The sequence below is a fragment of the Hyperoodon ampullatus genome, assembly GCF_949752795.1.
Source record: "Hyperoodon ampullatus genome assembly, chromosome: 3".
NCBI classification, from domain to species: Eukaryota; Metazoa; Chordata; class Mammalia; order Artiodactyla; family Ziphiidae; genus Hyperoodon; species Hyperoodon ampullatus.
The window spans coordinates 124,650,679-124,722,767 of NC_136916.1; positions in this window are offsets into that span (position 1 = coordinate 124,650,679).

Consider the following 72,089-nt stretch of genomic DNA (forward strand, 5'->3'; position numbering starts at 1 on the left):
TAGCCAGTTGAGAAAACAATCTGGGATTACTTACTGAAGTTTGAATATGACAATCTTGTATGATCCTGAAATTCTTCTCCTAGGCCTAGCAATACACATTTACATGCACATTAAAGGATGGAGATATACAGATGTAGATATAGATAGAGATGTAGATATAGATAGAGATATAAATTCATACATAACACCAGAATTTGGACAGTAAGAAGAGGTGTGTGTGTACATGTGCGTGTGTGTTTGTGTGTGTATCCGGACAGGGGATGGGGTGAAAATACCAAACTCAAAGCATGGAGTTAAATGGAACTCAAGATGCAGAGGGAAGAAATTCCTAACTGCCTTTCTCTCTTGGCCCTCTTAAAAAACTCATAGTAAGGCAGTCAGCTTTGTACTTCCCAAATAGCAGTACAGAGCATCCTTCTTTGGGGGAAAAAGAAAAGAAAAGAACTAAAAATACTGACAGATTGAATATATATGTTTATATAAATACAATTAAAATTTATTATTTAAAATTAATGAAGTTTGACTACTCATTGTTAAAAACACAAAAACAAAGAGTGTTAATTTACACCACCCCAAACCTGAGTCTTTAGAGCTCTTCTCTATCAATTCTTCTGCTGATCACACCTATTTCTTCTAATGACTCTCATGCAATCACCGTCTCCACTGGACCAGACCATATACCTAGCTACTTGCTTACAACTCCAAACTTGATAAATCCATTCAAACTTAACAAGTCAACAGAACTCTCGATTCTACAAATCTCTAATCACAACTTGTTCTTGCTTCCGGGGTCCCTAAACTTTGTATGTGACACTATCATTCTCCCTTTGCTCAGGCCCCCAAACCTGTAGCCCTCTTTGATTCCTGTCTTTCTTTCACACAACATGTCAGCAAATTCTTTGTACATCATAAGATACTTCATAGCATCTTCTCCCAGGCTCCTGACCTAGTCCAAACTATCAACCTCTTTGATCTTGACTATGCACTTCCAAACTTGCAGCCAAGCACTACCTCTTGCATCCCACACATCAATTATCCATACAACAGCCAGAGTGCACTTTTCAAATATACATTTAACTAAGTCACTGCTCTGCCAATAACCCTTTAATGGTTTCTCATGTCACCCAGAGTAAAACCCAAAGGCTTTACAAAAGTCTTCAAGGGCTCATTACACCTGGGCCCTGGCAACCTCTCCTATGACACCTTCTGCCATTTTTGTCTTTGCTCCTTTTGCCTCCTTACTGTTTCTCTAACACGCACTAAGGCTTTAGCCTAGAGACTGGAGGTTTTGCTATTCCTGCTGCCTAAGCACACTTATCCACATTGTACCCATACAGCTCTCTTCTTCACTTTATTGTCCTCTGTTCACGTGTTATCTCATCTGAGATGCCTTCCCTACCTGAGATTCATTATTAGCATCCATTTTCCCCCACTATCCCTTTCACTCATTCATTTATTCCGTATTCATTTAAAAAATTCAAATAAAATTTGAACAGCTATGGTAAATCAGTCCCACTTTTAGGCATCAAGAACATAATACAACCAATCAGATATAAATTTGGAAGAATATGTGCCCGATGTCATTTCTGGAATTCATTATCAACAACAGGAAAATTCCTTTGATATGTTTAATTTTGGAAAAGAAAAATAGAAAAACACATGCGCACAAAGATAAAGGGCATGAAAATATGTAGAGAAGCCAAGTTGCCACAATGCCTCTGCTGTGGCCTCATGCCTGCAATACTTCACCAGTCAGTGATTTAGGGAAGTCCATCCTCACTCTCACATCTCCTAAAACATGTTTCATTAGGTGGCTATCTTTACTGTTTTAATTCTAAACCTGACAAGTAAGATCCCATTCTACTTTTCACAGTTGTGAAATTGCTCTCCCCAGATATATTCTGCACTATCAAATTAAGCAGCCCTCCATTAGTAAAACTGATTCTCAAGCATAATTACTCAAGAGGAAGAGAGTAGGAAATAAGAAGAGAATTAACATCACTTTCATTTCCTGAGACAAGTGATCAGAAATCAATATGACTGAGCTTTTTTTCCTACAAACACTCACCAAAGTAAAAATAAAGAAAGACAATTTAAGTTTAAAAGTAAGTGTTTCCCTTTCTGTCTCTTAGAAACATATTCTGCACCTGCAAAGGAAAATGCCTCACAAACAATACAATTTGACTGATATATGTTTATTTTGTGGAGTATAAATATATATGGTCTACCAATAACAAATCTCTAAAGTAGTCACAGGTGAAAATTGGAGAATGGAAGAAGTATTGTATTTCATTATAAATAAAGTAAAAACAATACAAATGTCTACTATCATTGAAAAGAAATATGAAAGGATTAATAATCATTCTTATAATCAGTCTTGTATTTATATTTATTTACCCACCTAATCTTTACTGAGCCTGTATAATGCAACTAGTGACATGTAGATATAATTATTAAATAGTTTTAAAATTGATTCTTAAAATTTCAAGTTTTATTCCTCAAGTTATGCATTCATTTTCAGGATTTCTTAAAAAATGAGTAAAACAACTTATTTTGACTATTTCCTAACAGAGTCAGGGAAACTATAACACCATAAAAGAAAAACATGAGGCAGATATATGAGAAATTTAAGCAAAACAAACAAAAAATCTTGACATCTAGATAATTGAAGCAAAAGTGGTTCCTTTTTAATTTTATGTAACTTATTTAGACTTGATTATCTTAATTCCCTTTTTTTAGCAAAATACTTGCCATGTACAAAAATTGAGTTATGTAATCATTTTGTTCATTTGATAAATGGAGACAAACTTAGTCTAAAAAGAGTACATTCACTTGTCTCTGAGGCAGGTCCTCTCTATTGTGCGAGCCAGACAAATCTCTACTTCACTCTGTTTTAGAATATGTTTTTCAGAACGATCGTTCCTCTTTCCAGTCCTGTGCAAGGAGCCTGCTACATAAAACAATACTATAGGGAGGTGTCATCAAGAGCTGGATCTACCTAGCATTTCTACATGGACAAAAACACTACACACTCCAAGGAGTTGTTGATAATTTTCTAAGGAAGAGTAGGCAATAAGACAGAACTATAGAATATAGGCAATAAAACTTCATCCAAGTCTTCTACAGTTTATGATATGTGAAAAGATCTACCACAGTTTACTGGCTTCCTAGATCCAACTTCTCCTACCAGTCAATTCAGAGATAAAGACATGGGTGTCATAATGATGGAGTATGGAGTAGAACAAAAACCAAAGATGTTAATTGCCTAACTAGACTTTTGTTATTCTTTCTGCTCGAGCAAGAACACTTCATTTCATTACACTCAGGCTAAGTGCAATGATTTAAGCTTTTGCTTTTCATTAAGTGACAGATATTAGAAAAGAGAGTGTGCATTTAATTGTATCGTTATATTCTCCCTGTTGTATATCTAGGATGTAATCATGGAAAATTTGAAACTAATAACATACTCAAAGTCTTAAAATAACTTGTAATGACAGATGATACTTCCTACTCCTAAACGAGTATAAATGAGGAATACATGAATACATGATGTGCTTTATAATCTCATGCTGTTTCCCTAATCTATCATAACTCTGGTAGCCTTAAGTAAAAGTAAGTCATGATGCTTTTTATATTGATATAAAAAGCTTCTCACTCAAATGAAGCATGCCTACCTCAGATTTAACTATCAGACTAGGGTGCTATAACTCCTAAATGATGAAAACTGTTAGTGTTTACAACAGTTAAGTGCCAAAATCAATAGATGCATATTAAATTGCAACAAATGGCTAGGGTAAATTACAATCGTGGCCATATGCTGTGGAACTTTTCTCATGGTTCAGAGTAAGCAGTTAATTGAATCAATAAGAAAAGCCAAGGGATTACAGTTAAATTTAGCAGGTAATTACTTATCACATCACTTTAATACTATATAGCTAAGTAAATAAATACATTTTAAACTATATTATTTAACTTTTTTAGTAAGCAAATAAAAATTTTTGGAGAAACATTTCTGTTTCAAACTGTTGATAAGAGTTTTTAAATGTCCATGGCAGAATCAGGAATTAGCATGCTCTATTCCTGACCAGGTGATCAAGTTCTAGTCTACACATGAAAGCATAATCTGAAAGTAGGAAGAAAATCATCTGTGTACAATTCTAGGATCTCTTAGCAAGGTAACTTACAAATCATTTAGCAGTAAAAGGTACAGTGTTCTGTAGTAAGTGATTTTATTTTTTTCACTAAAATTAGACCTTAGACTACATAAAGCCATATGAACAAATATGTTACTATTTAACTTCTCAGTCTATAACACTTCTATGCCAATAAATATTACTGTTTTGATACCTTATGGTTATGTAAACCAAAGAATTGAAGAGAAAGGAGAAAAAAATCCCTCAATATTTGACCCACTCTCCTGTTTCTGTTAACAGGCTGTTGCCCCAAAATCATACCCCAGCCCCTCCCCAGAATGGAAACTAACTCTTCTTATCTGAAGGAGGAAGCTGCAAAAAGAAAACAAGAACTGGTTAGAATGCTAGGCCCAAGATGGCCAAAGAGCTGACCTCCAGTGGACCTTGAGCCTCATTATACGCTCATTGTAATACATTAGCATACTAAGTGACACACCCACCAGCATCATGACAATTGACAGTTGCCATGGCAACAACAAGAGGAACCCAAACAAGGACTGAAAAGGAGTGTTGCCTCAGTTCTGGGTCCAAACCACAGCCATTCTCGGATAAGTCATGAATATTCCTCCCTCTCTTCACTCAATTTCCTCCACCTTCCTATATATTTTACCTCCACCTTCCTATATATATGGTGTTTCAGCCCTAATCAGGTTGAGACATTGATTTTTGAACTAAGTTCCAGCTTCTCCACTCTTTGGCCATTGAATAAAACTTGTGCTGTTCCAGTCTCAGTATTGGTTTTGTTATCTATTGGCTGTGCTTATCTGAATTGGTCTCCTGGACCTCAGTGCAGGTCCAGGAGACCAATTCGGTCACAATTCTAGAACCAGAGGTATTTTCTAGCTTTCATCATTCACTACAATGAGATTTATTAACATAATACAATTATCTATGAGCGATTTTCAACATATATTGACTATATATGTGTTACATTATGCTAAACACTGAATAAGTATTCTTATTTGTCACAGTAATCTTTTAAGACATCTACTACTATTATTCTCATTTTCCAAATGAGGAAGGTGAAAATTAGAAAAATAAAGTACAGGCATACCTTGGAGATATGGTGGATTTGGTTCCAGACCACTGCAATAAAATGAATATCACAATAAAGGGAGTCACACAACTTTTTTGGTTTCCCAGTGCATCTACAAGTTATGTTTACACTGTGCATCTAAAAGTTATGTTTACACTATACTATAGTCTATTAAGTGTGCAATGGCATTATGTCTAAAAAAATGTACATATCTTAATTTAAAAATCCTTTATTGCTAAAAAAGTGCTAACTATCATCTGAACCTTCAGCAAGTCATAATTTTTTGCAATAGTAATATCTAAGATGATCATAGCAAATATAATAATAATAAAGAAGTTTGAAATATTTCGAGAATTACCAAAATGTGTCACAGAGAGCATTTCCAAATGTTGTTGGAAAAATTATGCTGATAGACTTGCTCGATGCAGGGTTGCACAAACCTTTGATTTGTAAAAAACACTGTATCTCCAAAGTGCAATGAAACAAGGTATTCCTGGTAACTCACCAAAGGTAAAACAGCTAATAAATAGTACTGCAGGACCTAAGCCTGTCTGATTCAAAGGTGTGTCCTTAACTACTAAGCAAGAGTTATCATATCACACTGGATTCCCAGTGTTCCACTTTAGAAACTTCAAATCAGGTGTTTCCAAAATTAGCTTATATTAATGTATCTCATGTTATTCCAATAGTTATTCATGTGTATTTATGGTTTATGTCTGTCTTCCTCTACCAGACTAAAAACGTTTTCAAGGTGGGAAGTACATGTTACTTGTATTTTTACTAACCTCCTTCTTCTATTCTCCCTTGGGCTTAGTATTATTATTATTGGAGGAAGACATTTTCTTCTACCCTTCTAAGTTCTTTGGCTGGTCTAAGAATTAAATTGACATGAGACAGATTAACAAGAGAAAATTAAACAAAAGTTTAACACCATGTATACATGGGAGAAACCCAAGAAAACTGAATAACTTACCAAAATGGCCAAAGTCCTCACTTTAAATACCATCTTCAGTTAAAGACAAAAGAGGATATTGGGGGTAGTGGTTTGAGTCTTCAAACAGGAGGAAGGCAATTCACAGGGAGATGGGAAAGCAAATGTTTGATAAACAAAGGTTTGCTAGGCCTTGCAAAGACAGTGGGACCCAGAGAGTTTTCCCCACCTCCCCTATATTACCAGATAATTTCTAGTGATAGATCTATCCTGAATCAGGACCTTTATCTAAATTCTTTTAGGCAGTTAAGGGGGAGGTAACAAGAAAAACTTCTTGAGTCTTCTGTTTCTTAAAATAATCAGCTTAAATTAATCCTCATGCCAAATAGACACATTTGGAGGTGGCAAATTTTGCTCCCCTATACTCTAACAGTGGACAAGTCATTATACATTTTCCCAAACCCATAGAATGTATAAGACCAACAGTGAATCCTAATGTAAATTACAAACTTTGGGTGATTATCATGTGACAATGTAGGTTCATTGACTGTATCAAATGTACCACTCTGGTGTGGGTTGTTGGCAGTAGGGGAGACTGTGCATACAGTCAAGGGGCAAGGAAAAATGGGAAATTTCTATACCTTCTGCTCAAATTTGCTATGAATCTAAAACTGCTTTAAAAATAAAAACCAGTAAAAAAAAATTATACTATTTATTTGTCTTTCTTTGCTTCTTTCCTTTTCTTACAGTAGTCTTTTGTGTTGTTTAATTTTTCTTTTCCTTTCCATTCATGCCTCTGCCACAGGAATTCTCACTCTCTAATCTTATCATGTCATATCTCTGGCCCCAAGATTGATGACTACTTTTAGGTTAAAACCTTTTTCCTGATTAATGTTACTTTGAAATCTATGGTTACTTGGCAAACTAGTAACAATTGTAAGTCAGAATGCTTAAAAATATAAAAGTATCTAGGTTATAAAATTGCATTTCAAGCTTAAAAACTTAGCTTGTGTACAAAATAGTAAAGATGAAAGCAGTATGGATTTCTTCTTAATAGAGATGTCATTAGTAAGGAGAATCATGAATTTCCTCCACCCATTTTCTTAGCAAGTCATATTTTAGAGCCACTAACCCTCTCAAAAATATCGTAGAAGCTCTTGCCCTTTCTCCTGTGCCTACTGCCAGAGAAAGCAGGTGGGTTTCCCTGGCTGGTGAGATGGAGACAGGCTGCTATCTGTCAGTCAGTGTTGTTCTTCTGAACAAGTACTGACCAAGCTCACTTGGTCTCCCTTGGGCTCTCTCCTCCTTCCCAGTGGTGTGTGAGGGAAGCCTGGGCCCTCCATGCCTCTCACTAAGTATGGGTCCCAAGGTTCATTGTGGAGGGGGGGAAGAGAATTCTGATCCAAGCTGCATTTTAATGTTTAGCAGTCATGAAACCTTTATTTTTATTCTAGTTTCCTGTGTCAGTTCTCAGTTGGTTCATAGCTTTGAGAGAAGAAAATGCCTAGTTAGCATGCCCTAAATCTCCTACAACATCAAGGACATGTTTTTGCTTTCTTTTAAAGTTAGCATAGAGTTACAGAGTATAGAAACATATTTCTATATGTGCCACTGATAACAAAAGGTTGCAGGTCATCTCTAAGGGAAAAGAGAAGGAAAAAAGTCTCATTTCCAAATTTATATATTATATATAGTTCTTTGCATATATTTTAACTCTCACTGCTTTCTTCAACCTTCCTGCCCTGTTTCCTCCAAAAGAGGCTCTTACCTCCAAAGCCGTTACTCATACTCTAAACTTTTATCACATATTTAATGGGAAGGAAGAGCTAGTGAACATGATGCAAGTTTGACCAGAAGTAGATAAGTTTTACTGAAGAGAATGCTGGAGAATGCTGGAGAGGAAGCACAAAAATAAATGAACAAAATAATAAAAAGAGGAGGATTCTGAAGAAGCTGTTTGCTGCATATGCAATAACTTTCTTTCTCTGAACTTCTTCCTAAAACTAGTGAGCAGTATAAAATGTAGAAATGCTATAAAGGTAACATCTTTATTGTCATATTGTCATCTTTAAATGAGAGTAAAACAGCAGTTGGATCTGTATCATATTGGAAAGTAAATATATATATACTATATACATATTTGATAAAATTTTTCATAGGCCCTTACATAAGCATGGGGTTTATGAGTGAAACTATCACAAGTACTCTCTGAAGTAAGGTATGCTCATGACAAGTGGTAATTTAACTTGAGGAATAAAGTGTCTGGTCTTCCTGGATACTTAACTGAGCCAAAATAATTTGTGGAGGGTGGCTTATTATTATAGCAAATGAGATGGAGGGAAGAGAGTGAAGCAGAGTTCAAGACAGCAGGAAATAAAAGGCATAAAGAACTATTGAGCCAGAAAGGGGAACTGAAACAGACCTGATGTAGCACTAATCATTAGTGAGTGAAGTAATGAACTAGGGAAGAGTTGTGGTTTTAGTTATGGCCCACCAAACGGAAATGAGGAATTTCCAGATGTTCCATATGGTCTGTAATTCAAATGTTTTATGCCTTCAAGTCAGAATTTTCAAACAGATAACAGATGTAGAACCCAGACTAAAAATTTCATTCACACGCCATGATGATTAGCTTTCAAAATCTCAGGGTTTGCATGCAAACTCCTCATATACGAAGTAGGGTTTAAAATAAAACCTGTCAGACCTCAGGCAGAATTCCAGTTGAGAAAAGAGTTCCAGGTTAATAGCTTTCTTTTTACATATCAATTCAAATGGTACAAAACAGTATTAGACATTTTAACATGACAGCACTAATTCAAGAGCTATGGAGTTCAAAAGAGCATTTCTTACCAAATGGCTTTCTTGTTTAAAAAAAAAAAGATAATTTAAATTGAAGATGTTGATATGGAGAGATTAATTCTGTATACAACTGAACATAAAGTCCAACACATCAAAATATCAATGTTATCTTAAGGTAAAGGAAACAGAAAATTTCTCTACAATGATAAAATTCTCACTATTTTTAAACTGCCAAAACAAAAGGAATTATTAAATTTTCAAAAGCAAAATTGAAGTCACCACATGAACACTTGTAAGATCCTATGTGGTACCTCAGTATAATTTAGACAAAAACCCCTCCCCACTGGGCTTAAAATCAAGTAAAGGAGATAACATTTGCACCCAAATAAATGATCAAAAATCTTAGAGTGGCTAGAGACCCACAGATGTACTAAGTAAATATAAAGATGTTGAGAGCAGAATATCAGATAGGAGGGATAAAGGAAGATGATATTCTGATTGAGCCATAGAAGAATATGTGACATAATGCCATGCAGTATTTCAGAGCACAAGTTTGAGTCCCAGCTCTCTCTCAACTCACCGTGTGACATGGACCAAGTCACTCAAACTCTCTAAGCCTCAAGTCCTGAATTTGTAAAATTGGAATATAAATGTCCCCTGTCATAGGTTTCTTGCAGGTATAAAAAGGGATAATACATTTAAAATGCTTTCCTAGTTCAGAGTACACAGCACAGGGGAAACTCTTCTTTCCCTTTCTACAAGTTACTGCTTTGAATAAAATATAGGAACATTTAGTGCTATTTCTGCCCTCTCAGAGAAGGATTAGGAGAAAGGCTTTTACTCAGTTCTCCACTTATCAATACTCTTCTCTATGAGATTAGCATTGATAGATAATCTTGAAATAAATATAATCCATCCTGTGTGACCCAGATTTCTCACTCTCTCCTTCTTTCCTTCTCTCTTGCTTTCAGTTGATGGCCAGCAAGAAAAGCAGAGTCTGCTTTCCCACACCTGCTTCTGGTATGTCCAGGTACTTACAGGCCCAGTCTATTACTTTGCGGTGTGTAAGGCAGAGTGTGGTCCTGCCCACTGGCTGCCTGGCTAAGTGTCAGCTTTTCAGATCCAGGTCCCTAGATTTGGGGTAGGAGAAGCATTAGGAAGGCACCTTTTGACTTTCGGCTGGAATATTATTATCTAAAGCAGCTTTAGCCTGTATTTTCCATATGTTTTTTGTTTAGTTTTCTATTGGTCTAGAAGGTAATGAAGAAGAGGGTTATGATTAATTGCATACTCAATAATCCAAATTATGAGGTGATACCTTGGGGAAAGTGTGACTAGTCACGTGGGCATAAGCTCACAAAATATAGAATCTAAAATGTAAAGAGCGAGATATCTACATACATGTCAAAGAATGGCTCTTCACAGTGGAACATGGGGGTAACTCTAGGTTTAGGTGCCTGGCTCTTTTTTCCTTGGAAGGACAAAATATCATGATTTCCATCCCACTTCAGTTTGTTTAAAACATGTAAAATTAAAATGTCCAAGCTCTTTTTTTGTATAATTAGCTAAATTTTTTGAAATACCTATTTATTTACATATCTATTATGAGAAGGTTTATCTTTGTACAGACAGCTTTGAAGAATGCAAAATAACCAAGGAAGAGTTACCACAACCTTTGCTACAAAAAGAGGCTTTCCTACACATTGTTAGGTGCTCATTTCAGTTAATTGCACAGTTAAAAAATAGTGTGGAAGCCACCTCCACTACCTGTACAAAGAGTACTAAAATACATCCCTATGCTGTGCCCCCCAAGTTCACTTATGGAATGTTCTGCTCCTCCACTGAAGTACTGAGTGCTTGTATCTGAGGCAAAAGAGCCCCATATCTCTACTTCTGCATATCATACTCTTTTGTCTTCACTTGTCCCCAGCTGAGAGGGAATGCCTCCTGAAATTTTGTGCCTTAGGTGCCTCACTTTCCTCACCCCCTTCCTGGCCCTGCTTAGTCAGTTTGCCAAAAAACCTGTTAGGCATAAAATAAACCACTTGTTTTAGTTTTACTGATATTTTCATTGCCCTTGGCTCTCTGGTGTGAAACCTTTCCAAATCAAACTTAATCTTCAGGTAGAACCTGCATATTAACACCTTATCAAGGTCAGGGTCAGCAGAAATATTCTAGACAAAGAGAACTATCAAATAGGGATAGATTTTGTTACCCACTACTTTTAATTCGCTCCTTAATGATTTGAAACTATAGACTGTATATATATACCCCAGGTACTGAGAGTAGAAGAGTAAATGTTCTTAAAGCTACATGATATGCGAATTGGGGCATTAGGAATGGCCTTGACAGTTAAATCTGGCTTAAGGTCAAATACTCTAAAATCCTATCAATTTTTAATAAATTTTCTCTAACATCCAATCAACTCTCTCTGATTTAATGATTCTGTCAGAAAATATTCATTAATCTAGATATACATTTTTAAATGTGCTTTCTTGTAGAGTTCACTCTCCTTTTATTAAAATTAGACAATCAAGTAGCATTTGAAACATTTCTGTGTTCACAATGGACATTAATGGAATCTATGTGGATAGAATCATTTCCAGATAAAAGAGTTATATCCACGATCTTTGGCAAAGAATTCTGGCATAGAATTGCCCATTTTTCCAAGTGTTGTGATGAATGCAAACTAACTTTATGAAAAAGACTCTAGAAATGCACTTGAGTCATTCCTTGTTCTTGTTCCTTGTACCCGTTGTGATTAAGTTCCATAATTTTCCTCAACTGTTTAACTACAATCTGCTAAAGTTAATATCAAAGCATATGTGACTGATTTAATCAGCAACAAATAATATTGGGACTTTAGGATCATGACAGATGAAATAATCTTTTTTTTATCAAAAAACCCACCTTTATCAAAAGTGTAGCTTTGAAAAAAATACTATTTGTGGAGAATTTTCTATAGAAATAAATATAAATTTCCCTTGCTGTTCTGAATTTTAGATCAAATAAAGAATTTTCTTAGAAATCTAATGTATTCTGTATCCTCAAAAATTTTACATTTGCTGAAAATTACTCTTTGGTATTACCCGTCAGTTTGAAGACTGCCATGAAAAACCATGGTATCAAAGTCTTTTTGTATTTATTATAGGAATATTATCAAGGATATACCAACTATTATACCTGTTTTTCTTTGTATAAAGACTGTGGGAAAATCCTCACCTATCACAAACATTCATATAACAGGTCTCAGTGTCAGAGATAGCTGTTTCTTTTCATTTTGGGATGCTGACATTGTAAAGTAAACGTGTTTATCTTGTCCGAGAAAAATCTTGATGAGCAAATTCATATTTTACTGCTATGAGTTTAAATTGTATAAACAACCAACATACCTACTGGTCAAATTTTGGCCAATTAGAAATCTCAACGTTTTTTCTAATTAATTTTACTAACAGAATTAATTCATTTAATGTGATTGGATTTTTAAACTATGGAAGCAAACACTATTAGCACTGTGGAGATCATAATTCAAGTCCAATTATGTATCTTATAACTGAGGAAACTGAAAAACAAAGAATTTCTAAACTTTTCCAAGGTTAGAGAATTGGTTAGAAGAACTTAGAATAGATCCCAATGTTTACTTTTAGACCAGCATTTTCTTCACTACCCTACACTATTTCTAAGTAGAATGTATTTTCCACTATACTCTCAGAAATGACTTAGAATTTGAATTTCACAAGTTTCAAATCTTAAAAAAAGTGTCATTATCACATTTAAACTTTTGAAAATACTTAAATACTTATCAATTTCTGGAGGAATATTAAGCTAGGAGACATTAAAAATTTACCCTAAAGGATACTGTATATAATTTATTAGAAAAATCTATTTTAGAATAGTCTGAATATGACATTTTTTATCTTATCCTCCAATTTCTTTTGGTTTTCTTCTTAAAATTTAAACTTTGTATCAAATCCACTTTTCAAAGCAACAACAACAAAAAGATGTCAATCATGTTTATAGTTGATGTAACACAGACAAAGAAAAAAAGGGTCTGAGACAAATCTTGACTTAAAATCCACAGGAAAAAGATCTTGCACAATCCTCCCCACATCTTGCCACCATCGTATAGAAAATATTTTCCTCCTACATCAATTTGTTAAATTGGTAGAAAGCAATGGCAAATTTTTCATTCTGACAGTTAAATTTGCATAGTTAAATTCACTATTAATTTCATTTACTCTTAACTACCCACCTTCCAAAAATTATCTGCTGTTTCACCTAGTCATGCTCTTTTTGCCTCAGCCACATGGGTCTAATATTTATAGTTCTCAAAAAAGCAAGAGACGTTTTCTCTAGTTATGAATCTGTCACCAACTTACTGTATGACTTTGGCTGAGTTTCTTAACAACCCCAGGTCTTTGTGTCTTCATCTATAAAATGAGGGAACTAAATTAAATGATCTATGATCCATTTTTGCTTCAATAATGAAAAAAACTGCAATTTCTCAACTTTCAGAACAAAATGTTTTATCCTATCATTTCTACTTACATATTCTTCAAGCTTCATTTCCTCTAAGAAACTTGGATGCTAACTTTTTTTTGATCTTACCAGAAGTTGAAGTAGTGTGTAAATCATGTCATCAATTCACATGGCTGATGGTGACTGTAAAATGCCACATATTTTATTTTATTTTTCTTAACTTTTTATTTTATATTGGAGTACAGTTGATTAACAATGTTGTGTTAGTTTCAGGTGTACAACAAAGCGATTCAGTTATACATATACATGTATCTATTCTTTTTCAAATTCTTTTCCCGACTAGGTTGTTACACTGTTGTATTTAAAATGGATAACAAATAAGGACCTACTGTATAGCACAGGGAACGATGCTCAATATTCTGTAAATGCCACAATTTAATTTCAATTTCAGAGCACTTAAATTAGGATGAGGTGGGGGAATGTGACTTACTTAGAATCAAAGAAATAGGATATCACTTCCTACTGACAAAATAAACCACTTCTCCATTCTCCCATGGTATATGTTTATTACTTCATTATTTCATCCATTTCAGGTAATCTCTCAAATAAAATTCTGTTTTTTCAACTCTTAGTGAGCTTTTAATGAGCTTCCAAAAAATGGATTATGTCCTTTTCATATTTTTTTTCAATTTACCAAATAACAATGATTCTTCTCCTATGTGGTTCCTTAAAATAAATTTATGAGATTAAACTTTTTAAATGTATTTTCATCTTATCTATTCATCTATAATTATAGACTTAAACTTCAGGTCTAAAGAAAATTATTTAAAATGTCTATAAACAACATCTGATCCTCTTCATTACACAAAGCTAGAGTTCATACAGCAGGAGAGTTGTGAAAACCAATATATGGCACTGTTAAAAATTGTCAATAATGTGACAAAATAAGGACAAGGTTGATATGACCATTTTTTCTTTTCTTTTTGATAGCACCTAAAAGTATGATTTATATTTCCAAATTATTAACAATTATAATAAAATATATTTTAATAATTTAACAGTAGATGAATCTGTGAATGGAACAACATTTATTTAACAAGTTTCCTGTTATTGAGCATAAAGATGATTCCCAATATGACACTGTTGAAATGACAGAATAATGAAGAGTCTTGTAAAGTTTTGTCTATATTTATGATAGTTTCATTAAGATCAATTTCTTGAATGAAATTTCTGAGTCAAATTTCATAAATACTTCTATGAATATTCTATGAATATTGACCCAAATGGTCAAATAGTCCTTTAGAAATGTTACACCTATGAGTAACAATAAACCTACAAGAGGGCCTGTTTCTCAAAACCATACTAACATTATACATTTTTTAAACTTTAATGTGGGGAAAGCTCATTATTAGTTTTATTGTTCTTTGGTTGAACATGTTTTCATATTTTTCTTGAATATTTCTCATTTTCTTTTGTCAGGATTTGTTAACCTGCTTATTTTTCTACTGAAGTATTTTTTCTTTATAAAATAACACTAATTTTTACATATGATAATTATACATGTGATTAACAGTTATATGCTACAAATTTTTTCTTATGTTTATCGTGCTTTTACTACTTTATTTTGCTTATAGAAATATTTATAGATATTATACACACATATATGCATATACAATCCAATCTATTTATTTTTGCAGTTTCTTTTCTGATTTTTACAATGTGTTTGGTGGAGTAATTCACTACAAAATTACATAAACATTTACTTGCAATATCTTCCCATTTTAAGTTGTTCTTTCTTATTCTTTAGTATTTAATCTTCAGAGATTTGATTTCCTTTTAAATTTTCTGGTAGGGAGTATAACTTTTTAAGGTGATCAGTCAGCTATCTTCACGTGATTTGTTAGCTGACTAATCATTTTATTGTCGTGTTTTTTCATTTGAATAGTATATATCAATTTTCTACATTTTACCCCTTCCTATCATTTTAGTTTTACCTGTTTTGCTAGCCTCTACTTTGAACTTATAGTCAACCTAATCTCAAAGCCTGTTTCTTATTTTTGTTTTTTTTGTTTTTTTTTTTTGCATTACCCGGGCCTCTCACTGCTGTGGCCTCTCCCGTTGCAGAGCACAGGCTCCGGACGCGCAGGCTCAACGGCCATGGCTCACGGGCCCAGCCGCTCCACAGTATGTGGGATATTCCCGGACCGGGGCACGAACCCGTGTCCCCTGCATCGGCAGGCGGACTCTCAACCACTGCACCACCAGGGAAGCCCTCAAAGCCTGTTTCTTAATAAGTGCACTTCATCCATTTATATTTATTGTCATAACTGATGTGGCTTCTCTTATTTTTCACATCAATTTACATTATTTACTTTTTATTTTTGTTTCTATTACTTTATTTTTGGTCTTTGATTCATGGACTTTTTCTAAACTAATTTTTGTTTACTATAAGTAGATCTTTTTAAGTTTTAAGAAATAATTGTGCTTAAACCTATATTTTTCTTGTTATCAACATTAAAATTTATATTATCTATTGGTTCCTTCTTTTTAAGGTGACAGTGTTGGTACATTTTTAATTTCCTCCTTTTTTCCACTTTTAATATCCCCTTTATTGTATAAAAGTGAGGATTATAAAATCAGCTCCTTGTAATTTAGTTTGTTGCCAATATTCTGCATAAATAATAATTTGTACATTTCATTTCTTTTTTACAATTTTTCACTCCAAGTACCTGATGTGACTGTCCTCCAAGTGTTAACTTCCAGTGCCACAGTGAAGAGCCCTTCCTCACAGTGGCAGCTCTCCATTGAGCAGTGACCACTAAGGATTAACGCAAACTACAGGGAGAAGTAAGCATCTCTATCATCTGGGTCTGTTTATATTTGTACTATCAGCTCTAATTATTATGTTGCTGGAGCAAATGTCACCGGTTTTCTTTATAATAGTTATGACATGTGAATACGGATCCCTAAGAATTCAAATGCAAGTGAAGGGGACTGATTATGGTTATCACATGGGGCTGAGTGTATGGAAGGGAGTCATCGGAAAGAAATACTGAGCTGCTTTGAACACATCCAGCTCTTTGGCCTAAAGCAAGAATGTCTTGAGGCCATCTAAAATCAGGTGAAGCAGAACAAGGAAGACAATGAGAACAATCAGAGGTGCAGAAGGTTTTTAAAATAAGCCAAGATGCCTTATGGTTTGATTACTGCTGAGTTCTCTCTTGCTAATGTTGCTGCCAGAGCCTATGCTGCCTGCAACGTGTTTGCATTTATCCATGGGGGCTGGGAGTGGCTCGCAAAAAAAAAAAAAAAAAAAAAAAATTGTCTTTAATTTGATCAACTATAATTTTCAGAAGCCTCACTTTTCACTAGTATAATGAAGACTTAGACATACTTTTCACATATTGATGTCTATAATTAGGACTGTGTGTTATTAAAGTAGCAATTGACTATTTCACACAAATGAATTACAAATAGAAATAAAATTCCTGAAAATAATAACATATGAGAAAAACATTTGAGTAAAACAAAACAATCATAAATTTAGGAAATCTAGCTCAAGTTAGAAGTTGGGTTGGCAAAGAAGCAACTACATCACTCCCAGGACCACCACCTACCCCTTTGAAGATCAGTCTGAGGACAGCTATCCTACCTAAGTAGGTAATTTTTCAAGGTGCTCTGTGAGGTGGATATTGTTTCATGTTGCTATTCACATGCATGTCCAATACAGAGCCCATGATTAGCTGAAAATATCATCAGAGAGGCACAGTACTCGAGAACCAATGCATTGGAGCCCAACGTATGCTACAAATGTCAGCTGTTCTCAATTATGACCTTTCTCTTTAATTTCAAGACTCACAGAATAATTCCACACTCAGAAGAGCAAAATGGTATTACAGTCTGGGAAGGGAACTTGCCTTGGATCTAGAGGAAAATAAAACAGTATGTCATTGGAGAGTACATGCAGGCGTTTACTGTTTCCCAATGTTATCCATGAAGTAGATTAAACTCTAAACTCTATCAAGACTTATTGTTCAAGTCGTCAGAATTCCACTCATACAGGATGTTCAATGTAAGGACCAGTTTCCTAAACAATAAAAATATAAATTTGGACAAGTTTCCTATGCCAATCCTATTTTGGGGGTAGGCATGGGGAGTAATTAGCAAATGAAACCGTGTTCCACTATATTCTCTTCCCTAGGCTATTTTGCTGTTTTGTGAAAATCATTGTGGTTAGATTTGTTTTTGTTTTTGTTTTTTTGCGGTACGTGGGCCTCTCACTGTTGTGGCCTCTCCCGTTGTGGAGCATAGGCTCCGGACGCACAGGCTCAGTGGCCATGGCTCACGGGCCTAGCCGCTCCACGGCATGTGGGATCTTCCTGGACCTGGGCACGAACCCATGTCTCCTGCATCGGCAAGCAGACTCTCAACCAGTGTGCCACCAGGGAAGCCCTGTGGTTAGATTTTATAAGGATGGATTAAAACTGGAAAAATATTTAAAAAACAGCTGATGTAAGGTCAATATGAGAGGATATTATGTTCTTTTAACAAAGATAAGAGTAATAATATCACTTCAACTTGAACTTATTTATATTTTTTGTTAAATTTGTTGTGAAGAAAGGTGATATATTAAATTAGATGCTACAGTTTCACACACACACACACACACATCTCTCTCTCTCTCCCATATAATAAAATATATATATATATATATATATATATATATATATATATATATATATATATATGGTGGGGGGAGATAATGTTCTCTGATTATAATAAGAAAAATAAATGTGAATTTTCCAATTGTGTTCATATCATTTTTTACTTGATTTGACTATACATAGTAGATTTGTGTGCTAGATATACATTAATATTAACATCAGGGATCAAAAAGTAAAAGTGCCTATATTTCCTAGCAAGGTACCATAGTCTTTGGGTATTTGAAATTTTTCAATGACATAGACAAAAACTTTACATGGATTTTATAAGAAATCCTCTGAGAATGTCATTATGTTTTGCATTGTGCAGGTGATGTTATCTGGTTATAAAATGTTAAGAAAATTCTGACATGACTGCTGGCAGATGGGTACTGTGTATACACCCCCATTAGATCAAATACATGGTAAAAGAGAGGAGGAGTGGTACTTGTTTCATTCTTTTCCATCTCTAGAAATGCTTTGTACTATTTTTTCTTCTCTTCCCCTTCATTGATTAGATCCAGTGCCTAAACTCCAGGTGGAACTTCACTCCATTATTTTTATTCCTCCCACCTCAATACTTACATTTGAGATAGTCTTTGGTAATATATACTCTAAAGTTCTGCATTTTATTTTTTTAACTGAATATTTTTAAAAAGTTAATTTTACTGGACTTAGGTCATTTCTATACAGAGGCTTATATAGTGTGATTTAATTTACCTAATAATATCAAAAATTCAGAGAATAGTTTAGGAATAAGACAAGCAAAATTTAAGACTAAAAGATAAGGTAGTATCTGCAAAACACCTTCAGAAAGTACAAATATCATGGGAATTCAATGGAAGACATTACCATTTCTTCTTGATATGTTAAAGATTCTTCGGGGAAAGGTATATTAGAGATAGGTCTAGAAGCTGCCAGAAGGATACAGGGAAGATTTTTTTAGACAGATATTGGCATGAGTAAAAATTTATGTTGGAAAGTTTGGGGCTGTTATGGTGGAGAGTTAAATTTAGATATAATGTTTTGCAGAATATTGGAAAATCTGGCATAAGCTTTGAAATGTAATTTTGGACCATTTTATCTTGGACTTTAAATGTCATGGTAGGAAATGTCCACTATTTGTAGGCAGCATTAGTAAGCAGTGAGTATTCACTAAAAGTATGCTATGAGCTAGTGATACCATACAAGTAGCATTGTAGGAAAATGACTCAGGCAACTGTTTATCAAGCAGGACTGAAGGGAGGAATAAATGGAAAAAAGTTCAGTTAAGAAGCTCTTTCAAGTTTTTCAACCTCTAAAATTCAGATGGCCCTTCTGTGGAAAATAACAGCCTTAGAGCACTGTTGTAAGAATTAAAAAATATGAGGAAAGTAAAAGTGAAAAGTGGCCATAGAATAAATAGTAGCTCTTGCTATTATTATAAATTATATTTAGGAAAGTTTTATAGAATTGGAAGAGATAGTTTTTTAAATAAATCTGGGATAATAATATTATCTGAGGGTTTTTAAAGGGTGCAATGAAATAACATTTGTTAACGAGTTTTGTAAGCAATGGAGTTCTATAAAAGTATAACATGATATTATAATTATTCAATTTATAATCTTCAAGAAGGGGTGAAAGGAAGAAAAGTGTTGCTATAGGAGAAACAGCAGGGAAAGGGGAAGAATTTGGAGCGGGGAAACAGAGCTTGAGATGATGTTGTTTTATTACTGCTGAAATATCTAGCAGATAGATATAAAGAAATTCTGGAGCCAGAAAGATCAGGATGATTAGGGAATGAGAATAACGCGTCATTTGAAGCTTTGGCAATGGCCAGGTGTGACTGAGGATGGAGTACATGGAATAAAAACTAAAAGCCAAAACTTTAAGGATTTTCTGTACTTGGGGATGGAAATATGAAGAGGAGTCAGAGAAGTGCTTAGAGAGATGGAAGGAATGCTAAAATTAAGTAATCCCTTCACACATCTGTTCAATTAATATTACGTACATACAAGCACCATCTCCATATATTCATTGCACACTATACCTCAGGGACACAGCAAACACAGAGTTCACCATCAAGTGGAAGAGACAAATATGCAAACAATTACTCCCTTCTGATTAATGCACCATAATGGAGGTGGTCTAAGGAAAGGCAAATACATATTCTTTCAATAAAGTCCTGGGAAGACTCCGAAGAATGCAAGCAACGAAATCCTCAGATCTGCAGGAGTTACCAGCAGATGAATGGGCAGGGCACTTAGGGCTGGGGGAGCACGCAGAGATAGGGAGAGACTTGTGTGAGCTGAGGCAAGAGAAAGAGAGAGAGTGTGTGCCATTTGGAGCAGCAATAATTTGGAAAGTCTGCATGACATCAAAAAGACAAGAGAAAGATTTTCAAAAAGGAGTAAGCAATGATAGTACCAGTTGAGAAAGTCCACCAGAATTGTTGTTCAGCAACAATAATAAAAATACCTCTTTAGTAAATGATTACTCTGTCAGTTATATTACTGCCACAGAATTATTGCATTCAATGCTTACAAAAATTTTGTGATATCACTAACATCCCCACTTAAAAATAAAAACACTGAGGCACAAAGAATTTAAATAAGCAGTCCAGCCTTAAGTATTGCTCACAATTAAGTGTTGTAATTCAGATTCAAAACCAGTTCTATCTACCTCTGGAGGGCTTGAACTTTCCCAACCTCATTCTAGGAAAGAACAGTGCCAAAACAGGTGTAAACAAAGAAACTGTATTTAAAGAGTGAATGGATAGTGAGGAAGGATTCTTTAAAAAACATCTTTTAAATCGAATCTTTTCTAGCTAAAACCATCTGAATGAAATAAAGGCAAAAATTGCAAACCCAACCTCATTCTAGGAAAGAACAGTGCCAAAACAGGAGTAAACAAAGAAACTGTATTTAAAGAGTGAATGGATAGTGAGGAAGGATTCTTTAAAAAGCATCTTTTAAATCGAATCTTTTCTAGCTAAAACCATCTGAATGAAATAAAGGCAAAAATTGCAAAAGTGAGCTGCCATAGAAAAACAGAAGTGAGAATGAAAAAACAAATAAATAAGTGTATATATCCCTTAATATGTAAAAGGCACAGAGGGGTCTGTAATCCCCCAACAGCATGGCCAATAGTCCTACAAAAGAACTGTGAGAATCTTTGGAAAGCTCTGGGTTTCCGCCAGACCCCACAACGTTTCTTAGTTACTGATAAACTCTGTGATAGAAGTTTCAGAGAAAACATATCCAAGGAGGATTACTCTCATTATTTTTTTCTGAAAACACCAGTGTCCAGGGAACTGGAAAGGATTCTCTGCAGCAATGTGTTCCCATGGGCTGCTGTGACCCTAGCAATAGTTGGCCTCCGGTGCTAGGAAGCATATGTTGCTCCTTTTTGTTTTACATCACTAGTGCTTGGTTTATTTAAATCAGATACCAGTATCCTATTATTTCTACTACATATGCAACATACTGAGAAGCAGTGTGATATGATTCTCAACCTCATTTTAAAATGTTTACAGGAAATATTCCTTCAAATTACCATCCCACATGAAGCAGCCTTACAAATGTAAATGTGTGAGACATATTACATATGTCTGATTTCAAAAGAGCTAATATTTCTTATGTTCATGGGCTTTTCCATCAATACAAAGCTAAACAATGAAAATCAGAGCGACCATAAGCATGGCACCTACCCTGATTTCTATGTAATTAAAAAGATGCTGCCAACAATAGCACTAACTCTTCAGGGAGTGTTTATAGAAGCCAACAAAAGCATGTCAACACTGAGAACAACAGAATGTAACATATGAATTGCTTTGGAGTATGTGGCTGAAAATGTAATCTCCCCCCTCAAAAAAAAGGTGCAGAAATGTTTCAGAGCTAGCAATTAACCTGCCACTGAAGCTGGCATTGAATTGAATCACTCCAACATATTCCTTTCCTTTAGATCCTTATCTAAAGGATCCTGTCTGTGAAGAATGCTCATTTTCTGCTGGGTAAGACACTGTGCAAGTGGAGAATTTCACAGTTTAACAGAAGGATTATATCATTTTCCTTCTTTGGAAGAAGTCCAGACTTCATCAGGGAGGTGCATCACATCGTTACACTGCAGAAAGCAACATATGGCATGATGTCTCTAAACAGCTAAAAATGGACTTTCTGCTAAAAAACTTAGCTGTGAAATAAACAGTACATGTTCAAGATGTGCAAAGTTTATCAGTTCAGAGTATAAGAAATCTACAGACTGTGAACAAATAAAACAATATATAAGTATACATTTCTTACAAACATGTATAATAGAAATGCAATATGCAATTTATCATGTGATAGAAGCCATCACATTCTTTCATTGGTAAAGGGTATTAGAGTTAAGATGGTTTATAAATGATCAATAAGATTGCCAAAGTTCAGGAGTTAAGTAATCAGATACTAGTTTTTAAGGGGTTTGTTGAAACCATAAACCAAACTCCATTTTAAAAAGATAAAATAAAACCAAACCCAACACACAAACTTTCACTGAGACAACAGATGCATCATTAACTGAAATAGTTATTCATACAACATTATCTTCATGAACTGTATTAACTTCTCTGGACAGATATTATTAAAATCTGGTAATCAGTTAGAGACAGCAACATATACACTCATAAGATTGATGAATTCAATAAAAAGGGCACGTTTCTGTTCTTGTCTTTTGCTCAGATCTCTGCTGCTGGAAATGTTATCTATTGTTCCACAGTGTACCTAGAGCCAGAGTGTGATTTGGTGGCCAAATGGCCAATGTTGTTGGTCTAAATCAGATGCAGAAAGAATATGTTCTAGAGTAGCATTAAATAGATAGCAGTAGTTTGCCACGTAACCATGGAATTTCTACCTTTCTCTTTAAAGATATTCAGGATGATAAAGTCTGAATTGCGTGGCATTTCCAAATATTAAGGAAAGAAATTCATGCATATGTCCCTTTTCTTCATGATGGAAAATACTTAGCAATATATTTCATAAGGTTAGGTGATGTTTCCACCTAAGGCCTATGGTGAAATACACTAATTTCCCACTGGACAGCCTCATGTAAATCAAAGAAGTTAGAACACTCCCTCATATGATATACAAAATAAATTCAAAACAGTTTAAAGACCTAAATATAAGACATAACACCATAAAACTCCTAGAAGAGAACATAGGCAAAACATTCTCTGACATAAATCATAGCAATATTTTGTTAGATCATTCTCCTTAGACAAAGGAAATAAAAGCAAAACTAAACAAATGGGACCTAATCAAACTTAAAAGCTTTCATAGAGAAAAGCAAACCATAAACAAAATGAAAAGACCACATACGGAATGGGAGAAAATATTTGCAAATGATGTGAGCGACAAGGGGTTAATTTCCAAAATATACAAATAGCTCATACAACTCAATATATAAAAAAAACAGCCCAATCAAAAAATGAGCAGAAGACCTAAATAGATGTTTCTCCAAAGAAGGCATACAGATAGCCAACAGGCACATGAAAAGATGCTCAGTATCGCTAATTATTAGAGAAATGCAAATCAAAACTATGATGAGGTATCACCTTACACAGGTCAGAATGGTCATCATCAAAAAGTCTACAAATGATGAATGCTAGAGAGGGTGTGGAGAAAAGGGAACCCTCCTACATTTTTGGTGGGAATGTAAATTGGTGCAGCCACCATGGAGAAAAGTATGGAGGTTCCTTAAAAAATTAAGGGGCTTCCCTGGTGGCACAGTGGTTGAGAGTCCGCCTGCCGATGCAGGGGACACGGGTTCGTGCCCCGGTCCGGGAAGATTCCACATGCTGCGGAGCGGCTGGGCCCACGAGCCATGGCCGCTGAGCCTGCGCGTCCGGAGCCTATGCTCCACAATGGGAGAGGCCACAACAGTGAGAGGCCTGCGTACCTCAAAAAAAAAAAAAAATTAAAAATAGATTACCATAATCCAGAAATCTCACTTCTAGGCATATACAAAAGATGAAAACTCTAATTTGAAAAGATACATGCACTCCAATGTTTATAATAGCACTATTTACAATAGTCAAGGTATGGAAACAATGCAAGTGCCCATCAACAGATGATTGGATTAAGATGATGTGATATATGTATAGGATGGAATATTACTCAGCCATATAAAACAATGAAATATTGCCACTTGCAGCAACATGGATGGACCTAGAGATTATTATACTGAGTGAAATAAGTCATACAGAGAAAGACAGATATTATTATATCTCTTATACATGGAATCTAAAAAAAAATACAAATTAGCTTATTTACATAACAGAAATAGACTCACAGACATAGAAAACAAACCTATGGTTACCAAATGGTAAAGGGGGAGGGATAAATTAGGAGTTTGGGATTAACACATTCATAATACTATTTATAAAATAGATAAACAACAAAGATTTACTTTATAGTATAGGGAATGATATTCAATATCGTGTAATAACCTATAATGGAAAAGAATCTGAAATGTATGTGTGTATGTCTATATATATACACACACAACTGAATCATGTTTTTGTACACCTGAAACTAACACAATATTGTAAATCAACAATACTTCAATAAAACAAATACATAAATCCTCGTACAAATGATAAAAAAAGAAATATACTAATTTCCCAAGAAACAAAACCAAGTTAGTAATGTCCTATATTGGTACCTTCACTTCATTTCATGTGATCTTCTGTAGTATAATGTAATGACTGTTTTGGGTACGAATACTTCCACTTCCTTACCTTTCTTCCTGTTTGTTACAGTTAAAAATATGAGCATTAATTTTCTGTAGATATGACTGATGACACAATCTCTAAATCTGAATGCAAATACTTAGTAGAATAATCTGAATACACTTGGATTTTCTTGGACTTTGCATCTCATAGTCTATCACATCATATACATTGCTAAGCTTAATGCCAAACAGATAGCTAAATAATCCACTGAAAATAAGTGATGATGCAAATATAAGCAGTACATTCTTATTTTGTAGAAAATTCCATAATATCTGAATTATTCTGATTAATAATTTTGGTAGCATTTTACTTTTAGACCCCCTTCAGAAAAGTCTTCACTTTCCATATAAGAGGAACCTGTGAGGCTTCTCTTGTAAATCTGAAAGCCTGTCTCTCAGACTAGTTTCTAGAAGTTCCTCATGTCACTGGTAAGAAAAGAGATATATAAAAAAATTAAAATAGCGTCCCATGATATTTCCTCACACTAGGTACAAAATTCCTTACAAAAATACACACACACACACACACACACACACACACACAAATTCTATGTATGTATCCAGAGTACTTACCCAAGTACACTATGCATCTAATCTTGAGTTGTAACAGCTTTGTTTTTCTCCTGTATAATATGGAAAAACTTCTAGATAACACAGTATAATAGCATAGATATTCAAATTCTACTAGAAATCTACATTTACTCCATGATGGCATTTTAATGAACCAGAAAGAATTAAACCAAAGAAAATTTGCTTTTGTCCATATTCAGACTAGTGACTTTTCTGTATATTGTTTTAAAATCATACAAGTGTGTGTTATCCTGTGATAATATTTCCAATATAGGGTAGCATAATCACACACACACACACAAAGAGTTTATCAGCCTAATAGTGGACTTTAGTTCAATTTATAAGTATGCACTTTGTTAAAGATTAACACTCCTAGCAGCTTTTCTTCACCATTTTTGTTTCAGTGCTGTTTGACTGTATTTATGAACGTGACCTTATATCCTGTACTAGCAGTAGAAAGTAAGATAAGTTGGACGCTAAAACACACACACAATACCAGATAGTACTGTTTAAAGATTAATAAGTGATCTCACTATAGCAGTCCACTGCCTACAGCCTAAAAATATCTTTCCTGTGGTACTTTCCAGGCAGTCCCTGAGGGACCAATAAAACAAGAGCACTAGACAGATCTGAACTTATCTATCACAGCTCTGATTGTGTTTTGTGCACTATATGTTTCTTCTTAAAAGCATCTAATTCACTGCCTGTTCACAGCATTCACTACTTGAAGTGAAGGACACTAGAAGTAAATACCACTTTTACAAGACATATTATAGAGCAAATTCATTCCATTCTCCCTTTTTATCTATCAAAACCCCAAACCACGTACTGACCCAGATATTCAGTTTTCACACGTCTTAATTTTTTGCCAGATATAGAAACTGCACATTTCTAACTGTGTTCCTCCTCCTAGCTCTCTGTCAGTCCACACTGTACCAGGACACTCAGGGACCTGATCTCAAGGCTTCCAAGGCATCAGTACCAGAGGGACTTCAGTTTGGTTCCTGAGGGCACATACCCTCTTTGAAGCAGGAATCTCGAAAGGAAGGAGTCAGTGTAAAGAATTTAGAATTCTGCCTGTAGCCTACATGCTTCCCCCTCCATACTAGAAATTGCATAATTAGAAACACTTCCACGATGTTTGACCCACCCCTCCAACCTCTGATCTCCAGATACCTTCTTGAATAGCATCAGAGAAGCCTCTTGTGACAGAAAATGGCTGCAGAATCTGTCCTGTTATTACCTAATATTAGCATGAATAATTCATATTATGCAGCTTAGTAGTTTACAATTGCTTGACTAGCTAAAATTTATAATAATAGTACTGACTTGAATAGACTTCCATTTGCAAAACTAAGTATCAGATACATAATAATAAACACTACAAACATGAGAAAGTGTCTCTAGCTACTTATTTCTTTATTCATGCAGAGATGTTGAAAAACATAGTCAGGGCTCATTATCTTTAGCCTGAAGAAAAGGCATGTGAAAAGACCAGATGAATAGAGACAGCTAAAAATTAGAGACGAATCAGATAATTCAAACTGAACAATTTTCTTTGGAGGCTAAATGTTCTAATTTGTCTCTATGGAGGCATTAACCATGTAGTTTCACATCATTCCTTTTGTGTGAGTGCTGACCATCTACAGAAGTACCAAGAAGAAAATGGCAACGTTCTCTTGTGAACCTCAACTACACTGAATTTCTAATTAACATGGTTATTTTCAATTAACTATTTACATTTTCTTCAGCAATACAGCTAGTGAAATAATTCTTTATTTAATATTCTTTAAAATAATTGTGTTTGTTCTATTTTATGCAGAGCGATTTTGAGATTTCCAACACTGTTTTGTTTAGATCAAACAGGATATTCTATCAAATAATTTTCATTTTACTGTTTCCAAGATAAGAGAACATCAGAGTCTAACTTAGTCTCCTAATAAATAACTACTGTTATAAAGATCATAATTTACCTTTAGAAATGCCTATTTGCAGCAATTACTAGTGACACACAGTCAAGATGTTAAATGATTACATTACCTATCAATCAAAATCAGCCACGTTATGAATAAACACACTCTATGAATAGACTGATGCAGAAATGATGAGTTTTGCCCTAACAAATATTTTTAAATCTATTTTTGTCACTTTGGAGCTACTAAAGAGAAAAAGTCATCCAATTTTCAGTTTAAGGTTTTGGCCCCATTGTAGGGATAAAAATAAAAAGAGAAAAAAATAATTTTTAATTTGATAGAACTGGAATGAACTTTTGGAATTGGCATTTTCATCCCCCTGAAAACATTGAGCCTTCTGAAGTACCATCTACACACAGTATTGCACTAATGAAGATATATAAGCTGTTGTGAGCAGCAGGAATCCTATTATTACTACTCCTATGAGAAAGAATGACATCTTAGTAGCTGATAACTCCCTACTGAGTCTTTCAAAGATGACCAAGCCTCTTTCTTGACATGGCTTATCCTTGGGAATTGCAGCATCCTTGTAACCCATGTTGTGAGACATATCAGACACCCTGCCAAGGTTTATTAAATGAATGGTCCACTGTCTATTTTTTCTAATTCACATGGAAATGAGAGACACATTCCAATTTTTTTCCCTGAGTATATCAGAGGTTATGAAAGTTCCAGATACAAATGCCATAGGAATAATGACAATACCCTTTCTGAAGGCATGTTATTGAGGACATTGTTCATTAAAACACTGAGAGTTACATGTGTGGAATCTAAAAAAATGATACAAATGAACTTATTTACAAGACAAAAAGAGACTCACAGACATAGAAAACAAACTTATGGTTACCGAAGGGGATAACCAGGGTGGAGGAAGGGAGATAAATTAGGAGTTTGTGATTAATATATACCCATTACTATGTATAAAATAGATAACCAACAAGGGCTTACATAGCACAGGGAACTATATTCAATATCTTGCAATAATCTACAAAAGTGGAAAAGAATCTGAAAATTTTTATCTCTCTCTCTATATATAACTGAATCACCTTGCTGTACACTTGAAACTAACTTGAAACTAACACAACATTGTAAATTAACTATACTTCAATTTTAAAACTGGTTTAAAAAACAAAAAACATTGAGAGTTATGAATGAGTTACCACATAACATATCCTTTCAGAATTTATGTCAGTGAAAAACCTTTGATTACACTGAGAACCTAATGTAAGGGACCATATCATCTGCTTTCACTTTGATTACTAGAAAGTACAGAACCCAAATAGAAGACAAACGATAGAAACCAACATGGCATATAGATTTTCTATATTATGTCCTTCCCATTGTTGTACTGCTTTTATAATTGTGTATTTTTCCTGGTTGTGATTCTCTCTGTTTATTTTTATCATTATGTAATCAAATACATTATTTTCACAAGCTGATTTTTAGAACTTAATTTGGAGAATAGAAAATATAAGGAGATATGATAACAGACTAAAATATCTGAAAGATTGTCAAGTAAAAGAAAAAGCTAAAGATACTGTGCTGTACAACAAGGGCCAAGAGATCAAATTTTAAAAGGAGCATCTGTTAGATAAACATGAGTGAGAATTTTCGAATCATTCTCCTAGCCCCAAATGTAAGGGGTTTCCCTTAAAAGCTGCGGAAACCTCTACACCGCGCATGTTTAAGCAGTGGCTAAATAACCATCCATCTGGCATGTTGACAAAAGTTCCTAGATTGGAAGAAATGTTAAACCAGAAGCTCTCAAAACTCTCTTCCACTCCATGATACCATAATTAAATATGCTATACTTAATGAGCCATTTGTTATCTCCACGGGGTGAATAACTTACGGCATGTGTCTCCATGCTATCTCCCTGCCAGGCCTAGGAACTAAATTAAATTTAATCTATCATCACCTGAAATTAGGAATGGGGGAAAGATATTTCACAACAACTTAAAAGAGTCTGGAGCCTTTGAATACACACTGAAGAACTTCAGTTTTACTAATGGCAAAATTTCAGTCTATATCAACTCATTATCCTAAATATTAAGAATAAAAGCAAGAGATATATTGATATTTTACAAATCAAAATCTGAAAGAAGAAAGTTAATATACATTTTAATATTCTGAATACTAAAAAGTAGATTATATAATTGGTCATATCACAGATACATTTTAAAAGTACTCCTACAATGTAAAACATTTTAAAGATTTCTATTACTGAAAGGGTACAAATATTTGTTTTTTGGGGGTTGAAATTCCACTGTAAGCCAGTAAATTAAACTGAAATGGCATATTTAATACCTTCTCATATCTATCATTATATTTGTGCAATATAGGAAAAGTAAACAAATCCTGAAGTCACTAAATTATTCACTGAGGTGAATCATCTGAAGTGAGTGAACTGTCACATTGCATATAAATACTTTAAGTGGACAAACAACTTTATAAGTAGATAAATTTTTTTTTGCTTCCTCTCATATTTGATAGTCCTGGAAGGGTATTATTGCTTTGACATTTTTGTTAGGAATAAGTTGAAAGGGAAAAATTTTTTGCAGGTACATAACAACAAATTAACATAATCAGAGTATGTTTGTATATATTCCATTACCTCATATTCAAGCCATTAAAAATTCTAAAATTCTACGGGTATGAAAGTTTTAAAGTCTAACATGAACTTGACTCTAATCAAACTTGAAGCACAAATAAATCAAGAATGATTGTGAAAAAGTTTCTGAAAAGACATCTGTGCTAAAGATCAAATTGAAACGTGCAAATTGAAATATGTGACTGTGCCGTTATAGGACAGGAATGGCAGACACTTTTTTTTTTAAATTTTACAAATAATGGTATCTGTTTCCTGGGGAGGCAGTTATGCCCAAACCCTAGAGGGATCTAAAGGAGCCTGATCGCTATCAGGGTCTTTAACTGGTATGAACTCCAGGATCCCTGATCTTTTAAGATCAAGAGAGTCCTGCCTTGATCACTTAATCAAGAAAAAAAAAGTATATGTAACGGAAATACAAAAATACAAAGAGCATAGCCCTGGTCCTGCCTTTAAAAATGCTCATGTTACCTAAACTCGTGGCAAACAATGTCCTGTCAATACAAATTATAGGCCCTTCTTCAATTTGTTGTCTAAGCATAAAAGAGACTAGGTCTGAGTATAAATTGGGGGTCTCAGACCACGGCTAAAGTGTCCTACAAGTTCAGAGAAGTAGATTGGGACCAAATAATAATGACATTTCTAAACAGCAAGACAATAGAGGTTTATAAGTAGATAACATAAAACTCAATTTTCATTAGAGATTTTCCTTCTAATTACAAAATATTTCTGAGGAAAGGGTAAATAAAAAGTGGCAGAAACTCATACCTATCAACGAGATTTAGTAAATGTTACCATCTTGCCATGTTTGCTTCAGATTTCCATTCTTTTTAAGAGTAAAATTTAAAAGATAAATACAAAAGCCACCACCCATCTCATTTTTACTACCATTTTACCATAAGGCAACCTCTACCTGAAATTGTTGTCTTTCATTCAAATCTGTATACATATGTATGTATCCATTAACAACAGATAGTATGCTTATTTTAATTGTAACTTTATTATATTATACAATGCATATAATTCTATAACTTGCTTTTGCATTAAGCATTATTTAAGTTTTCTATGAAATTTAAACATCTTATTTATTTTAACTTATTCATAGTATTCAATTATATGACTGAACCACAACTTATTTCCCCATTGCCCTTTTACATACATACTGTTTGTATCTTTTACTATAATAAAAGTGCTATAAAAAATATTCTCTATAAGTCTCCTTGTGAACATGAACCAGAATTCATATGTGATTGTGTGTGGGGGGTCTGTCAAGAGAGAATGGGAGAGAGAAATGGAGAGACATAGAGACAAAGAGAGTGAGACAGAGACAGAGAGAGACTGTATATGGAAAAAAAGATTCTTGAAGTGAAATCATTGAGATGTATGTTTTTGCAAATATAGTTGCCATATTGCCATCCAAAATAGTTATTCTAATTTAAACTCCTACCAACTCCATAAGAGAGTGTCCTATTTCCCATCTTAGCAACACTTAGTATTATGAAATTTAAAAATTTACCAACTTAATAGGTATAAAATGGTATTTCATTGTTATTTTAATTTATAAGTGATTAGTAGTGATATTAGCAATCCTTTCATAATATAGCATGAGCCTTCCATGTTTATTTTTCTTCTGTGGCTTGCAGGCTTGGTCGTTGTCCAGTCATGAGGGTTCTTACAGTTTTCCTTTGTGCTTTAATCTTTACAAATATTTTTCCAAGTCTGTGGTTTGTCTTTTAACTTTGTTCTTTAAGTCTTTAGTAAAAGAATTTTAATGTTAATGAACTCAATTACTCAATGAAATCTTTCCTATTTTATTTTGTGTTTTTATGCCTTACTTACAAAATTCTCTCCCTTACCTTGAAGGAAACAGATATATTAAGTACAGTCTTTGATAATTTCCACTAAAAATGTTAAAGTTTAGCTTTTCAAACTTAAGACTTTAAATATTTAGTATAAAGTAGAAATCTAATTTTATCCTTTTCCATATGGTCCCCATCCCTTCTCCATTTTCTGAACAGTCTGTTAATTTCCCAGTTATGGATACTTTTGTTATACCAAGTTCTATATATTATGTTTGTTATTCTGTTCCATTATCTTACTCAACTATCCTGCACTATAAAATTCTTGATGTTTATTAAGGCTAGTATGCGCATCCTTGCTTCTCCTTCAAAGCAGTCTTGATGTTTTGTGACATTCAGTTAGAAATATTTTTTAACTGACCTCATGATTTCTCTTTCAACGATAAATTATTCAGATTTCTTAACTGTCCTATGCTATTTTTGTTCTTGTTTTCTTTTCGTTAATATTGTCATTGATTTTTTAAATTATATTATACTGTGGTCTAAGAATATGTTCTCTGTGCTATAAATTCTTTACTATTTTTGAGACTTTTTTGTGGCTGGTACTTGGTCAGTTTTGTAATTATGTCATAAGTGCCTGAAAATAATTTTACTCTATTTAATGGATATCTAACGTCCAATAGAAGTTTGCTGACTATTTTATTAAGGACATCCCTATTCCACTAATTTATTTGATTTTTAAACTTCAGAGATAAGTTATTTAAATCTCCCAATATGATCTTGAATTTATAAATTTATCTTTTCTCATTTAATACATATATATATACACACACACACTACTTATATTTGTCACACACATTCACAGACATACACATACATATAATTATATTTTCATGCCTTTGGATTTAGGATTTTCATCTAGTCCTGGCATTGTTTATCATTAAATAATGGCTTTCTTTATCCTTAACAACTGCATTTCTCTTTAATATGTATTTTGGGGCTCCCCTGGTGGCACAGTGGTTGAGAGTCCGCCTGCCGATGCAGGGGACACGGGTTCGTGCCCCAGTCCGGGAAGATCCCACATGCCACGGAGCGGCTGGGCCCGTGAGCCATGGCCACTGAGCCTGCGTGTCCGGAGCCCGTGCTCCACAACGGGAGCCCGTGCTCCACAGCAGTGAGAGGCCCGCGTACCGCAAAAAAAAAAAATATGTATTTTGTATGAAAGTAACACAAACATTATAGGTTTTTCTCTTTTGACTAGTATTTGTTTGGAATGTGTTTATTAGATCTTTATTTAAAAATTTCTACATCATTATGCTTTTTTTAAATTCCTGTTTTTTAAACATCTTATTGGAGTATAATTGCTTTACAATGTGTGTTAGTTTCTGCTGTATAACAAAGTGAATCAGCTATACATATACATATATCCCCATATCTCCTCCCTCTTGCGTCTCCCTCCCACCATCCCTATCCCACCCCTCTAGGTGGACACAAAGCACCAAGCTGATCTCCCTGTGCTATGCAGCTCCTTCCCGCTAGCTATCTATTTTACATTTGGTAGTGTATATATGTCCATGCCACTTTCTCACTTTGTCACAGCTTACCCTTCCCCCTCCCCGTGTCCTCAAATCCATTCTCTATGTCTGCATCTTTATTCCTGTCCTGCCCCTAGGTTCTTCAGAACCATTTTTTGTTTTTAGATTCCATATATATGTGTTAGCATACAGTATTTGTTTTTCTCTTTCTGACTTACTTCACTCTGTATGACAGACTCTAGGTCCATCCACCTCACTACAAATAACTCAATTTTGTTTCTTTTTATGACTGAGTAATATTCCATTGTATATATGTGCCACATCTTCTTTATCCATTCATCTGTTGATGGACACTTAGCTTGCTTCCATGTCCTGGTTATTGTAAATAGAGCTGCAATGAACATTGTGGTGCATGACTTTTTTGAATTATGGTTTTCTCAGGGTATATGCCCAGCAGTGAGATTGCTGGGTCATATGGTAGTTCTATTTTTAGTTTTTTAAGGAACCTCCATACTGTTCTCCATAGCGGGTGTATCAATTTACATTCCTACCAACAGTGCAAGAGGGTTCCCTTTAAAAAATCTACAGGCAATAAATGCTGAAGAGGGTGTGGAGAAAAGGGAACCATCATTATGCTTTAAGTGATCCTCTTTGTAGTCTACATAATTGGACATTTTTGACATATAGTGGTATCTCTGTCTTAACAATCAAGTTTAATCCATTTTTTAATGATATGTGATATTTTATTCAGTTTCTGATGATTTTTATTTTTTTCCTTTCATCTTTCAATTGATTTTTAACAAAATGCCAAGACAATTCAATAGGAAGGAAAAAAATAGTCTTTTTAACAAATGGTCCTGGGACAATTGGATAAACACATGCAAAAGTTAGACCCTTATCTCACATCATATACAAAAATCAACTCAAAATGGAATAATGACGTAAATGTAAGGACCCACATTATAAAAATCTTCAAAGAAAACAGATATGTAAATATTTGTAATCTTGAATTATGCAATGGCTTCTTTGATATGACACCAAAAGCACATGCAACACAGATAAATTGACTTTCAAATTTTTTAAAAAGAAATTGTGCTTCAAAGGACATCATTACATAAGTGAAAAGCCAACCCACAAAATAGAAAAAAAACATTTACAAATCATATATCTGATAAGGGATTTGTATCTAGAATATATAAAAAACTCTTACAGATCAATAATACAAAGACAAAAAAAATTTTTAAATGGGCAAAGGATCTGACATTTCTTCAATGAAAATACAAATTGCCAATAAGCACATAAAAAAGATGCTCAAGATAAATAGCTACCAGAGAAATGGTAATCAAAACCACAATGAGATACCACTTCACACACAATAGGACGAATATTAAAAAGACAGATAACAACAAGAGTTGGTGAGTATGGAGTGAAACTGGAAAACCTGTACATTGCTAATCGAAATTTAAATGGTGCAGACACTTTGATAAACAGTTGGACATTTTCATAGAGACTGAATATAGAGTTACCATATAACCCAATATTTCACTTCTCAATATATACCCAAGAGAAATAAAAATATATATCCATACAAAAACTTGTGCATGAGCATTCACAGTATCATTGGAAACAATCCAAATGTCCACTAACTATTTAAAGGGTAAATACAAAGTAGTATACCTCTAAAATGGAATATTAGTTGGCAAAAAAAAGAATAAAATACTGATACATGCTACAACAGGATGAATCTTGAAACCATTATGCTAACTAAAAGAAGGCAGTCACAAAAGATCACATATTTTGGGGCTTCCCTGTTGGCGAAGTGGTTGAGAGTCCGCCTCCTGATGCAGGGGACACGGGTTCGTGTCCCAGTCTGGGAAGATCCCACATGCCGTGGAGCGGCTGGGCCCATGAACCATGGCCACTGAGCCTGCACGTCCAGAGCCTGTGCTCCGCAATGAGAGAGGCCACAACAGTGAATGGTCCACATACCGCAAAAAAAAAAAAATAATAAAATAAATCACATATTTCATTACTTAATTTATATGAAATGTTCAGAATAGGCATATTATACAGACTGAAAGTAGATTAGTGTAGGTGAGAGATGGCAGTACCTGAAAGCTAAAGATTATAGGATTTCTTTGTTGTGTAGTAAAAATGTCCTAAAATCAATTGTGGTGATAGTTACATAATTCTGTGATTTGTGTATTTTAAATGGGTGAATTATATGGTATGTAAATTATATTTTAATAAAACTGTCACCAAAAAAAAAGAAAAAAGTAGAGTGGAAGCATAGATAAGTAGAAAAGGATACAGTGAATAAAACTAATAGTAGTTACAAAGATTAAAAACAAAAATTAAGATATAGTATTTTATTCAAGAAACTGATTTAAAAAAATGATTTCCAGGGAGGGAAAAAGGCATTATTCAGTATCTCTTTCATAGATTTTTGAATAGGTAACAATCAGAAAGAAAATAGGTCACTGATTTTGATCAACTGTATATTCAGCTTAAAAACTATAGACAATATATAGGGAGTTTGGGATTGACATGTACACATTTAGTATGGATAACCAACAAGGATCTACTGAATAGTACAGGGAACTCTGCTCAATATTATGTAACAACCTAAATGGGAAGTGAATTTGAAAAAGAATAGATACATGTATATATATAACTGAATTACTTTGCTTTACACCTGAAACTAACACAACATGTTGATCAAATATGCTCCAATATAAAATAAAAAGTTAAAAAAAAAAAGGACACCAAAACCACACCCCTCTCTGAGGAAATATTTGCATAAAGTTGTATTTATCAGAGGCTTTGAGAACTGTTTAAATGATTTCTTTCTTTTTATAATAATTGATCATTTAGTTCACCCAACAAAAATCATAAAGAAGAGTTTGACATTCTTTATTGTTGCAGACATCTCATTGTGGTTTTGTCTAAGATCTGGCTGCAACATATCATACCACTGGTCATTCAGTTTGGTTTGGTTTACATGACTGTCTCCACAGGGTCATCTTACTCCATCCCATATAAACCCCTTCCAGCAGAGTACAAGGTTACAGTGCAAACATACACATGAGAGACAAACAGTGATTGTGGCAGTTGGATTTTAAAGGATAATGAGAGTTAAAATTAAGTTTAATTTTAGCTATTATTTTGTGTGACTAGAGCCTACTGAAAATCACTGGAAATCAAGTTAAGTTTGGGATCAGTTCAATAGATATTTATTGAGCACACACCATGTGCCACTCAGTGTTTCAAGTACAACAGTGGACAACACTGAGAAATTCTGTCTATCTTGTTCACTCTATATTTTAATGAGGTATGACAAACAAAAACAGAAAGAATGAGTGAATGAATGGTATCTCAGGAAGCCAAAAGTGCTACAGTGAGACTTCACCAGAGTAAAGAGATAAGAGTAGTAGTAAATCCGGTGTTGTTTTACATAAAGGTGTAAGGAAAGTTATTTCTAATAACAAGATATTTGAGTAAAGACCTGAAGGAAGTTAGGAGCTGAGCCATATGGATTTTCCCCTTATTTTCAGAGAAAGAAGAGATGGAGAGCATGACAACTATAAGGAACAAGAATGTAGGTCAAGAAAAGTGGAAGATGGAAAATTAGTATTGTAGTAATTTAGATTACAGATGATGATGTCCTGGATAGGGTACAAGGATATGAGACAGGATAACATGGTTAGGATTTTCATCTGTTTTAAGGATAAAAACAACATTTTACACTGGCTTATGAGAGAAAAAGAATAGTTATGGCTTGCTCTAGGGTTTTGGCCTGAGCAATTGGAAGAATGGAGCTTCTATTTTTGGACTGAGAATGACAGAGGTTTTCATAGTAAAAATAAAGAACTGTTTTAGAGATTGGATCAAGATGGTGGAGTAAAAGGACGTGCTCTCACTCCCTCTGTGAGAGCACCAGAATCACAACTGCTGCACAATCATCAACAGGAAGGCACTGGAACTCACCAAAAAAGATACCCCACAACAAAAGACAAAGGAGAAGCCACAATGAGATGGTAGGAGAGGTGCAATCACAATAAAATCAAATCCCATAACTGCTGGGTGGGTGACTCACAAACTGGAGAACACGTATACCACAGAAGTCCACCCACTGGAGTGAAGGTTCTGAGCCCCACATCAGGCTTCCCAACCTGGGGGTCCAGCAACGGGAGGAGGAATTCCTAGAGAAACAGACTTTGAAGGCTAGCGGGATTTGATTACAGGACTTCAACAGGACTGGGAGAAACAGAGACTCTACTCTTGGAGTGCACACACAAAGTAGTGTGTGCATCGGAACCCAGGGGAAGAATCAGTGACCCCATAGGAGACTGAACCAGACCTAACTGCTAGGGTTGGAGGGTCTTCTGCCGAGGCAGGGGGTGGCTGTGTCTCACTGTGAGGACAAGGAGACTAGCAGCAGAAGTTCTGGGAAGCACTCCTTGGCATCAGCCCTCCCAGAGCCTGCCATTAGTCCCAACAAAGAGTCCACATAGGCTCCAGTGTTGGGTCCCCTCAGGCCAAACAACCAACAGGGAAGGGACCCAGCCCCACCCATCAGCAGACAAGCAGATTAAAGTTTTACTGAGCTCTGCCTACCAGGGCAACAGCCAGCTCTACCCACCACCAGTCCCTCCCATCAGGAAACCTGCACAGCCTCTTAGATAGCTTCATCCACCAGAAGGCAGACAGCAGAAGCAAGAAGAGCTACAATCCTGCAGCCTGTGGAACAAAAACCACATTCACAGAAAGATAGACAAGATGAAAAGGCAGAGGGCTATGTACCAGATGAATGAACAATATAAAAACCCAGAAAAACAACTAAATGAAATGGAGATAGGCAAACTTCCAGAAAAATAATTCAGAATGATAGTGAAGATGATCCAGGACCTCAGAAAAAGGATGGAGGCAAAGATTGAGGAGATGCAAAAACTGTTTAACAAAGACCTAGAAGAATTAAAGAACAAACAAACAGAGATGAACAATACAATAACTGAAAGGAATAATGCACTAGAAAGAATCAACAGCATAATAACTGAGGCAGAAGAATGGATAAGTGACCTGGAAGACAGAATGGAGGAGTTCACTGCTGTGAAACACAATAAAGAAAAAAAAAATGAAAAGAAATGAAGACAGCCTACGAGACCTCTGGGAAAACATTAAATGCAACAATTTGCATTATAAGGATCCCAGAAGGAGAAGAGAGAGAGAGAAAGGACCCGAGAAAATATTTGAAGAGATTATAGTCAAAAATTTCCTTAACACGGGAAAGGAAATAGCCACCCAAGTCCAGGAAGCACAGAGAATCCCATACAGGATAAACCCAAGGAGAACCATGCTTAGACATATAGTAATGAAATTGGCAAAAATTAAAGACAAAGAAAAATTATTGAAAGCAGCAAGGGAAAAATGAAAAATAACATACAAGGGAACTCCCATAAGGTTAACAGCTGATTTCTCAGCAGAAACTCTACAAGCCAGAAGGGAGTGGCATGACATATTTAAAGTGATGAAAGGGAAGAACCCACAACCAAGATTACTCTACCTGACAAGGATCTCATGCAGATTCCATGGAGAAATCAAAAGCTTTACAGACAAGTAAAAGCTAAGAGAATTCAGCACCACCAAACCAGCTCTACAACAAATGTTAAAGGAACTTCTCTAAGTGGGAAACAAAAGACAAGAAAAGGACCTACAAAAACAAACTCAAAACAATTAAGAAAATGGTCATAGGAACATACATATTGATAATTACCTTAAACGTGAATGGATTTAATGCTCCAACCAAAAGACACAGGCCCGCTGAATGGATTCAAAAACAAGACCCATATATATGCTGTCTACAAGAGACCCACTTCAGACCTAGGGACACATACAGACTGAAAGTGAGAGGATGGAAAAAGATATTCCATGCAAATGGAAATCAAAAGAAAGCTGGAGTAGCAATACTCATATCAGATAAAATAGACTTTAAAATAAAGAATGTTATAAGAGACAAGGAAGGACACTACATAATGATTAAGGGATCAATCCAAGAAGAAGACATAACAATTATAAATATATATGCACCCAACATAGGAGCACCTCAACACACAAGGCAACCGCTAACAGCTATAAAAGAGGAAATCGACAGTAACACTATAATAGTGGGGGACTTTAACACCTCACTTACACCAATGGACAGATCAAACAAACACAAAATTAATAAGAAAACACAAGCTTTAAATGACACAATAGACCAGGTAGATTTAATTGATATTTATAGGACATTCCACCCAAAAACAGCAGATTACACTTTCTTCTCAAGTGCGCACAGAACATTCTCCACGATAGATCACATGTTGGGTCACAAATCAGGCCTCAGTAAATTTAAGAAAATTGAAATCATATCAAACAACTTTTCTGACCACAATGGGATGAGATTAGAAATCAATTACAGGGAAAAAATGTAAAAAACACAAACACATGGAGGCTAAACAATATGTTACTAAATAAGCAAGAGATCACTAAGAAATCAAAGAGGAAATAAAAAAATACCTAGAGACAAATGACACTGAAAACACGACAATCTAAAACCTATGGGATGCAGCAAAAGCAGTTCTAAGAAGGAAGTTTATAGCAATACAATCCTACCTCAAGAAACAACAGACATCTCAAATAAACAATCTAACCTTACACCTAAAGGAACTAGAGAAAGAAGAACAAACAAAACCCAAAGTTAGCAGAAGGAAAGAAATCATAAAGATCAGAGCAGAAATAAATGAAATAGAAACAAAGAAAACAACAAAGATCAATAAAACTAAAAGCTGGTTCTCTGAGAAGATAAACAAAATTGATAAACCATTAGCCACACTCATCAAGAAAAAGAGGGAGAGGACTCAAATCATTAAAATTAGAAATGAAAAAGGAGAAGTTACAACAAACATCACAGAAATACAAAGCATCCTAAGAGACTATTACCAGCAACTCTATGCCAATAAAATGGACAACCTGGAAGAAATGGACAAATTCTTAGAAAGGTTTAACTTTCCAAGACTGAACCAGGAAGAAATAGAAAATATGAACAGGCAAATAACAAGTAATAAAATTGAAACTGTGATTAAAACATCTTCCAACAAACAAAAGTCCGGACCAGATGGTTTCACAGGTGAATTCTATCAAACATTTAGAGAAGAGATAACACCCATCCTTCTCAAACTCTTCCAAAAATTACAGAGGAAGGAACACTCCCAAACTCATTCTGTGAGGCCAACTTCACTCTGATACCCAAACCAGACAAAGATACTACAAAAAAAAGAAAATTGCAGACCAATATCACTCATGAATATAGATGTCAAAATCCTCAACGGAATACTAGCAAACAGAATCCAACAACACATTAAATCGATCACACAGGGCTTCCCTGGTGGTGCAGTGGTTGAGAGTCCACCGGCTGATGCAGGGGACATGGGTTCGTGCCCCGGTCTGGGAAGATCCCACATGCCATGGAGCAGCTGGGCCCGTGATCCATGGCCGCTGAGCCTGTGCGTCTGGAGCCTGTGCTCTGCAATGGGAGAGGCCACAACAGTGAGAGGCAAGCGTACTGAAAAAAAAAAAAAAAAAAAAAAGGGATCACACACCATGAACAAGTGGTATTTATCCTAGGGATGCAAGTCTTCTTCAATATACGCAAATCAATCAATGTGATACACCATGTTAACAACTTGAAGAAGAAAAACCATATGATCATCCCAATAGATGCAGAAAAAGCTTCTCACAAAATTCAACACCCACTTATGATAAAACCTCTCCAGAAAGTGGGCAAAGAGGGAACCTACCTCAACATAATAAAGGCCATATATGACAAACCCACAGAAAACATCATTCTCAATGGTGAAAAACTGAAAGCATTTCCTTTAAGATCAGGACCAAGACAAGGATGTCCACTCACACCACTATTATTCAACATAGTTTTGGAAGTCCTAGCCATGGCAATCAGAGAAGAAAAAGAAATAAAAGGAATACAAATTGGAAAAGAAGAAGTAAAACTGTCACTGTTTGCAGATGACTGTTTGCACATGATACTATACATTGAGAATCATAAAGATGCCACCAGAGAACTACTAGACCTAATCAATGAAGTTGGTAAAGTTGCAGGATACAAAATTAATGCATAGAAATCTCTTGCATTCCTATACACTAATGATGAAAAATCTGAAAGAGGAATTAAGGAAACACTCCCATTCACCATTGCAACAAAAAGAATAAAATACCTAGAAATAAACCTACCTAGGGAGACAAAAGACCTGTATGCAGAAAACTATAGGACACTGATGAAAGAAATTAAACATGATACAAACAGATGGAGAGATATACCATGTTCTTGGATTAGAAGAATCAATACTGTGAAAATAACTATACTACCCAAAGCAATGTACAGATTCAGTGCAATCCCTATCAAATTACCAGTGGCAGGTTTTACAGAACTAGAACAAAAAATCTTAAAATCTGTATGGAGACATAAAAGACCCCGAATAGCCAAAGCGGTCTTGAGGGAAAATAATGGATCTGGAGGAATCAGGCTCCCAGACTTCAGACTACACTACAAAGCTACAGTAATCAAGACAATATGGTACCGCCAAAAAAAAGAGAAGTACAGATCAATGGAACAGGATATAAAGCCCAAGATAAACCCACGCCCCTATTGCCAACTAATCTGTGACAAAGGAGGCAAGGATATACAATGGAGAAAAGACACTCTCTTCAATAAGTGGTGCTGGGAGAACTGGACAGCTACATGTAAAAGAATAAATTAAAACACTCCCTAACACCATACACAAAAATAAACTCAAAATGGATCAGAGACCTAAATGTAAGACTGGACACTATAAAACTCTTACGGGAAAACAGGAAGAACACTCTTTGACATATATCATAGCAAGATCTTTTTTGATCCACCTCCTAGAGTAATGGAAATAAAAACAAAAGTAAACAAATGGGACCTAATGAAACTCAAAAGCTTTTGCAAAGCAAAGGAAACTACAACCAAGAGGAAAAGGCAACCCTCAGAATGGGAGAAAATATTTGCAAATGAATCAACAGACAAAGGATTAATCTCCAAAATATATAAACAGCTCATGCAGCTCAATATTAAAAAAAACAAACAACCCAATCCAAAAATGGGCAGAAGACCTAAATAGACATTTCTCCAAAGAGGACATACAGATGGCCAAGAAGCACATGAAATGCTGCTCAACATCACTAATTATTAGAGAAATGCAAATCAAAACTACAGTGAGGAATCACCTCACACCAGATAGAATAGGCACCATCAGAAAATCTACAAACAACAAATGCTGGAGAGGGTGTCGAGAAAATGGAGCACTCTTGCACTGTTTGTGGGAATGTAAATTGATATACCCACTATGGAGAACAGTATGGAGGTTCCTTAAAAAACTAAAAATAGAATTACCATATGACTCAGCAATCCCACTACTGGGCATATACCCAGAGAAAACCATAATTCAAAAAACATATGCACCCCAATGTTCATTGCAGCACTATTTACAATAGCCAGGTCATGGAAGCAACCTAAATGCCCATCAAGAGATGAATGATAAAGAAGATGTGGCACATATATACAATGGAATATTACTCAGCCATAAAAAGCAACAAAATTGGGTCATTTGTAGACACATGGATAGATCTAGAGACTGTCATGAAGAATGAACTAAGTCAGAAAGAGGAAAACAAATATCATATATTAATGCATATATGTGGAACCTAGAAAAGTGGTACAGATGAACCAGTTTGCAGGAAAGAAATTGAGACACAGATGCAGAGAACAAACGTATGGACACCAAGGGGGGGAAATGGTGGGGGGGGTGGGGGTGTTGGTGTGATGAACTGGGAGAGTGGGATTGACATATATACACTAATATGTATAAAATGGATAACTAATAAGAGCCTGTTGTATAAAATAATAAAATAAAATTCAAAAAAAAAGAATTGTTTTAATTACGTTAAATTTGAGATGCCTATAAGACTGCAAGGGGAATTTCTGTGTTTGAAGTTCAGAGAAGAGTTATTACTGAGGACATAAATTTGGGAGCTATCAGAATACAGATGAGATGTACATGTGTATCACTGAATGAAATCAATTAGAAAACTCCTGTTGATAAAGAAAAGATGTTCAAGGATTTAGCATTGTGACCCTCTAATATTTAGAGGTCAGGTTGCAAGAAGAAACCAACAAGGATATTTTAGTATCTCTTTTAAGAGACCACTCAGTGACATAGGAGGAAAAACAAGAGATTTTCTGGAGGTCAGGTGAAGAAAGTGTTTTAGGAAGAGATATAATAGTCATTTGTGTCAAATGCTACTGAGAGGTCCAGTTAGATGTAGTTTAAGAATTTATCATTAGATTTAACAACATGGAAGCTATTGATGATCTTGAAACAGCAGTTTTTGTGCATGGATAGACATAAAAACCTACATGGACTGAGGAAAGTGAAAGTGGTGATAGTAAGTATAGACAGTTTGAGGAATTTTGCCATAAAGGTGAGCAAAGAAATGGGGAGGTGGCTGAAGTGGTATGTTAATGTAGTTAAAAGATATAACATACCTGTACAACATTGGGAATTTTCCAGAAGGAGAATTATTGATGATGGAGAAGAAAGAGAGAACAACAGTGGGGACAAATGGAAATAAAGGAGTAGGGCATGAGTTGTCATGTGAACTTTGTAGTGTATATCTAAATGTTGGTCATGCTTTTATTCTTTTTTAAATTATTTCTTTTTAAAAATTTTATTTATTTTATTTAATTTATTTTTGGCTGTGTTGGGTCTTCATTGCTGTGCACGGGTTTTCTCTAGTTGCAGTGAGTAGGGGCTACTCTTCGTTGCGGTGCATGGGATTCTCATTGCGGTGGCTTCTCTTGTTGCGGAGCACAGGATCTAGGCATGTGGGCTTCAGTAGTTGCGGCACATGGGCTCAGTAGTTGTGGCTCACAGGCTCTAGAGCACAGGCTCAGTAGTTGCGGTGCACAGGCTTAGCTGCTCCGCAGCATGTGTGATCTTCCCAGACCAGGGATCGAACCTGTGTCCCCTGCATTGGCAGGCGGATTCTTAACCACTGTGCCACCAGGGAAGTCCCAGTTATGCTTTTATTCTTAAAGAAAAAAAAAAGTTTTTGGTTTAAACTCTTCTGACTCCTAAAAGAAAAAAATAATAGGAACCTTAGGAGGAAACTTAAAACAGAATGGTTTAAGCTCTCAAAATACCTTACCTTTACTCCATTTATGAAAATATTTTCAGCATAAACAGACTCTTTCAACATACTGTATGATCTGGTCCTCTGGTTTGTCTAATCTAAACATGTTTCTGTTAAGGGCTATCATAACCCCCAACAGAGAATCAAATGACATTTATTCAAGCCTTAGTGCCAGATTAACGTGCCAGAAGTTATGCTGATACCTACAAAATATAACTTTATTTTTTTTCCCTGAGCTTTGCAGCAAGATAATTTAGCTTCAGGCAGCCAAAGCATAAACCTCTTTAAGGTTGATTTTTCCAAAAGCAGCTGTTTGTAGTCTAAAGCTGCATTTGTGTGCAAGTCATTAGTAGGGTGTTTACAAGTTTGCTTTTTTTTCCATATGGTTTCTGTAAAACTGTATCATGGTTGATATTTTAATTCTAAACATACTTCTATGCCAGTTCATCCTCTGGGAGTATATGAAGCATAAATTCAATCTACCAGTCAGATCTTCCTGATGTTTAATATTAAATGCTTCAAAGTATATCACACCCCCCTTTACTCTATTCCACACATACTTAATGATGCAATATCTAGGGCAACTTCTTTTTTGACCCAGCTGGAAATTAGTTGGTGAATTTAAACAATGATTGATGAATTTTGGCACCTGAAAGAGTTAGGATTAACTCTAGGGATTAATTATTTTCCTGTACCACATCACTCAAGCCACTGCTGTGAGCAAGCATCATTAATCCCAACAGTCAATTATTCACCCTTTCTACCCCTATCCTCAAAATGTTCCATTTAAAACATCCGAAGTCAAGTTCTTATTAATTTGAGAATTTTGGACAAAAAAAATAGAGATCTTAGTATAAATAGAATTATTTTTAAAGTTTGAATACTTATTTCACATGGAAGTTACTTTCATATATGGTATGAGGATGGGATCATTCACATTCTGGAAATCTAAAACCAAATAAGTGCTCCCCATGCACCTGGTATACAATGGAGAAAGAGACAGTATAACTACAATAAAGAATCAACTTAGGGCTTTCCTGGTGGTGCAGTGGTTGAGAGTCCGCCTGCCAATGCAGGGGACACGGGTTTGTGCCCCGGTCTGGGAAGATCCCACATGCCGTAGAGCAGCTAGGCCCGTGAGCCATGGCCGCTGAGCCTGTGCATCCAGAGCCTGGGCTCCACAACGGGAGAGGCCACAACAGTGAGAGGCCCGCGTACCACAAAAAAAAAAAAAAAAAAAAAAAAAGAATCAACTTGGAAAATGGAAGAATGGGAAATATGCCCTATAGCCATTTGCTGTAGCATCCTGAAATCCTTTAAGGTAGACATTCATGGACTCCCTCCTGTAGGATGGAAAACATTTCTTAATTAGTTCACAATTCTGCTCCTTAGGAAGAGGGTTCCATTCATTGTTCTACTGAGATTGGTCATTGGTCTGTGATTCTGCCCTCTGGGTGATTACTCCATTCCCATTATTCTAATTAGTTACATATATTGGGCATTAGGGAAAAAAAGGCACATTTGTCGGCTGAACAGCCTTCTCATCCTATTTACTACCTGGAAAATGCTGGGGATCCAATAGTCATTTTAAGTCTTGGAGAGATAATTTTAGAATATCTTACTCTCCCTCGTGGTTTCTTCGGCAGTACAATCCTCTTAAAACCTTCATGGGCTTCTTATTTAGTTGAATCAAAACTATCTCATGTACCAATTACTGCACACACAATCTTTTTGAGACTTCTCAGATATTTTTAATATCTCTTTGCTTTCTCATGGTCTTGACTCTTTTTCTCAATTTTATTGCATTCCTCTGCAACCTATCAGAGTTTAGTGGAAGCACCACACATTTAGTCTCTTTTCCTTGAGTACATTTTTTCTAATTAAAAAGATTTATTGAAACTACCCTCCTAGTTGAGCCTTTACACTAAGACATTTTAGTTGAGAGAAAGATTTTAACAAAATGGATGTATCAGCCATTCTCTTGATCAAAGTATTGCCTTGTGGCTGAGATTTAATTTGTCTTTATTGGTCAAAGAATTTCTCCATTTTATCTTTTATTATTTGAGGTTAAGAAGAAGTTAGTTATCTTTCCACCCCTACAAATCCTAATATTTCTGCTCTCTCTCTCTCTCCTCTCTGACCAACCTTTGAGACAATAACAGAAAAATTCCGGGCTCATTTCTTCTTTGTAATTCTTTATCAAATGCAGTCAACAACTAATGTGCACTAATATATTCACACTACTACTTAATTCAAACTTATTTGCTTAGAGTTAAATTCTCATTAAGTTCATTCTCTTTCTTCCAAGTTACAGCAAAGCTGCAGTTTTCTAACTACTTCTCCACTGAAAATCATAGAATGCCATCTTCCCAGGCTCCAATGATAAGAAACTAAAACCACTATAACTGAGTACTAACATAACAAAAACATATGGTATCAGTCATTTATAATGCCTTCAGATATTTTTAAGGAATGACAAAACAGAACGATGCAGCCTGAAGTCAAACAAGCCTGAAGTCTCAATGGTTTAGACGAAGGTTTATATATTACCCAGGTTACATGTTCAGTGTGATCTATTAGAAGGATTTACTCCATCAGGGAAGTTAGCAGAGAGAAATTCTGTATTCTCACATCCTTCAGGGTACCCCCAAAGAATGGGAAGGGATTTAGTGAATCACACTTTGCTCTAAAGGGTTTCAGCTGGGAAGGAGCCCATATCACTTTCTCTCATATTTCATTGGTCAAAACAAGTCATATAACTATGCCCAACTTAAAGGGGGTGCAATTCAATTCCCAGAAAACAGCACTAATGATTTCCACAACCACATATTGGCTTTCTTCATGTCCCAATTACAAGTTATTAAACTATATTTTATGATAAAATATTACTGTATGTTCAATGTCATTATCATGTTTCATGTAACTCGATGAAAATCTAATGGTTGGCTTGGTAAATTATGTTCTGAACAATTTGAGATACATAGTTTTAGAACAAAAATAATAAGAATCATTATTTTCATTAATAAAAGTTATATTTTATAAGGGGAAAAAGCTACCACATGCATTTCATGGAGGGTAGAGGGTTTGTACTGCATGCCCAAAGGAAAAATTTTGGTCCCTTTCTATCTGTTCACTATCTCCTCTTCACGGGAGGAAATGTGACTCCAACTTACAAGCTCCTGAATCCATTGTCTAATTACCTAGATTCATATGTTGAAGGCCATTGCTCAACTACTAAGCTGTTCGTTCTCTCTCTCTCTCTTAAGTGCCTACTTGCAAGTATTGTCTGCTCCCTCTGGCACTTCCTGAATATTAACTTTTTCATTTGTATGTTTTCCCAAACGGTAGAGGAAGCCAACTGTTCTGCCAGTGACAGAATGAGTACATAACTCCAATTTATGGTAAAACGTGTACAGTTTTGGACTTTGGCCCCTAGTTCAAGCTACAGTATCCAATCTAGACATACCTTAATTCCTACCTGTCTCCTGTGCATATGTTCTATTGACTCAGCACTTAGAGGAGATATGATTATTTAGCCTAAGTGAGAATGACCAAAACATGCGGAAGAAAACCTTCTAAATAGGGATAAAGCAGGAAATTAAGGGACTAAATAACACATAGAAAAGATAAAACGTCTTTTGTGATGTAATGGTAGGTTTCTGCAGGCCTGAATCTGGTTTCAATAGATGCACGCTTTAGAAAGAGGAACCATTAGCTGCTGGAAAATCAGGCATGGATCTGACTATACCCCTGAAACAACCTGGCCTTTTCTCACATTGAAGATGAGGCTGAGACAGTTAGTCATTTAATTTCAATTAAGGCTTACATCAAAATTGGCAGAGCTTCTGTATACAGGTTTTTGAGGTACTACTGCATGAAATTACCGTATTCTATTTTTAATGAGGGCTATAGTCCCAAAGCTTAAATTACAATGGGCATATTGCACATTCCTTGGCAGACCATAGAACTCTGGCACATGACACTCTGTATTAATTATCAACCACAACCATATTGCTATATAACAAACTACCCCAAAGTCAAAAGTTTAAACAGTAACTATTAGGTTTAATAGGAATCTACAGAATCTTGGAAGGTCAGCTGGAAGTCCACCCTGGTCTTACTCATATGTCTGTATCAGGTATAGATAAGGCAAACTGTGGTAATTTTGACTGGGTTCTCTCACATGATTAGGGATAGGCTGGCTATTGGCTGGTCCATAATAGCATCATCTTTCTTAGATGTCTTTCTTACCCCTCAAGTGGAATTGTTCTCACGTTAGAGGCAGGGGTCCAAGTGAGCAAGAAGTTGCTTTCTTAAGGCCAAGACTCAAAACTGGTACATAATTAATTCCACAGCATTCTATTAGCCAAAATAATTTAAAAGGCAAGCCCAAGTTCAAAGAGAGGGCAAATAAAATCTACACTATAGTGAGGGAAACTACAAAATCAAACAGTATGTGGATATAGTGAGGGGTAAAGAAATTTGGTGATTTTGCAATCTACCACTACTTTTAAACTTTCATGCACTGGAACACTGCCTCAATTGTTGTCACTTTGTAAATGTAGTGAATTTTATATAAGAACAAAGAAGAAACTAAAGATAATAACTTCAGAGATTCAGGTGGTTTGCTACTGACTCCTAGACAATAATCTCAAGTTGGTTTATCATGGTTAATAAATTAAGCCCTGACAAAGGCTTTTGATTTTAGAGACCTGGGCATTGCAGCCATCATAGTGGAGTTATTGTTTTTGTCAGTCAGCTGAAAAGCACAGACTCTTTTTTGATTGAGATATTCTTCTTCTTAGGTTGAGATAGAAGAAAAAATAAAATCATTATTAATGATTATACATTTTAATTATCTGACTATAGAAGTCAGGTTTGCTCAGAATATCAATAAGAAACCATAGTAGTTTCAAAATCAGATTGAATCTTGCTTTCAGAACAAAAACAGTGGGATGGTGAAATCCAATAAAAGGAAATAAAATCAGACTTGTGTATATTATGTTATTAATAAGTAATGGAGGGTGGGGGCCCCAAAGAGACTTAAAGAAGAAAGGGAAACAAGATCACAGAAAAAAATAAAATAAAATTATGTTCATAGGGACAATCCAGATCCAAAAAACTATTGAAAAGCACTCAAAATGGCAGATAGAGAGTCTGTAATAAGTGCAACTGGGAACCCTTAGCTTGAAAACAGAGACAGCCAGGTGGTTGAAGAAAATTCAGAAAGATTTCAGATGGGAGAAGTAAGATCAGTCTAAAATACTTCAAGCAACATTTGATAGCTTCAAGGTAACACTTTTTGTTATTGTTATTTTTGGTGTTTGTGATAGTTTTCTTTGGTTTTGCTTTTATCTGAGAAAGCATATCTATATATTTCTTGAGGGAATATGGTCAGAAAATTTATAAAGTTAGATCTCTAAATGACACTGAAGATAAACCATCTTACAATGACCCATAAGAGACAAAAATATATAATATCTTGGCCTAGGTTATATTCGGTGTAGAATTATCCAATATGATGGTCACAGGATTGATAAGATTTATGCCTTAGTGTCTTCATATCTAACATGAGAACAATTCCTCTAAGGTGAGAACGATTCCTCAAGTGGAACTGTTCTTATTTTAGAGGCAGTATGTTCATCATGGAACATACTTCAGGGGAAAGTATAGAGAAATGTAATAGGAAAACAAATGTGTGGACCTAAGAGCAATGGGGTAAAAAAGGAATGCAGACATTATATCCTAGCCTTATACATGGTAGAGAGAGAAGACAATAAAAAATCTAAGAAACACGCAAAAGATTTAAAACTCAAATTGACTATTGTAAATGACTAAGAGTATACAGAAGAAACAGAACACTAAAGGTATATTCCATTGCTAGATAGAAAGAGGTGGTAAGTAGAAGTGATTCAACCACTGCATGAAATAATATCAGTTATGTACCCACTACTTGGAAATTCAAAATTATGAAGAAAAATAAGATATTTATCTACATTTTAAATGTTTCTACTCACTGGGATCTTAAAGATAGTGTCTTAGAAAAAAAGATAGTGACCACGATTCTCAACTGAGACAAACAATAGACAAAAGGAGAGATTGTCCCCAGGAAGTAAAATTAATAACTCTAACAATTCCTAGATCTGATGCAATAGCACAGTCACTGTTGCAAATGACTAAAAATTATTTTGGAACTGATAAAAAATAACTCCCCCAAATTCTGGGGCTGGACCTCCAGTAAACTAGTCATTCTAGTTATCCCAGAAGGTAATGACTGACTCAAGGTCTGGAAAAATCTGCAGCTCTGCTTGTTCTTAGGTCTTCATTTCTCAGTGGCCCATAACATATCACCTGTTTCCTCTTCTCCTGTATTTTTTGTGAAGAAATGCTGACATTCATGATATGGGGGCAGACTAGATCTTCAATATTTGTAAAGTTAGAAACTCTGAGGCAAAGGAGGGCTTTTCAGTACAGCATGGTCATCTCCAGGATGGAGAAACTCAGAGACTCTGCCAGAAGAATATATTGTTGGAGTTCAAGAGAATGGGACAAAGAACAATGCAAGGCTATGAACCCAGGTTTGTAAGCCTGGTGGGCTATTAAAAATATGGATATTTTGTTCACAAAGGGAACAGGAAGCCCATCCTCAGTTTGGGTATCAGGACTTCAAGGTTCAAAGGAGAAATAAAAATCAAGAGGGATATTAAGTATGAACGATCAAACCTAAGGGCAAAATGGGAATCTAAAGTAAATCCTGGTACTGTAGGTGTCACTGCTGCATATTTCAAAATTTGGCCAGAAAACAGGCGTATTCAAATACCATATTTTTAAAAAGGAGGCCATAAGACTATCTTGGAGTTTTCCCCAAAGTATGATATATCATAACTATAAAATCATAAGTACCCTTTGATTGGGATATTTCTTCCAATTAATATTAATATAGGATTTCAGTAGTAGATTCAAGAAAAATGGCATAGATTGAGAGCCATTTTGGCAAGAATAAAATCACAATCTCTTTCTTTCCTTGCCTCTCTTTTTCCCTATGTCTTCTCCCTTCCCCTACTTCTTTCCTCTGGATAACTAAACCTCTGCTATAATTTTCGACTGGCCAGAGTAATATGGCTCTAAAGTGTACTGGCATAATTTGGGTGGTATTATGAGTCGATGGACTGTCTTTTTTATTTTCAAATTTTCATATGGAAATACAGCTAGTGTACTGATACTCTATTGTGTCCCCTTGACTAACTCTTCGGAAAATTGAGTCTAAGGAGAGACTTGAGATTGGGTTGACTTAACTTTATAAATACAAACAAACTTCATCAATTCAAAATGAAGGAATACAACCCAAGCTGCTGCTGCTGACAGACCTTCATCTCCACCCAGGCATCTGTATGAAATACATTTCACAACAAATGAATAGAATATGAATCTGGAAAAGGCAGGACTTTATACTTAAGTTGTATTGGATTTAATAAGAGATTTTGGACTTTATCCCTAGAGAAAGGTGACTAACACAGCAAGTGGTAACTATAATTAGGGCACTGAAGTAAAAATTCTAAAATGTGTAGCACTGAATCTGGGACTAGACAGTGGAAATCTGACCAACTATTATTAGAACCAAGAAAGGTGAAAACTCATTCTCTGCAGTGGCAAACATCTGGGAAAACTGCTTTCTATTAATAATTGTACCTAAAGATCCTGTGGCTTTAGGTAAAGTAGGAAAACAGAATTTGGTGGTGTGATTAGTTTCTGTGATAATTTGATATATATTTTAAAACTCTATAAGAAAGAGATGAGTTCAGGAAAGAATTGGCTATTTTGCAACAGATTAAAAAGGAGATTAGAAAATCTAGAAATTCTATGACCTTCACAGTTGGAAAGTGCAACTGTTTTCCTCATCCAACCATAAAACAGGTAAAACTGAAAAATACAAGGTCTACAAAACCTCAGCTTAGTGGCAAGACCAAATCAAAGAGAAGTTATGAAATTCATTTTAAATGCTCTGAACTGGTTAATGTAGTGCCTATTAAATAATTTTAGTTGGAAAAAATGATTTAGAGAAGAGACCAAAGGTTTGGCTCTCCCACAGGAGATTCAAGTAGCCCGAAATTAAATCTAAAGAAACAGGTGTTTGTTATAAAGGACTATGTGTGCAGCTATGGCAAAAGCTAAATTGTATCAAATATACAAGAAGCTGATCATGTTTTTGAGAGAGTTGCACCACCAAAAGAGCTATGAGTCAGGTTTGAGAAAGAAAGAGACTTTTAGAGAGCAAGGGCCTAATCAAGTGTGTTCCACATGTCCTGGGTAGGGGGTGCCCTTACGACATCTACACAGAAGAACTCAAAATTACTATGGAGCAGTGATTGCTGAGCACTTCAAACTCTTCCTTTTTCTGAATTGTAGTGTTTATTGGGGTGACCCTTCCCCATTCCACTATATACACAGATTGTATGGGAGGCAGATACATTCCCTTTATAGTCCATAGTACTCCAGATCAGCAGAGCCACAGCTAGAGCTGATACAAAGATAATCATTCAGAGACCCTGAACATGATTCCATCCATGATTGTTGTTGCACTTCGGGAAAAGGTAAGTATACTTCCTTTGTGGAAGGAAAGGTAATAAATATTTACACCCGAAGAGACTATATTATTCTAAAAATATTGATGGACATTTAGAGAAGAGCTAACACCTATCCTTCTCAAACTCTTCCAAAATATAGCAGAGGAGGAACACTCCCAAACTCATTCTATGAGGCCACCATCAGCCTGATACCAAAACCAGACAGAGATGTCACAAAGAAAGAAAACTACAGGCCAATATCACTGATGAACATAGATGCAAAAATCCTCAACAGAATACTAGCAAACAGAATCCAATACAACATTAAAAGGATCATACACCATGATCAAGTGGGGTTTACCCATGAATGCAAAGATTCTTCAATATACGCAAATCAATCAACGTGATACACCATATTAACAAATTGAAGGAGAAAAACCATATGATCATCTCAATAGATGCAGAGAAAGCCTTCGACAAAATTCAACACCCATTTATGATAAAACCCTCCAGAAAGGAGGCATAGAGGGAACTTTCCTCAACATAATAAAGGCCATATATGACAAACCCACAGCCAACATCGTCCTCAAACTGAAACCATTTCCATTTCCACTAAGATCAGCAACAAGACAAGATTGCCCACTCCCACCACTCTTATTCAACATAGTTTGGAAGTTTTAGCCACAGAAATCAGAGAAGAAAAGGAAATAAAAGGAATCCAAATTGGAAAAGAAGTAAAGCTGTCACTGTTTGCAGATGACATGATACTATACATAGAGAATCCTAAAGATGCTACCAGAAAACTACTAGAGCTAATCAATGAATTTGGTAAAGCAGCAGGATACAAAATTAATGCACAGAAATCTTGCATTCCTATACACTAATGATGAAAAATCTGAAAGTGAAATTAAGAAAACACTCCCATTTACCACTGCAACAAAAAGAATAAAATATCTAGGAATAAACCTATCTAAGGAGACAAAAGACCTGTATGCAGAAAACTATAAGACACTGATGAAAGAAATTAAAGATAGTACAAACAGAGGGAGAGATATACCATGTTCTTGGATTGGAAGAATCAACTTTGTGAAAACGACTATACTACTCAAAGCAATCTACAGATTCAATGCAATCCCTATCAAACTACCACTGGCATTTTTCACAGAACTAGAACAAAAAAATTCACAATTTGTATGGAAGCACAAAAGACCCCAAATAACCAAAGCAATCTTGTGAAAGAAAAACAGAGCTGGAGGAATCAGGCTCCCTGACTTCAGACTATACTACAAAGCTACAGTAATCAAGACAGTATGGTACTGGCACAAAAACAGAAAGATAGATCAATGGAACAGGATAGAAAGCCCAGAGATAAACCCACGCACATATGGTCACCTTATTTTTGATAAAGGAGGCAAGAATATAAGGTGGAGAAAAGACAGCCTCTTCAATAAGTGGTGCTTGGAAAACTGGACAGCTACATGTAAAAGAATGAAATTAGAACACTCCCTAACACCATACACAAAAATAAACTCAAAATGGATTAAAGACCTAAATGTAAGGCCAGACACCATAAACCTCTTAGAGGAAAACATAGACAGAACACTATGACATAAATCACAGCAAGATCTTTTTGACCCACCTCCTAGAGAAATGGAAATAAAAACAAAAATAAACAAATGGCACCTCATGAAACGTAAAAGCTTTTGCACAGCAAAGGCAACCATAAAGAAGATGAAAAGACACCCCTCAGAATGGGAGAAAATATTTGCAAATGAAGCAACTGACAAAGGATTAATCTCCAAAACATACAACCAACTCATGCAGCTCAGTATCAAAAAAACAAACAACCCAATCCAAAAATGGGCAGAAGACCTAAATAGACATTTCTCCAAAGAAGATATGCAGATTGCCAACAAACACATGAAAGAATGCTCAACATCATTCATCATTAGAGAAATGCAAATCAAAACTACAATGAGATATCATCTCACACCAGTCAGAATGGCAATCATCAAGAAATCTAGAAACAATAAATGCTGGAGAGGGTGTGGAAAAAAGGGAACACTCTTGCACTGCTGGTGGGAATGTGAATTGGTACAGCCACTATGGAGAACAGTATGGAGGTTCCTTAAAAACTAAAAATAGAACTACCATATGACCCAGCAATCCCACTGTTGGGCATTTACCCTGAGATAACCATAATTCAAAAAGAGTCATGTACCAAAATGTTCATTGCAGCTCTATTTACAATCGCCAGGACATGGAAGCAACCTAAGTGTCCATCGACAGATGAATGGATAAAGAAGATGTGGCACATATATACAATGGAATATTACTCAGCCATAAAAAGGAATGAAACTGAGTTATGTATTGAGGTGGATGGACCTAGAGACTGTCATACAGAGTGAAGTAAGTCAGAAAGAGAAAAACAAATACCGTATGCTAACACATATATATGGAATCTAACAACAACAACAAAAAATGGTTAGAAGAACCTAGAGGCAAGATGGGAGTAAAGATGTAGACCTACTAGAGAATGGACTTGAGGATATGGGGAGGGGGAAGGGTAAGCTGTGACAAAGTGAGAGAGTGGCATGGACATATATACACTACCAAATGTAAAATAGATAGCTAGTGGGAAGCAGCCGCGTAGCACAGGGAGATCAGCTTGGTGCTTCGTGACCACCTAGAGGGGTGGGATAGGGAGTGTGGGAGGGAGGGAGATGCAAGAGGGAAGAAATATGGGGACATATTATATGTATAACTGAGTCACTTTGTTGTAAAGCAGAAACTAACACACTATTGTAAAGCAATTATACTCCAATAAAGATGTTTAAAAAAATGTTGATGGTTTCTTCCTAAGAGATAGATTATACATCTCTGCCACACTGATATCAGGCTTGTCATGTGATTTGTTTTGGCCAGTGAAATATCTGTGGAAGTGACATGTGCTAACTCCAAGCAATGGTATTGCATGGCTCAGCCATTTCTTTATTTCTTTGTGCTACCAGTCTAATATGTCCTAAACTGTGTCTGTATCTTCATTATAGATTCTGGAATAAAGAAGACATACAGCAGAGCCTAAGATGACCTACAGCCAACAAAAAACGGAAACAGGAAATAAATCTTTGCTTTTGTAAGCCACAGATATTTGGAATAGTTTGTTACCACAATATTACCTAGCAAAAGCTGACTAATACAATGAGTTGGTTCAATTAAATTAAAATACCAATGGTGGCCTCTTGTCTAAGTTGAGTTCTTCAATTCAAATGCCAGTATTAAAAAAGATAATAAATTTATTTCCAATCTAACACAAAAGTCTGTGTCTCAATTGGTTGAAAACTTGGAAAAACTTCTAATTCCAACAGTATTTGACTGCTTTCTTTATCCCAGACATTCTGCTAAGTGTTTCACATATATTATCTCATTAAAACTCACCAAGCTCTATTGTTCCTTGTTCAACAGCTATCTGAATAGAAGTTAAATAACTTTTCCAAGGTTGCCTGCATTGTAAGTGTGCTGATTCCTGAGCCTGCATAGCTAGCCACTATTCTCAAATACTCAGGATGAACTTCCCCTTCAAAACTCTCTAATTCTTAGACTCTGCCAATTGCAGTGAAATTAACATGTCATTTGACATATACTTACAGTGATCCTCTCTCTAGATCAAATATCAGAACATGGTCGGACCACAAATTCTGTGATAAAAGAGAGTCTTGAAAATAACACTGTCTCCCAATCTGAGTAACATGAAGCAACAAGCAATATTATATTCATTTACCTTTCTGTTTCCATCCCTGTGATGGAGGATATACCAATGTAACCTTCTAAACGTAAAAGAAAACATATCCTTCCAAGCACGTTCAGCTGGTTTTCTCCCCTCAGGCTAAGCATCAACCTAAGGAGAGCACTTCTAACAGCTATAGCAGCAATGAAGACGGCAGATGTTTTCTCTTTGGCTAGACTAAAATTGAATACTAAAAATCACTGCAGCTCTGTTCCCTGCCTTTCCTGAATTGCTCTTTGTGTAACCCTGTATAATCCAGCAAACCAATACAGTTCTGATAGAAAACACACTGCAGTTGTTTTACAATTGACTTTACAATACAGTTGGAATAGTAGGAAGAGTACCAGGCTTAGAATTAGCTCTCATTTATTATTCTTACAGGCTCAAAATCCCTGAGAAGGTGGTCAGCTTTTGGAGTTTGTGTCTTCATCTGCAAAAGGAGAATAACATCTCACAGATTTGTTGGGCTGCTTAAATTAAAGCAATTAAAAATGAGATAACGTATTGATCAGAATAGGCTAGGTTATGCTCTGTTAACAAACAACCTCCAATTCTCATCAGTTTAAGGCAATATAGCTTTATTTCTCTTTACATGTGCAATCTGTGGTTGGTGAGTTGTAGAGGTGGGGGGCTAATCCACAGTCACACAGGGGCTGCAAGACGCCGCCATTGTGCAGCCACACTATCCTGCATTTGTGACTTTCTTTTCACTCTGGTCAGGGAAGAGAGCACTAAAGGGTCTCATACTAGAAATTAAATGCCCCAATCACAATATGACAGTCACTTCCAATCACAGGTTATGGATCAAACTAACTGTAAGAATTCAAGTAAGCAAAGGTCTCCTATGTTCCCAGAAAGGGATGAGAACAATAGATGAGTAATTTCCAGAAGACTCTTCCATAGCCAGTGTTGTGACACATATGTGCCATAATGTTTGTGGCAGACACTATCATTATAAAATCATATTATTTGAACAGTAATTTTATCATTACACTTAGTTATAACCTCCCTACACAATCATAAATGGAAATGAGTTCCAATGTTGAGGTTTTTCACAACTGGAGTATTAACTAAGTTTATATGAGCATTTATGTAATTTTCTGAGGAAACATTATAAGTCACTTAAGAAATAAGCATAGGCTTATGAAAGCGGATAGAACTGAACATTGAATAATTGAAAAACACTAAGGGAGGAAGGCGATACAATGGCACAAAGTAACCTCCGGTACAGGATCAAAATAAGAAGATAATTAAATTCGCTGAGATTTAAAATTCTTTGGTTTGAACTCTTTCATCTTATGTCCCTGTCTGATAACTAATTAGAATTTGCAGTGTTGATTTGGTTTTTATTTGCACTTGCAATTTGAAAATTCAAATGTTATATACCAGCTAATTACAATGTTGTATCACTATATTTATATTCATTTTAATTACAACCGCTCTGGTGGCTAAATATCCTGTGTTCCAACTGCTTTACCCAGAGAGACTGTTAATAAGATTCTAAGTTGGACCTTACAATCTGGTATTTATGTTTCAAAATCAATTTGCTTCATTTGAGGGTTCTACCTCCCATGGCTCTATACTAAACCAAAAGGACTTGGTAGAGCCATTAAGACTATTTTATGTCTTAAAAATTCTTAATGATGTCTGTATCTTTTTACTTAATCATAAAGAAATTTCAAAGACTGTTATTATTACTGTGGGAGAAGCATGTTTGTAGAAAAACATAGGTCTATATGTTCAATAAGTTTTAAGGATGTCTTTAAAATTCTAATCTTTTTTAATTGGTTAGATGAAATCATTGCCCCTAAATTAGAGGATTATGTTAATAAGAATAAATTTATCATATATAGGAAAGCTATTTTTAGAGAAAAAAGTTATTAGAGAAAGCTAGATGATAGTCATGTGGGAAGAGAGGGACTTATGCTTCCATTATGCAGCATATATGTGGTAGGTCTTCCTTGCTAAGAAGATATATGAAAACAGAATCAGAAATATACTATGATGTTCATTTATCAAGAATGATGCTCCATGGTGAAAAGAATATTTTTCTATACACTTCAGCTGGAAGTCAGAATCTTAAATTAAGCAAGAAAATCTGAAAGGTCTGGAGAGTAAGAATAGAGAAAGAGGAAAACTTCAGAACATGAGTTTATTTTATCTCTGGTACAGAATAGAGGCACCAAAAAAAGAACCCTTGGTGAAGACACAGCAGACTTAGACACATCGATGTTTCAAATCAGCTAAGAGCTAGACCAACATGAAGTGGCCAGCCACGTGTAAAGTTAGCTAAGCTCAGGCCTAGAGCTGGAACTGTTGACTGTTTGAAAGTTACAAGCTGAGTTTCAAAACAAATTTGACATTAAAGGTAACCAACTACCTGTACTGAGAGATAACTAAAGCCAGAATAAACTACCCTACGGTGTTTAAAGCAAATATTTTCAAATTATTTTAAAATAGCTACTAATTGTTTATAGTCCCTACATAGATTGAGTAATATTGATACTGTTTTAATAAAGAGTTTAGTTTTATAAAGACTAGGTCCTGGTTTATCCTACATGTTTCATAAGAGAAATACAGCCTCTCTGAAATGTAACATATTTGCATAATTTTACTTGCTAACAAATACTTAAGTGCAAGCACATCCTAAAGAAATATCCAAGGTTAAGATGATGTGTTCAATCTTAAATCAGGAAATCAATAAAGAGACTGCTATTGCTTAATTTTATAATATTATGTTATTAGTTTTAGCTGTTTCTCTACTCAGAGGCAATGAAAGTACTATTACTCTACACTCAGTAGTAATGAAACCTATCTTTACTAATCAATCTTAGACTACTAATCTAGATTTAATAGATGTAGATGAGGAGGGAGCATGATAGTTGTCTCATTCAATAATGCTCCCTCTGCTATTTTTTTCTTTATTCCTAGAGTAAATTTTCTAATATGGTATCTAGTTATTTAGGAAATAAACTGGTAATAAATTTTGCACCAGTAATCCAAAGGTCAGCCTCTAGTCTTTTCTAAGACAAATTCCTCTCTACTATTTGAGAATAGAGACATTTGATCAGCCCTGAGCTCTCCTAATTGACAGCTTCGACTTCACTTCAAGTGTACTTCCCACTGCTCTTAGCTCTGCCATGGACACCACTGGTTTTGTTTCTCATCAGTTCTCAGCACTCTTTCCATAAAATGTTGCACTGACCTCAGTTGGAGCATTCAAAGCAGATGAAAGAACAGCCCTTCTCCAAAACCAAAAGCAGTCCTTCCTTTCAAAGCCCAGATAAACTTGAAACTAGCAATCAACAACTATCTTAACCATAAAGGGCTCCTGGAGTAATTTACAGTGTAAGTAATTACAATTGCTTAAGAGTAACTGGTCCAATGAAGCTCTCACTACCCCCACCTATATATTAGATAACTGGAGACAGTGGCTTTTACTCTCAGGCTAAAATCTTAAAAACTATATTCTAGTACATAAAAATATTCAGGTATTTGTTACAAGTTACAAGTACATTATCAAGTTCCTTTTCTGGAGTTTCTTCCTTGTAATATGTATTTTAATTATTGTTCCAGGTAATTAGTATGATCTTACAATTGAGAACTACTGTTCTGAAAAATTGAAAGATTTCTCTGGAAAAGATTTTAAGATTCAGTTTGAGGCTAGAGAATCAGATTAGAGCCTAAAGTAACTGCTTCTACACAAACCAGCATAAAGAAAATAATTGGGAAGAAGGAAGAAAGGAAGAAGGAACGGCAGAGGGAGAGGAAGGAAGGGAAAAAAATTAGGAGTTGCTGATACCATGATTCATGATTTGCTGACAAGCTAAAGGTTTGATTTCTCTGAGAAAGGATATCTGAAAAGGGAGATATGCAGAATGGGACCTTGGGTTGATGAACCAGTTACTATACTTATTTACTCACAGTTTCTGCCCCCATTAGCATTCAAATATAAGGACAAAAATTAGAAATTTAGAAAGTGATATCCTCAGACATGTTACCATCTTCAGTATAGTATACATAGTCAAATAAATAAGAAAATTTTAAAAAGATAAATCAACAAAATAGAAATATAGAATATAAGAAACAACATTGAGAAATATAGCAATTGAAGTTAGGTTCAACATAATTATTCATTTATAACATAAAAATATACAAAACTCTGGAAGAAAAATCAGAGATGATTTTAAAGGGAAAGATGCAGAATGCAGGAAGGATTTTGTATTATGTAACAGCAGGATTAAATATAAAATAAATCTGAACAATGATAGAAATATAAAAGCTAAAATATATCTTTTAAAATTTTAAGTGTAACCTACATAAACACAGTAATAGAATGTGCAACTGCATATAGCTAGAGGGAAAAAAAGAAATAAAATATCTCAAACAGTCCAATAGTAGGAAGGAAATACTAACAAAAGAAAAAGAAAAAATAATCAATTGAAAAACATAAAATGAGATTGTAGAAATAAATCCAAAAGTATAATAATCATTAAAAATGAGAATGAGTTAAACCTCCTATTTTAAGGCAGGTTCTCTAAGATTGGGAATTCTCCACCTTGATATATACCCACTCACACACACATTCAAGGTACCTGCATAAAACTCACTTAGAATAAAATAATACCCCCCCAAAAGTCGAGAAATAACTGGCATCATGTCCCCCAATGAAAATAGCCCATCAGCTGAAAAGTCTCAGATTTCTTTTTAAGCAGCCAGTATTGCTTAATCGTTAAATATAAATAGAAAATCAAATTATTCCACATGATGTTATCATGGAAATTAGAAATCAGAACAAAGGGGGAAAAGGAAAATAGAAAAACAAAGACAATAAAAGGAATCAATTAAAACTTAATATGTACATATGTTATATATATATGTTATAAATATTATATATGATTATATATATATATTTACAACTGATATAATCATAGAGGAAAAAAGAGATCAAGCATGCATGAAATAATAGGATACTCTTAAAGGAAGAAGTATTCAGATAACAAAAGAGTGGCATCTTCTGATTTCCTGCCTGGAGGATGTAGTTGTTGAGCCAAATTAGGAAAGGAACTTGAGGAGGTAAGTGGAGAAGGTAGGTCTCTGCATTCTCTGTGCTTTCACTTAATCACTGTTTAATGCACAAAAGTTTCACACCAAGTAATTTCCCAATTTCCCTGGGGCCAATGGGACTCTGCGTTTACATCTCAGTACCTATCACAATCCTGTAAATATAATCATTATAAATAAAAAACTTGAGACTTTTTTATTAGAAAGTCAAGTAAATGACTAAATTTACTAATTAAAAAAAAATTCTGGGCCATTTCTGGATCTCATTCTAGGCCAGCTCCAGGTCCGCATTTTTCTCTGGATAATAATTTGTTGTTTCTCATCATTTTTCATTAAGCACCAAACATTGGGCATAAAATAACAGTAGAGTCCGATGTAAATAATATTATGTATAGAAACACTACATTTGTGAGATGAATCCTGGGAGACAGGTGGAGAGGTTGGCAGGTGAGTCAGTTTAGTCAGGTATTGAGTGGAGTTTGCGTTTCATTGTTGCAAGAATTAATTTAGGGGTGTCAGAGGCTTCATTCCTCCTCAGTGGACTGCTACTACCTTTTGCTTTGTGGGAGGCCTGTAGCTCCAAAAAATTTTTCTCAGTATACCTGCTCACCATAAGCTTTAAGTAGGCCTGGCCTGCCTATGCAACATTCCTGCTCCTCCCCAGCCAGTAGATTTCTCTTGCTTATTCTTTGGTGCAAGGCTTTTGCCCTGTGTCAGAGTCTAGTCTAGGCCATCAGCAAGTTGTTTGCCACCACCATCACCCTCCTGCCAATGACAGATTACATTTGTTTCACTTCAGAGAAGCATCTGGGGGTATAGGTGGGTTTTGGGCATGTCCCCCAACGGTGGTCAATCACCTCTTTGTGTTCATGCAGGGTCCAGAGGAGGATAGGTGGATGAGCTTCTCTGAGTACTGCTGCTCAAACCTTGAACATTGGCAGGTGTTGCTCATTTGTGCCTTTCCATGTCTCCTTGTTTTGTTGTCAGTCTCTTTTGAGTGTCTGGCAGAGATCAGTAGGAAAAAGCTAACAAGTAAATAGATTCAGGCTCTCTCTTGTCTGGAGTTTTCAGGATTCTGAAATGGCCCACTAGTCCATACTCAGCTTTTATAAAGTTGTTTGACTCTGTCTCATCCAGAGAACCTAGTCTATCCTCTCATATTCTTAACAATTTCAAAAACAATTGAAAATTTTACAAAAAAAGGAAATTGGGGCAATGATGAAGCAGTGTTCTAGTGTTAACGTAAAATACAAGCACTTGGTTTTACTATGAGAGTTTCTGTCCTAATGATTTTTCAAAATGCTAATATTTTCAAAAGATCATAATTCTTATTTAAATTCCCCATTATTTAAATTCAGTTAAGATAATCAAATTATTAAATTTAAACTCCCTATTATTTATTACCAATAATCTTTCTTATAACAAACACCAAAAATACTTTGATTTTATTTGCTACTCGCTTTTACCATAGAAATATTTTGCCAGATATATTAATACAAGATTCATAAATCTTTAAATACATTTATAGTTATTTTTGTATTTATAAGTAACTTATGCTAAACTATGCAAAGAGGCCTAACTGTAGTAGTAGACAGAAACTAACTTAGCTTTAGCAAATTTAACATAGTATTTTGCACCCTGTGGGTTCATTCAAACTTACCAAATAGATTATGGTAAACCAAAAGAATAATACCTAAATCCAACTGTGTACGATAGAGGTATCAGTTAGTAATTGTCTTCAGCTGAAACAGAACGCCTCCTCAATCACACAAAGAAAAAAAAGAACTATTTTAAACTCATAGTTATCAAACTTTGCTGCATGTTAGAATCATCTGGGGAGCTTTGAAAATTCCCAATACCCAGGCTGCATCCTACATAAATTAAATCAGTATCTCTTGGAATAGAATCCAGACATCTCATGTATTTAAAACTCTCCAAGTATTTCCAATTTGCAGCCAAGTTAAGAGTCAGTGGCTTAAAAAAGATGAAAGGTAATTCTCCCACCAGCAAAAAAGCCAGTTTAGAGCTTAAGTACAGTTTTACAGGGTCATCAGGGATGCAGCCTCCTACTTTTCCACAGTTCTATCCTTAAGAGCCTAGCTTCTATCTTCAAAGTCACCTGTTGTAAAAGATATCTACTAAATCTCTAGTGATTACACCCTTGCTTCTGGCAGGCAATAGGAGGAAGTAAGAGGAAAACTGGGTTTGAGCCCCTTCCATTTATGGAGTCTTCCCTGAAGTCCCACCTAACGTTAACCCTTTCATCATGTGGGTGAGAAGTCAGAGATATGCACATACCTACCAGCAAAGAAAACGAGAAATACTTTCTTCTAGCTGGTCATATTGCCCAGTTTTCTCTTACAAAAGATAGATGCTGGGGTCAAGGAGCAGCCTCTTTCACACCTCACCTAAAACACTACCAGAATGTTCCCATCTGCCTCCCACATTGAAGTATATGAACGTATTTTAAAACCAGAAAAACTTGTGAATGCAGGTGCCTGAAATGCCATTCTCTTTTACCACTTGTCCTGGCCCAAATTAATGTTGTGTTCTATTTTTCTCCTCAGTGTCTTTGCTCCACTGAAAAAAATACTTAGACCTTTTTTTTCTATCTCTATTCAAATGATTAGAGGAGATGAAAATTAATTTTCCAATGTGCCAACAGATGGGATAGAGAGTTAGCAATGTGTCTGAAGAAAGTCATGAGTATAGACGCAGTCTGAATCTTTTATTTTTGATGGAGTCATCAAGTATACTAATATATAAGTTGATGCTTAAAAGTAAACTTGCAGGTTTAAGACTGGTGTTCATTCATATATGTTTCTAAGGACATAAGTAATGCATTTTCACTCATCATAAATTGTATTTCCAAATATCTCTTTTACACTTTTGAGAGAATACATTTTGAATTACAGTTATATCACTTGGTATTCTCACATCATTTCTCATGCAAGAAAAAACAATACATTGCAATAAATTTTATATGTAAACCTTCTTTCTTATTCCTACTACAAATTCATGAAAGTTCTACTCGTTCACTAAAGAAGTAGTTCAGTAACAACCAAGAAAATAAAAAGAGAAAGATTAAATGTTATTCTTTTCTCTCACAAAGATAAGGGAAAACCAGAATTGAGTTTCTTCTGTACTAAAAAAAAAGACTTTTTAATATTTCTCCATCAGCATTTGGAGTACCTGAAAGTTAGGTAACTAGAATAAACCTCTCTGTAAATTAAGAGGAAAAAAATCGGGCTTCCCTGGTGGCACAGTGGTTGAGAGTCCGCCTGCCGATGCAAGGGACACGGGTTCGTGCCCCAGTCTGGAAGGATCCCACATGCCGCGGAGCGGCTGGGCCCGTGAGCCATGGCCACTGAGCCTGCGAGTCCGGAGCCTGTGCTCCGCAACAGGAGAGGCCACAACAGTGAGAGGCCCACGTACTGCAAAAAAAAAAAAAAAAAAAAAGAAAAAGAAAAAGAAAAAAGAGATGAAAAAATCTATTTTTACTTAAAAATTCTGGTTTGATTAAAATGATTGGAAAAATCTTTGTATCGACAGATCCTGAAAATATATAGATTCTGAAAATAATATATTCTGAAAAATATATTTTTTAATATATTAATGATTTTCCTAAACAAAACACCATTAATAAAATTGCATGTTTTGATTGATTAGATTGGAATACTGTTAAACATTGTAAATATAAGATTGAAAAATATTCAAAGCAATGAACTAAAAAGAATACTGATAATTCTAGCAAATAACATGAACCAGGTCACCTTTCTGGTTGGCAACATAAGATGCCACTATAATTTGTGATGGAAAAATAAGTATATTTGCTAAGCTTAAGACTAGCTTTTTAAAGCAGTAAAATGAAAATCCTATTAACAAGTGACTGGCACAGATCAACCAGGAAGCAACTTCCAAAATAACATTTCTGAACTTTCAGAAAATACCATACAATATTTAAAACACCTGGTCCAGATCAAAAGGAAGACTTGTTTTAAAGTTCAGAATATTGAATTTTATAATTTTAAAATCTAATCAAAGATACCATACATATTTTATTGATAATCAGTCATATTAGAATAAAAATTAGGAACCAGCACTTATGCCTCTAAATCTGACTGCTTGGTGCATCTTCTCATTGGTTGAGACTAACAAAGAAAAACAAGAAAGTAAGATTTTGTTTCATAATATATATGCCTCCAAAATATGCAGATGTGGATATGAATATTATAATGGTATAACAATGAACAAAAGGGAAATATAAAAAGTTTATGATGTACATTTCCCAAAGAGAACAATCAACTGGAAAATGTTTCTAAATAATAATTATTATAATTATATATATGTACACATACATGTGCATTTTAAATTTATCAAAAAATGTTAAGATTATAAATATTAAGAATAGTCTGTGGTATGAACAACTTAGAATAGGGTGATGTGAAGACAGATTTGAAGAACATTTACGTTAATAAGCATATCAATACTTGAAGGAAAGAACCAAAATGTATAGTTTAAAATTCTCAAATCTAAAAGAAGAGTTGATTTGTTTTTAATGGTAAGCAATTGTACTATAGTTGAAATTAATATATAGCTCTTTGCTTTTATGTGTCAAATGGAACCTAATGTTACGGACTGTGAAGGGTCTGATATTTTACCATACAAGTTAGCCTGTCACAGGTTTACTGATGCTGAGGGAACACTCTGGAATCAGAGATGAAGAATGATTTATTATCACAGCAATAACAGTAGACAGAATGTCAACATTCTTATGCTATTTCCCTGTATCCCAGTTCCCACAATGTGACATAAAGAGGCCAAATGACACCTGCACACATTATGGATTGCATTACAGGAAAGGATCCCTGAGCTTCAGGAACCTGAATATTTTATAGTGGTCAGTATGTAGGCTTGCCCTTTCCCTGGAAGGGGACACTATCACTATTTTACAAAGCTGTAAAAAAAACCTATACTTTGCTTCAGAGCTACCCATGTTTTTCAAAGCTCTTTACTGTACAAATATCCTTGAAAAGATACACTGAAACAAAGTGTAGCCAGTGTCTCATTTGACAAACATGAAGAAATGTGAGAGACCTATGGGTAATTGTCTCCCAACACTATTCTTTAGAATGAATGATACCCAGAGACAAATGTATGATACTGTTTGTCTTCTCCCTCCTCTCTTATATAATTACTGTTTACTCATGTTGAACTATTGGGGTGCCATCATCCATTCAGTTGTGTAAATATTTTATAATCATCCTTGATATCCCCCAAGCTAAATAGTAAAGATTTTACCCCCCCAAGTATATTTTAAATCTCTCATTTTTCTCCCATTTTTACCACCAATGCCTAGTTACTTCAGTGTTCTCTTGTACCTCAGCATTAACCACCCAACTGGTGAAAAATGCATCCACGTTGAAGGAGCACAATCTTTTCCATAATGGGAGTCTGGCCATTTCATATCCTTCTACCACACTAGCCTTAGAAAAAATTAAAACTATTAATGTGGCCAACAAGGCCCTGCAGTTATTGCCCTTCCAATCTCCCTCCAACCTGGTCACATAAAACCCTCTTTGCTCTCACTACTACTTCCACACTGACTTTCTTCAGGTCTTTCTATCTCCCACACACTCGCTTCACACAGAGTCTGGGTGTTTACCATTCCTTACTCAACTAACTGACCCCTCCATATTTTAGTTCATCTTTGGCAACCTTTCCCTAACCTCCCTAGGTAGTTAAATGCCCTAATTATGAGATCCTAAAGCCCTGGGTATTTTTTTCTTTATAAACACTTGAGATATTCACCAATTATCATTTGTTTGTGTGATCATTTGATTGAAGGCTGCTTCCCCACTAGATTATAAGTGATTTGAGGGCCAAAATAATATCTGATCATTATCTGTGATACCTCATCTAATGCCCTAAAAGTAGTAGGCACTCAACAGATGTAAAATAACTATATTGCTGAATTTAACCACTGTGTGGATTGTGATAAGAAAAAATGGGAAAAATGTGCTTAACAATGGCTGATTATTAGGTAAATAATATTATAATCAAATATTTGAACTTGCAGCAATTATAGTATACATATATACATATAATATATATACAGAATTTTTATAATATATTATAAAGCTAAGTAAGTAGGCCAAAAAATATTGCAAATAATGTAATACAACTTAAATGTATAAATGCAAAAGTATGTGAAAGTAAATACATCAAATTGCTGAATGATTGGGTTTCAAAATTTTTTTAGCTAAATAGCATCTTTTTACAACTTTCTTACCTCTTCTACAATTAAAAAAATTATGTATAAAAATTTTAAAATTTAGTTTATTACCATATAGCTAAGCCTTATGTACACACATATATTAGTCATTTCAGAAAATACTGTGCACTACTTTCAGTGCAATTGAATGATTTTAAAGAAATAAAATATGTGTATAAAACTATCCTGTGGAAACTAGAAACACATACATTAAGCTTACAGTAGCATCATAATGTCATGAAAGGATATATAAAATTGAATCATGTTGGAGATTTGAAAATATAATTCTTATACTTCCCATCTTTTATTATACAAGTAAATCAATGGAATTTTCCCTTCTTTACATAAGGACCCACAGTTATAATCAATACCCTCATACAGATCTGAATTTTCTCTTATATTTACAAATCCACAATCGACACTACAGGACAACAGTCATATTTATACATTACTTTCTGCTATAGAATGTTTTAGATGGATCTCAGATGGCCTACAGAAGTTATAGATTGTTCTCTGAGCATATACCTGAGTTTTAGAGAGTAACTTTACTGCTGAATAAAAGGATATTTGAGACAGTGACTTTGATTTTTCTCTGAATATGCTAAGGAAGTACACAGAAAAATGTGGAAAGTAGCCATCAGAGTTGAGCTGGCCCTTTTCTGGATGTGGGGAAAAGGGCACTCTGAAAACGAATAACGTTTACCATAGGAAAATCTAAAACAGGCACTAACAATTGGAAAATGAATACATTATCTTCTGTTCTTACCACAGGTAGAACCATCAATAGAATTATATTGAATTTCACATCAGGGAACCAATTTCAGTGAACATATTCATAGTGATTGTAATCAACACATAAAGAGTGACTTAGCTAGAAATATTAGAAATAAAGGATAAATAATAGGATAAATTTATGAATGGCCTCAATGTTTTCCTTGTTTCTGGAATTCAGTATTTAGTAAAATAAGTTTAAAAATTTTAAATATTTATAAATAACGTTTAGTTGTTCAAAAAAATTAGTGATTTTTTAAAGTATATTGACAGGAATTCTGGTAAAGGCAGCAGTTTTAAATGCATGCCTCTAATAAGTCTTCTCCTTAAAATCAACCCTGAGTGAACAGAGAAGGAATGAACAGGTGGAAAAAGAATATGGAAACCCAAAGCTGAAACCTAGGTAATGTTATTACCTCATATCACAAATATTGAGAGACTTCGTCCAGGTATAGAATACACAGTTATAAATCAAAGACAATCCAAAGATTCATTGGAAATCTAGGTAGAAGGAATTCTGGCCATCTCTATTATACTCCCTTATTTAGGGAAGTGAAATCTAGAAACTACAGCAAGCCAAGGAAAGAATGAGAGTCATTCACATTTAATACACTTTTTCATGTACCAGATAAAGAGATGGAAACTTGGAACCACTCTGAGTGGTTTGCTCTAGCACTGTTTCTTTAAAAGAATAGGGATCCACAAATAAATGGGGTAGGGAATTACTCTATTGTGGATGATAAAGTAGAGTTGAATTCTGGAACTTTAATAGGCCCTGAGAAAGATGGGCCCAGTTTACCTATAGCTATTTTTCTTACTAAGAACTAAAAAAGGCAGAGAAGGCTCTGCTAATAGGAAAATTCAAGTGACCTTTCCAAACAAAAACCCACAGAAGGCAGTGCTCTTCTTTTCATTTCATTCAGAAGAGAGAACTTTCAAGAGGTGTGACAGAGCATACACCTCCAGAACTGGAGAGGACAGAGCTGTAAATAAGCATTGAATAGAAGCACACTATGTACCTGGAGTAGAGATATGAATGAGAAGAACTGTGGCTAAAGAATATGGGTTACCAGGGTAGCAGGGAATACAAAGAAAAACTGAGCAGGGATCAAGTTCCAAATCTGGGACTATCCAGAGTCTCAGTTTCTTCCCTCAGACCTCTTGATGCACATTAGGTTAATATAAATATTTAATATCCAGATGTCCCTCCTAAGTACTAAGGAAATAATTTGGATAAATGGAATAGGACCCAAGATAAAACTACCCATGCTAGTTTTTTAACAGCTTTATTGAAGTATAAGTGATATACAAGGCATTGCACAAATATACATACATGTGTATGTATACAAAAATGTACTTATAAGTATAATTTGATGAGTATTGACATGTATATATCCATGTCAATCAAAGTAGTAAATATATCTTTCACTTCCCAAAATTTCCTCCTGTCCCTTTGTGCTTTTGTTTTGTTTTGTTTTGTTGTGGTAAGAATACCTAACATGAGATCTATCCTATTAATACATCATTAAGTGTACAATACAGTTTTGTTAACTATAGAGGTAATGTAGTACAGAAGATCTCTAAAACTTATTCATCTTGCATACATGAAACTGCACTGCCATTAAACAGCGCTTTGCCCCAGCCTCTGGCAACCATTATTCTACTCTCTGTTTCTGAGTGTGACTATTTTAGATACCTCATATAAGTGGAATCACATAGTTTTTGTCCTTCTGTGACTGACTTATTACTCTTAGCATAATACGCTACAGGTTCATCCACGTTGTTGCACATGGCAGGATTTCCTTCTATTTTAAAGTTGTATAATATTCCATTGTATGTACTTACTACATTTTCTTTATCTATTCATCTATCAATAGACATTTAGGTTGTTTCCACCTCTTCACTGTTGTGAATAATGCTACAATGAACATGGAAGTGCGGATTGTCTTCAAAATCTGATTTTAATTATTTTGGATATATACCAAGAAGTGGATCATATGATAGTTCTAGTTTTAAATTTTTGAGGAATTTTCATACTGCTTTAAATAGTGTCTACACCATTTGGCATTCCTACCAATAATATACAAGGATTCCAATTTCTCCATATCCTCACCAACACTTGTTATCTTTCATTATTTTGGTTTTTGATAAAAGCCCTCTGAACAGGTGTGAGGTGATATCTCATTGTGGTTTTCATTTGTATTTCCCTGATGCTTAGTGATATTGAGCATTTTTTGTATATCTGGTGGCCATTTGTATGTCTTCTTTGAAGAAATGTCTACTCACGTCCTTTGCCCATTAAGCAAATGCCAGCACTGACTAAAGGATGAGAGACAAAAAGCAAGACAGCAAACGAGATAATGAAAAAAATCCTGAGGCAAAAATTAAGGAATAATGGCATGCTCATGAAATGATATTAAAAACATAAATCTGAACACCACAAAGAAGGGTTGAATGTGTGAATAATGGAAGAGGGGAAAAGATGAGGAGGAAAGGAAAGAAATCAAGGAAGGGAAAAGGAGAAAGAAGAGAGAGGAGAAGGAATAGAAGGAGAAAAAGTAAGAAACAAAATAAACTGGAAAATGGGACTTAGGAGAGAGGGATAGAGACAGAAACAGAGACAGAGAGATACAGAAAGAGAGCAGAATGTCTCCAGCTTATGAAAGAAGAGAAAAATTCCCCAAGATTCAAAATGGAAGAAGCCAATTAACTATGTTGCCAATTTATTTCCTTACTTTGATTAAGACAAAAAAAAATTTCCTTGTTGAAAAGACAACCCTCAGAATGGGAGAAAATATTTGCAAATGAAACAACAGACAAAGGATTAATCTCCAAAATATACAAACAGCTCATGGAGCTCAATATCAAAAAAACAAACAATCCAATTAAAAATTGGGCAGAAGACCTAAATAGGCATTTCTCCAGAGAAGACATACAGATGGCCAAGAGGCACATAAAAGATGCTCAACATAACTAATTATTAGAGAAATG